Genomic DNA, 65642 nt, shown 5'->3' with positions numbered 1-65642 from the left:
TACAGATTGAAGGTATCTATGCTAAAGCTTTACTAGATAGTGGTTCTCAGATTACTCTACTGTACAGATCCTTTTATGACAAGTACTTGACGCATTTGCCATTGATTCCTATAGGAAACTTAGAGATATGGGGCCTTAGCTCTGATCAGTATCCATATGATGGCTATTTGTCACTCAAGCTTGAGTTCTCAGGATCGGTTGTGGGTGTAGCAGAGACCATGGAAGCACTTGTGTTGGTATGTCCAGATCCGGCCATGAAAGGTGACGTTTCTATTCTGGTCGGCACCAATACATCTGTAGTGAGGAGACTTATGACTGCTTGCAAAGAAAAGGAAGGTGAAGGTTTCCTTAGCACACTACAAGTTCATCCTGCTATCAAAGAGGCATATGAGAGGCTGATAGAAAGCTCAACTGATGATGAAGAGAAAAGAGGAACGGTCTGGTTCGCACAGACAAAACCTGTCACCCTGCCACCTGGTGGGCAGATGAGAGTTACTGGAATTCCAAAGTTTCCTGGGATACCTTCTACTCAAGCCATTCTGGTAGAGAGGCCTGAAGAACCCCGGTTCCCCGACGAACTTCTAGTGAGGCCTGAAATCCAGACGGTTGCAGTTGTGTCATCTAGAAGAATCACTCTTACTGTCAGGAATGTCTCGACAAAGGAGATCACCCTTAAACGAGGTACGCCTATTGCTCATCTGTTTCCTGTAGATGTTGCTCCGGGTGTCCCATTGAAAAGTAAGCAGGATTCATCTGAGAGACTGACGTCTTCTTCATTCAACTTTGGAGATTCTTCAGTGCCTGAAGGATGGAAGAAGAGGTTATGTGAAAAGATGATGGAACGGAAAGAAGTGTTCTCAACACATGAGTTTGATGTGGGTTGTTCAAAGAGTACTCACCACACCATCAGAGTTACTGAAGACAAACCGTTTAGGGAGAGATCTCGCCGCTTGGCCCCAGCTGACGTTGAAGATGTGAGGAAGCACCTTAATAACTTGAAAAGTTCTGGGATCATATCTGAGTCGAGAAGCCCCTATGCGTCTCCTATTGTGGTGGTGAGGAAAAAAAATGGCACCATACGTATGTGTGTTGATTATAGGACTCTCAACAAGCGCACTGTTCCAGATCAGTACACAGTCCCACGTGTGGAGGACGCTCTGACATGTTTGAGTGGAAGCAAATGGTTCAGTGTGTTAGATCTCAGAAGTGGATACTATCAGATTCCGATGGGCGATACAGATAAAGAGAAGACTGCATTTATCTGTCCAGTTGGATTTTACCAATTTGAGAGGATGCCACAGGGTGTGTCCGGAGCACCTGCAACATTTCAACGTGTCATGGAAAAGACAGTTGGAGACATGAACCTACTCGAAGTTCTTGTGTACCTCGATGACTTAATCGTGTTTGGAAGGACGCTAGAGGAACACGAGCAGAGGTTACTGAAGGTGTTAGACCGCTTGAAAAGTGAAGGTCTAAAACTGTCCCTTGACAAGTGTCAGTTTTGCCGCACATCTGTCAACTATGTTGGACATATCATATCCCAGAATGGAGTGGCTACAGACCCCTCAAAGATTGAAGCTGTCACCACGTGGCCAAAGCCTGAAACTGTGACTGCTCTGCGTTCTTTCCTAGGATTCTGTGGATATTACAGAAGATTTGTGAAAGACTATTCTAAAGTCAGTTACCCCCTGAATCAGCTCTTATGTGGATATCTTCCCTCTGCCAAGAAAGGAAGAAAGTCTAAGGAGGAGAAAGCCTACCTTAACCCCTCAGAACCATTTGGATCAAGGTGGGATGCGAAGTGTGAATTAGCATTCGAGACACTGAAGGAAAGCCTCACAAAAGCTCCTGTGTTGGGTTTTGCTGATCCTCAGTTACCATACGTTCTCCATGTAGATGCTAGCCGCGAAGGGTTAGGAGGAGTACTGTACCAAGATCAAGGTGAGGGTCCGCGTCCCGTGGCATTTGTGAGTCGAAGCCTAACCGCTTCTGAACGGAACTACCCAGCTCACAAGTTAGAGTTTCTTGCGTTGAAGTGGGCCGTGGTTGACAAACTACACGATTACCTGTATGGGGCCAAGTTTGAGGTTAGAACAGACAACAACCCATTGACATATGTCCTCACGTCCGCAAAATTGGATGCCACTGGTCATCGTTGGCTAGCTGCGTTGTCTACCTATGACTTTAGTCTCAAGTACAGGCCCGGCAGGCAGAACATAGATGCCGATGCTTTATCTCGCCGCTCTCATCAGCAATCTGCAGTGGAACAAGATTGGAGAGACATTCCTGCATCTGGTGTCCGAGCCATGTGCCAGATGTCTAATGTTGTTAGAGTAACTCCTGGATTATCTAGTAGAGTGATTGATCAGCTGGGAGCCTCTATGCATGCTTTGCCTCAAGCATACTGTAACCTGAGCATGTTGAAGTCTCAAATGCCCAGATTGAGCACTGTGGAACTTTCTGCATCGCAACAAGAAGACCCTTGTTTGGGAGAGATGTGGGTTGCTCTTAATAAACATGATGTTACCAGGGTGACAAAGACCAAACATCCATTAATCTCTTTGCTCCTGAGAGAGTGGGAGAAGCTAAAGATGGAAGATGGAGTTATGTACAGGATCACGCATCCGCCAAACGAAACTCGTCGTGCTCAGTTACTACTTCCAGAGAAGTTCAGAACTATTGTTCTCAAGTCGCTGCATGATGACTCAGGTCATTTAGGATTTGACAAGACTTATGGACTTGTCAGAGACCGGTTCTACTGGCCACGCATGAAGATGGAAGTAGAGGACTACTGTAAATCCTGTGCTCGCTGTGTACAGAGGAAAACACTTCCAAAGATTGTTGCTCCACTTGGTCATATGCAAAGTGAGGGACCTATGGACCTTGTGTGTATGGATTTCCTGTCCATTGAGCCTGACTCAAGTAACATAGAGAATGTCCTGGTCATTACGGATCATTACACGAGATACGCTCAAGCTTTTCCTACGAAGGATCAGAAAGCATCCACTGTCGCCAAAGTATTGTGGGAAAGGTTCTTCATCCATTATGGTCTTCCGAAGAGGATGCATAGCGATCAAGGTAGAGATTTTGAAAGTCGACTCATCCGTGAGCTACTGAATATGCTTGGAGTGGAGAAGTCAAGAACAACACCATATCACCCTCAAGGAGATCCACAACCCGAGAGATTCAACCGAACCTTGTTGAACATGCTTGGAACTCTTGATCCTACTCAAAAGAAAAAATGGAGTCAGTATATTGGTCATCTAGTGCACTCGTATAACTGTACTCGGAATGAAGCGACTGGCTACTCGCCCTATTTTCTGATGTTTGGACGTGAAGCTAGATTGCCCGTTGATATCTGTTTTGGAGTCTCGAGTGATAGCTCATCAGAGAGAACATACCTCAAGTATGTATCTGATATGAAGAAACAGTTACAAGCTGCTTACAAAGTTGCTGAGAGCACTGCTGGAAAGCAAAACCATGAAAACAAACAGCGATATGATAAGAAGATTCGCTACACGCAACTTATGCCTGGAGACAGAGTTCTTATACGGAATCTAGGACTGCATGGAAAACATAAGCTGGCAGATCGCTGGGTTTCTACGCCATATGTGGTGGAGAGTCAGATGTCAAACGTACCTGTGTTTCGTTTGAAGCCTGAAAGTGGAGATGGACCCAATAAGATTCTTCATCGGAATCACCTGCTACCACTGGGGCAGAAAGTGCGCCTAGAACCTGTGGTTAACATAGAACTAACTCCTAGTAGAAGGACCCTGCAAAGAAGGAGGACGAGAAAGGGAAATGAAAAGTTGCCTGGGAAATGTACTCCTCAGAATGATGAGAAAGTTGAAGAGGTTAAGAATCCAAAAGATGAGAAGGATTTTGACTCAGAAGATGAGGACATCGGAGTATGGTATGACGTGCCTAATACAAATTGTATGAGCCGAGAAGTGGAAGAGATGTCGGAACCGTTTAGCTTGGACCTAGACATAGTCTGGAATCAAATGACAGGGGAATCTGAAAGAACAGAACAAGTTGGAGAAGCAATAGAGTCCAGTCAAGAAGCTAAGGTCGCAACTGGAGTTGAAGCAGATGATATTGAGACATCTAATTCAATGGAGGAGATTCAAGAAGAGGAACAAGAAGTTCAAGGAGAAGTGGAAATTTCAGAGGAAATAGGACCAGGGATACGAAGATCTCAGAGAATAAAGAAAGCTCCTGTACTACTTACCTATGATAAACCTGGAGTTTCAAGTCTAGCCCCAGTTGTCAGATATTGTTCCACACTATACAAGTGGATTGGATAAGGGAAATACAAATGTATCTCCTTTTCAATTATCTAACAAGATTTGTCTCAGTTGTAGGTTGTAGACAGTTAAGAGTTGACACGGTTACTTATTACTTTTCAACTGTGTGTTTACAAGTCATGAGGACATGCCTAATTTTGGTGGGGGGAGAGTGTAATACCCTTGTTTGAACCAGGTATTGAGTTTATTTGTTATAATTAATTGGTTATATATTTAAAAGATAATTGAATTACTCCTAACCTGTAATGTTGTTAATGCATTATGCTTTTGAAGAAATATTTATTTAATGTATAAGTGAATAGTTTGTTTTACTTTGAATTGTAAGTTTTGACCAATAAGGTTGCTCGTTAAGTTGTGGCCAATGGGATTTGACCTGGTTAACGGGAGGCCTGGGAAAAAAAGAGAGAAAAAGGACGTTGTTGAAAAGGATGGACGTTTTTACCTTAGGACGGTTGGTAAATTAATGATAAAAGAAGACGACAGAACTAGAACAAAACCCATACCTACTAGGATATGAAGGGAAATACATGTTTTATTTTATAAAAGAGTTGTTATAATTTTGTTAAAACTCAGTAAAGACTGAAGCTACCGTCTCGTCGTGGAGGTATTTGTCAGCATTGAGGTTAGCCTAGCATCGTGTGACACTGGGAGATAATTGCTTGGGAAGCTTAACGAGTTCGTGTTCCCATGGGATATCGGTTACGGCTAAGGAGTACGGTCTGCATGGGTAGCTGTGCTTGCCTTGGACTTTGTGAGGAAACCTACATGGAATTGCCATACTTCGCTGAGGGAATATCTACCAAGCAGTGAGTAACCACCACGTGAGGTGCTTCAAGATATTTTTGGGTGTCATCATTTTTTGAGCTCCAACGCGCGCCAACGGTTTATTTAAGCGAACTTGAAATAATTTGGACTCATTGGGGTTTATTATTTTCTATTTCTTTTGTTGTGTCTGAAAATGTATTTGTGTTTGACAATGTTCTAATACACATATGGAACGTTATGTATATTGAGTTGGTGGAGTCATTGATTGTCTCAATTTAATTTAATGCATGGGATGGTCTATCCAGATTCAATAACAAAAACCTATAATCATTTATTCTGAAGTTAATACCCTATTGTCATAACCCTAGATAGTTTACAATAGGAATTCTTATTGGAGATGTCCTTCTCACCTAACATCCCATGCTGCTGAGATACTCTGCATAAGTTAATATTGTGAGAGTCATATTCGAGCCTGGTGAGAGGGTTACATATAAAAAAAAAAATCAGTTGTCTTGTCGTCTTTTCTCCTCTCATCATTCACAATCAAATACTTTAAAAGCAGAATTACTCATTTAATGTGGATGGAAACATTTTCATAGCCAAGAAATATCAACTATGGCTGAGGCACTGCCCTACATAGAGTGGGAAAAGTAAAGTTGTCACATGGTTGACTCAGGGACTAATGCCTTCAATAAAAAAAAATGTTTTACGTATTCGATTTTTATGAGAAACGTAATTGTCTGTAAATAATCTCCTACTGATTCCCAACAACTATTGTACAAAACGAAAGAAACTCATACTTTACCCTGCCATCTCTCGCACGCAGATGTTGTAGATGAGGAAGCTAAGAGGAGGAAGTAAGACCGTTGTTGTGCAGTTCTTTTCTCTGGAGCCCCTCCGGTCCATCCCAAATCACATTTTATTGGTCGCATACACATATTTAGCAGATGTTATTGCGGGTGTAGCGAAATGCTTGATTCATCTCCTGTCAGGAAGACCTGACTAAACTTCAGACTGGTTTAAATAATATAATCAGTTGTGTTATTGTTAAAACCACTTTACATGTGATCCCCCGTGAGTATCAGACAGATCTGTCGGTGAGCTGATTACTGTGCATGGGCTTTATATGAAAGGTGTTTTAATGTATCTTCCACTAGATGACAGTAGGTATCCAGCCTTCACAAAGCCATGGGGCAACACCATGGTAGACATGGGTAATATGGGTGTTAGTTTTGCTCTGTAGAGTGGAATCATGGTCCTGTTACTTCTCAGTCATGTGGTCAGGAAAAACTCTAAAACTCAAGAAATACCCACACATGCTCGCTCTGCATCTGGTTTCATATCATGTTCACTACAGGGAGGAGAAAGGAGAGACATACACATCCAATCCATCAACAATCAACATTGCATTTATTGAAAAACTTATTTTCAATATAGTTATTTTCAGACTGGATTGTTAACCTATACAACATGACACAGTGCTAGAGTAATTGACTCTGTACATCTCAGAAACAAACTAACGAGGGCAGAGACATTCACGGCATACTGTAAGGCAACAAGCTCGTTGTTTATATAGATCTTTCACAGAAAGAATACAGTCATTTAATCTGAATATACAGCAGTACTTTAACATACTTGGAACAAATCTTGTGACAGTACAGTAAGAGGAGAACAGAACACAGTGACACAGGAGTAAACACAACAGTAAGATCACATGCCTCCATTGACTCATCCATTCATCCTACCATCCATCCATCCATCCATCCATCCGTTATCCTCCTAATACCAACACACCTCTTTCGGTTGGTGGTAAATCCAACATCTCACATTAGTCGCTATGTCACAATACTCCTGAACCATGGTAATGGATGTTTCAACCATCCCACTGGTAGTCAATTCAACCAAAGTGAATGTAAAGGTATTGAAAGTAATCAATATGGCATATGACACAGGGACGGTGGGAACCTTCTCTCCTTCATAGTGATGTAATCAGGTTTTATAGTGGTCATCAATATGATCAATAGAAAAAGAGAGAAATACTGTATCACAGTGTTAGTTTTCATTCCGGTAATGCAGGACGTCTTGAATATCCATCCATACTACATACAGGATAACATTGGCAATTGCACAATGTACATATTCCACGGTCGCCATAGAAACACACTGCCACCTCCTGTGTTCACAACAGAGATCTGATGGACAGACGGACTATGTCGTTAGTGCTTTGTGCTTTAAACCCTTTGAGGAGGTTCAGAACCGTCAGGGTTGTTGTGTATTCTCATTTACAAGGGACACCAGTTCAATTTAACCTATGTGTCTAAGTTCTTCGTATCGAAGTAGTCGATTCTAGAATTCAGGAGAATGTTGATTGGTTTACTGTAGAATATATCCTCAATGGTTTCGCTTCAGTGGACACTATAGTCTGTCAGTGCAAAATGTTGTTAGCCTTAAGGTCAAACTACCGTAGTCCAGCAGCCAGCCACTTACTCACAATGTTTCTGAATTCGATCGCTAAAAAAGGTTGCCCCTATATACAAAACTGAGAATGAACATTCAAAACTCTATTCCGATTCAATCACATAAACACAATATCTCAAATGAAATAAAAACCAAAGCCCAAATCCAAGTGCGTTCACAAGCTGCTCGCTTAAAAATGTGAAATTAATTAAACACTTCATGCATTTGTAGATTTCTCTCATCTCGCAGTTACACACAGAGTTGAAGATGATGGACAACCAAAGCAAGGGACATAATATGTTTTCTACTGTCTGCACAACATGATCTGTTTGTGTTAGCCAAAACAATGACACACTGCACACAGAGAGAATCGGATAGGTCATCAAATCAAATCGTTTTTGTCACATGCGCCCAACATAACAGGTGTCGACCTTCCAGTTAAGGTTAAGGTTACGGTTAAGGTTACAGTTAAGGTTAAGGTCTACACCTGTTGTATTCAGCGCAGGTGGCAAATGCAATTTGATTTGATTACGTATGTGTCACGGTCCGTGGGAAACCGCGATGAGTGGAGAAGTGAAGACAAGGCGACTGCTAAAACGGACAACCTGAGTTTTCTTGCATTGCTTGCTGTCAGAGTAACGTCAGTTTCACACGAGTCTTTTCTCAGGTGTTTGGTTACACGACCGTTTAAGGACTATTGAGGACTATGGGCGAGAGGCATCAACGAGAGAGACAGCACTCCTCTGTGCCTTGTTAATAATAGTGAAGTGAAGAGCTGCACCGGTCACTGGTTTTAGTTCAGTTGATCACTAACATATCTACCATACGCAGAACATGACAACAACAACTACAAAAAAAACAGAAGAATAAAAACCGAATATAGAATGCTACTTACTAGAAGGGAAACGTGCTTTAAAACGCATTTATTAAATGTTTTACTTAACTCTATTTCTTGTACTGCACTGTTGGTTAAGGGCTTGGAAGTGAGCATTTACGGTAAGGTCTACACCTGTTGTATTTGGCGCATGTGACAAATAACATTTGTTTTGATTATATTGACAAATGTTTGGAGGCGAACGGGTGAACTGAATTATCGCCATGCGCTATAATATTCCCAGCGCTAGTTGAGCATAATCTTGCTTTGTTCAACATTTATTATATTCGCACTTTATGTGAACGTTAGATCTGAAAGTGTCAATCGAACATGCATTGCGATTTACTGTACCCACATCGGAGACTAAAAGTGCTAGAATCAATCAGGCAATGTTAATTGGGTGAAATAGCTGTCATTGAAAGGCTGTTCTTCACAGTGATTTCCCCCAGGTTGACTGAATCAGTGCTTCTTGTCGGAGTTGCAGCTACTACAAGTGTATGTATACAAGTAGTACCTTTTACACCTGATGAACAGTAGGTATTGTAGAGCAGAACACTGAGGAGTAGAACATAAATAGGAAAGTTGAGTACATAGAAATACCACTTAGTGCTAACATGCCTGTTGTTGTAGGAGAACACTTCCACATGGCAACCGTGTGTGTGTTAAGGTCTGCTTATGCATTGCTGTGTGTGTGTGTGTGTGTGTGTGTGTGTGTGTGTGTGTGTGTGTGTGTGTGTGTGAGACACTAGAGCAGAGACATGCTTCTTTCATTTGCACGCCGTCATCATCATAAATGTGTCTCTCCCTTTCCTTCCCAGATTGCACACAGGTCACTTATGGGGTGGTCTGGTGTGGAAGTGGGTCTCCACAGCTGATGACCAGAGGATGGTCAGGGGTGTGGACCAAGGGCTGATCAGGGCTGTGGACCTGGGGCTGGTCAGGGCTGTGGACCTGGGGCTGGTCAGGGCTGTGAACCTGGGGCTGGTCAGGGGTGTGGACCTGGGGCTGGTCAGGGGTGTGGACCTGGGGCTGGTCAGGGGTGTGGACCTGGGACTGGTCAGGGGTGTGGACCTGGGGCTGGTCAGGGCTGTGGACCTGGGACTGGTCAGGGGTGTGGACCTGGGGCTGATCAGGGCTGTGGACTTGGGGCTGGTCAGGGCTGTGGACCTGGGACTGGTCAGGGCTGTGGACCTGGGACTGGTCAGGGGTGTGGACCTGGGGCTGGTCAGGGGTGTGGACCTGGGGCTGGTCAGGGCTGTGGACCTGGGGCTGGTCAGGGGAGTGGATCTGGGGCAGCTGTTCTCTCCAGTAGGTGAACTGGCTGAAGGTGTCAGGGCAGGAGAAGTCCGAGACGTGACCTCTGATCAACAGGGGGAAGACGTGGTCCACCACCTCACACAGACGACCATACCTGGAAGGGACAGGAACAGAAATATACTTAACTTAATTTACTTTCATTGTTCATTAGACAGAGACAGAGACAGACAGAGCTACTGGGGGAGAGAGACACATTGACATATGAGGGAGAAGGATGGAGGGATAAAGAAAGAGACAGAGATGACTTACGATGAGATGTTGGTCCTGGCATGTTCCTGTATCAGCTCTCCCTTGGGGTTGACTGTGAAGATCCTGTTTAGGGGAACGCCCACCTCCTTATAGGAATACACATCCTAAACAACAACAACGACAACAACAACAACTGTAACAATGACTGACGCACTATCCCAAAAAAAACATACACAACCACAACAGAAGCAAACATCATATTCAGTTTGAAATGAGCCTTTTTGGCTGAATCCGTCACATTGGCTAAAAAGTGGATTACTGGCTGTAAGTCGCTCTGGATAAGAACGTCTGCTAAATGACCAAAATGTAAATGTAAAATGTATAGAATGTGTATAGTCCCAGTCAAATGAATCCAAAAAGCAGCCAAAGTTAACATGTGCAGTGATGGAGGGAGCAGGGCTCTCACCGTGGCTCTGTTGCCGAAGGCGGCGTAGAAAGGCTCAGTGTTGGGGTGGAACAGTTGCTTGATGTCGGTCAGACACTCAATCTTAAACCTCTCAGGCTTCTTCTCTATCACCTCCCTACAGGACAGGACAGGACAGGACAGGATAGGACAGGACGAGAGGAAGGATAGAACAACAGGAAGGACAAAACAGGAAAGACGGGATGACAAGACAGGAAGGCCAGTATGATCATTATATAATATAGGGATATCTCTTCTATATAAGCTACTGTGGTCCCGTGTGGCTCAGGTGGTTTAGCATGGTGCTCGCCACGTCCGGGTTGTGGGTTTTATCCCCACGGGGGACCAGTATGAAAATGTATGCTGTGGATAAGAGCGCCTGCTAAAAAGTACTGTACATTGTTCTCTACTGTGTTTATTTTGACGGTGATGATGTGTGCGCGCTCCTCACCTGTGCAGGGCTGAGAACAGGCTGCTGGGGCTGAGTAGGACAGGTCCTATAGGCAGCATGGTTCCTCGCTCGTTGACCCAGTGAAGATAACCCCTCGTCATATCAGCCATACCTATGGCCCTTGCAGAGCAGTACATGAACTTATAACCGTTCCTGAGAGAGAGAGAGCGAGAGAGAGAGAGAGAGAGAGAGAGAGAGATTACATTTTTTTACTCTCCTTAGTAAGTCCTAAGAGAGAGGGAGGAGACAGGAGTTCAACTAAATTGCTGCTTTCAGGATGGTGCAACGTACAAAAGCCAAACACCATGATTAAAGCTGACACGATTCATTCATCTGACATTGAGACATATTCTGAATGTGACCCCTGTTTCATTACTCTAACGGCCATCTATACTTATGTAACTCCTGTTGTGGGAGACTCACTGGCTGACTCGGTGGTAGAGGCGGGCAATGCCCTGGTGGGTCCAATCTTTACCCAGCGTTGGCAGGATGTGGCCCAGGGTGTCAGATCTGCAAGAGAGGACACGCACACACGTGTAATTAGACTACCATTAACAGATATAACGTGATCACAAACAACTGCCAATACACACACACACACACACACACACACACACACACACACACACACACACACGCACACACCTGGTGATGGTGCCGTCAATGTCTGAGATGACAATCTTGTCGTCCCAGCTCCAGAGGTAGATGGTGCCCTGGCAGCGACAGGTGCCCTGGTACTGAGTGGTCACACTGAACACCACCTCATTAGGACCCTCCTTCAACTGAAGACTGGCCTGAGGACAGAAAGACTACATTACCCATACACCCTCTACTAACTCTAATGGTGCGTTCAAGACAACTCGGCAAACTCTGAGATCCCGACTAGGAAGTCTTTCGACCTCCCACTTCAGTGCGTTCAAGCTGTCAACTCGGAAAAACATGGACACCTGAAGGAATCTTTTGTTTGCAGCGATGCTATATGCCTCTTGCTAAAGTGTTTAAAGAAGAGAGGAAATGCATTAGGTGAGAATACATATTTTTATGTAAACGATGAAGGCCACCGTGTTTTTTGTTGACGTGATGTCAGGAATCTTCAGGTCGGAGCTCTAGGATGATGCCCGAGTTTCCTACTTGTAATTCCAAGTTGGATGACCATTCAAATAGATTTTTTTAAGTCGGAGCTCAATTTTTTAAGAGTTCCACATTGTCTTGAATGCAGCATAATCTTGTTACTGAGTGGTTTAACTGCAGATTTTCTTGAGGGCAGAAAAACTACATTACCCATACTAACTCTAACCCTGCTACTGATTGGTTCAACTGAAGACTTGCCTGAGAATACACAGTTCAACATCCCCCCATCAAAAGATGTGAGAAGTATTGTGTTTCTCACCAGCAGTTCTGAGATCAGAAGCTAGCTTAACAGAGGTTAGGGGGAACAGTGTTGAGTCTCTCACCAGCTGCTCTGGGTTCAGTCTGAGGGTCTTCCTGTAGAAGACACTACCAGGCGTGAGAAGAGGCTCGGGCTGGCAGGATTCTGATTCCTGATTGGACGATCTGTGTTCCTCATCGCTGGAGGAAGACTCCTCCTTCATTCTGTGTTACATCAACAGATACAACAACAGTTCAGCTATAACGTCTGACAATATGAACAGAATATACAAAACATTATATCAAAAATATAGTCTATAAACCTCTAAGGGGCGGTTTCCCGGACTCAAATGAATTAAAATGCTTTTTAGTCCAGGATTAGGCTTAATCTGTGTCCATGAATCCACCCACTTTTGTGTACTTTATGCGAGGATATGTAAACTATATAAACATAGTTAATTCATATTGCACATATATCGTAAACTGTTCTGGTGTTAGAGAAGTGTCATTACCCATTGACTGTAGCCATGCTGAGAGAGGTCTCTCCCCCGTCTCCAACTCCTGTCTCAGACACTGAGTCCTGGGGACAGACAACCAGTCACGCACTCACACAACAACCAGGACACACTAGAACACATAATACCCCAGTCCACTAGTCAAATAGGCAAGTGGTGTCCAGCATTGTAACTTCTGCGGAGGTCCCCAAATGGTTATGGAAGTGTGTTCAGGAGGTATGTGTGTTACGGAGGTGTGTGTGTTGTGTTATAGAGGTGTGTGTTACGGAGGTGTGTGTGTGTTGTGTTATAGAGGTGTGTGTTACGGAGGTGTGTGTGTGTGTACCGATTTGGAGTCGCTGTTCCTGCTGCGCCATGAGAACCACCAGCGGCCTCCTTTCTTGGGCATCTTCTCCTTCATGATGTTCTCCACCGTGGCCTGAAGTAAACGCACACAGTTCCTGACCAAAAACCCAACTCAACAAAACCACTAAAAACGCAAAAAACACAGAGATACAACAACAACAAAAAAACGCAAAACAACGTGAAGCAAGTGTGTCCGTGTGACTGGATGATGGCGATCTAAGGAAGAGAGGCAGCAACAGAGGGAGGGAAACACAGAGACTGGGAGAGAGAGAAGAGAGAGAAGTAGAGGAATAACACACAAAGAGAGACAGACAGACAGACAGACATGCTATACCAGACAGACAGACAGACAGACAGACAGACAGACAGACAGACAGACAGACAGACAGACAGACATGCTATACCAGACACAGACAGACAGACAGACAGACAGACAGACAGACAGACAGACAGACAGCTGAAACTGAAGGGACCCACGGGGCTGGAGCCAAACAGACTGGGTAAACAGTAGGAGAAGAGACCAAAGGCAGAGTACACATAACTCAGGCAGGAGTGCTGAAGACACACAAGACAGGGCCAAATGGGAGGTGAGATGGAGGGAGAACAAATTAAAAAAGGGAAAAACAAGGGGGGAAGAAAGACTCAAGTGTTAGGAGGAGACGTGGTTCAGGAGAACGCTTTTTAGTGTACAGGAAGTCCAAAGCGAGACAGAGGACAGAAGAATTCGAACAAAAACAAAACACGTGAAGCCAGACGCAGACTTCTCTCTTTACATTGCAATATGATATGCGTTTTAAACATCTCAGGTAAAAACACTCAGGTAGCCAAATGTAGCACACTATTTGACATTAGCACACAGTCTCATCCCCAAGTCGAGTAGCCTAGATGCTATGCTAATAGCACGTTGCTAATGTTACGGAGGTCTTACCATTGGCAGGGGCTTCTGATACACCTGCATCGCCAGCATGAGAGGGGCTGCGGTGGTCCAGTTGTAGTACCTGAAGGAGAAAAGACACAAACATAAGATCACTGTTGTATCTTTAGTGTCTGCAGTTCATTTCTTATCGGCAGTACTGCATTTTTACAGTGCACAAAGAGTATACAGTACATACATACTTTTCCAATCAGATCAGGACAACATAGAACATGTGGATTTTAGCTAGTGGGTAGGTCAGATTCAATAATATATGGAGGATTACGTCAGGAAAGCAGGAATTCCGGATTAATCGGGAACGATCACATCTTTACCGCTATGAGGTTAAAGGTTAGTTAGAAGTATTTTACGTACTTGGTTCCTATCTTGACCACCAGGTTAGGATCATCGATGATGGAGGGGTTTTCAGTGAACTGCTGGTAAGAGATGGCTCTCTCCTGGAACTGTTCTGTAGGAGACACAGACAGGAGAGGGTTAATAGAACTGTTCTGTAGAGACACACAGACAGGAGAGGGTTAATAGAACTGTTCTGTAGAGACACACAGACAGGAGAGGGTTAATAGAACTGTTCTGTAGGAGACACAGACAGGAGAGGGTTAATAGAACTGTTCTGTAGAGACACAGACAGGAGAGGGTTAATAGAACTGTTCTGTAGGAGACACAGACAGGAGAGGGTTAATAGAACTGTTCTGTAGAGACACACAGACAGGAGAGGGTTAATAGAACTGTTCTGTAGGAGACACAGACAGGAGAGGGTTAATAGAACTGGTCTGTAGGAGACACAGACAGGAGAGGGTTAATAGAACTGTTCTGTAGAGACACAGACAGGAGAGGGTTAATAGAACTGTTCTGTAGAGACACAGACAGGAGAGGGTTAATAGAACTGTTCTGTAGAGACACACAGACAGGAGAGGGTTAATAGAACTGGTCTGTAGAGACACACAGACAGGAGAGGGTTAATAGAACTGTTCTGTAGAGACACACAGACAGGAGAGGGTTAATAGAACTGTTCTGTAGAGACACACAGACAGGAGAGGGTTAATAGAACTGTTCTGTAGAGACACACAGACAGGAGAGGGTTAATAGAACTGTTCTGTAGAGACACAGACAGGAGAGGGTTAATAGAACTGTTCTGTAGGAGACACAGACAGGAGAGGGTTAATAGAACTGGTCTGTAGGAGACACAGACAGGAGAGGGTTAATAGAACTGTTCTGTAGACACACAGACAGGAGAGGGTTAATAGAACTGTTCTGTAGAGACACAGACAGGAGAGGGTTAATAGAACTGGTCTGTAGAGACACAGACAGGAGAGGGTTAATAGAACTGGTCTGTAGGAGACACAGACAGGAGAGGGTTAATAGAACTGTTCTGTAGGAGACACAGACAGGAGAGGGTTAATAGAACTGGTCTGTAGAGACACAGACAGGAGAGGGTTAATAGAACTGTTCTGTAGAGACACAGACAGGAGAGGGTTAATAGAACTGTTCTGTAGGAGACACAGACAGGAGAGGGTTAATAGAACTGTTCTGTAGACACACAGACAGGAGAGGGTTAATAGAACTGTTCTGTAGGAGACACAGACAGGAGAGGGTTAATAGAACTGTTCTGTAGAGACACAGACAGGAGAGGGTTAATAGAACTGTTCTGTAGAGACACACAGACAGGAGAGGGTTAATAGAACTGTTCTGTAGAGACACAGACAGGAGAGGGTTAATAGAACTGGTCTGTAGAAATGTGTTCCCTCTCATCTGATCTCACACCAATTAGTGGATCTGAGAGGGCTGGATAGGTGAAAACAATGACAGCAAGTAGATGGAGCTACAATATCCAGTTAAACCAGTAAGTCAAGCTGACAGTATTGAGATGCAGCCCCTGTGTTTAATGGCCAGTACCTTTTGTGATCTCTCTGTTGTCAGTGAGACCTCCACACAGGGAGATGGCGATGTTGGGCATGTCTCCCAGCTGGTCAGAGTAGCTGTCCACACCGCTGTCCATCCCACTGCTGCCCACCGACTGAGGTGATTGGTTGGCGCTCCGCGCCCCTGTCTCCGAGCCCCCTCTCACTGAACCGTCACTAAGGAACAGGGTCATAGGTTCAGGAGTGGGGGACGAGTGTTTGTGTAGGACAGAAAGGTGTGTGTGTGTGTGTGTGTGTGTTACCTTTTAGGGAAGTACAGAGCAGCTACCTCTGGCTCTAGCTCAGTGATGTCATCCAGGTAGATTCCATCCGAGCCCAGGTGGTGGCTCCTCTTGTCTGCAGGTACAGCGTCACACGTTACCATGGATACAATGATTGACATGGCATTTTCATCCATTAACTTAACGTGTAGCTAATGGTGGAGGCAATCACATCTACAGACGTGAACGCATGTTGAGTGACAGCTGAAATTCAAATTCTGCCATCTAAACTCTATTCCGCTTGGAGGCAATCGTTCGAGAAGACGTACCTTTCCTCTTGGATGGGGAGTCTGTGCGTCTGACCGGGCTGCCCCTCTGGCCCCCCTCATCCAGTTCTGACAGCAACCTGGAGGCCATCAGCCCCTCCACCTCTCTACAGGCTGCCCCTACTAACTCCATGTCCCCTCCAGCCCCGGGTCCAGACGTGTTGTTCCCAGGCTGGGGCATGTATGGGTTGAGGGATGGGGGGCCATTGTCTGGGTGGCTCTGGGTCTGGACAGGGGGGCCACAGTCTCCGGGGATGGTCCTGAAGTGTGTGCTGTCACACACAGGGATGGAGACAGGGGACTTCATCCCAGAATCATGCATCTGGGATGGAGGGAGGTAGGAGGGCTAGAGGTGGAGAGAGGGAAAGAGAGAGAGAGAGAGTAAGGAAGAAGAAAGAAAGGAAGAAAGCACGCTACAGCAAGGACGCGGGAGGTCGGGTGTCGATAGTAGAGAAGGAGAGATAGGCAGAGAGAGGAGAGATAGAGGATGTGTGGTTAGCGTGAGCGCTAGGGTAAAAGCATGTCCTCAGCTGCTCTCATGGAAGATGATTAAAGTGGTTAAAGTTCCTCTGAAATCATCAGTGCTGATTCCTGGATCACTGTGTGGACTACAGCTAGACATACTGTCTCTCCCTCTTTGCGCCCCTTCATTCCTGTTCTGTCTCTCTGAATCGGTCTCTTCCCCCCCTCCCTCTTCGACTCTCTTTTTCTATTGCATTCCCTCCCTCCCTCCCTCCCTCCGTACCTTGGCAGCTTGAGGCAGCTCGCCCCAGGCCCACAGAATCTCAGGGTTGTCTTTGCTCTGATTGGTCAGCTCCGTGTCACTCTTCGGAGTGGAGGGGCGGGAGCCACCGGGGCTGCTGAGTGACAGACACACAGAGAGATGTGATTGGTTGAGCCAGCACTACAGAGTAAGGAGGACGGGTTGGAGTTACGCTCCAATGGAACATTTGGATAACGATCAAACTAAGGATCTTATCCTATTGATAAACAGTTTCCTCAATGTGTTTCAGGACGTTCCAAGTCGCACGTCCATCTTGGAACATGACGTGGATGTGGGGAACGCTGCTCCTATAAGTCAGCATCCGTACCGGGTTAATGCAAAGAAAAGGGAGGTAATGAAAAGTGAGGTAGCTTATTTATTACAGAATGACATGGCAAAACCCAGCAACAGCTCCTGGAGTTCCCCGTGTATTCTTGTTCCTAAGCCTGACGGTACGTCTCGCTTATTTACGGACTATCGTCGAGTAAATGCCGTTACAAAGTCTGATTCTTTTCCTCTCCCTCGCTTAGATGACTGCATTGATGGAATTGGCTCTGCTGCTGGCTCTGCTGTAAGTTAGATTTGCTATAAGGTTATTGGCAGGTGCTTCTGACATCTCGGCTTTTGTTACGCCAGATAACTTCGTACAACACACTGTGATGCCCTTGGGAATGTGTAATGCACCTGCTACTTTTCAGCGCCTAGTTAACATTGTGTCCGCGGATGAGCCACATTGTACTGCTTATCTTGACGATGTGGTGATTCATTCGTCTACTTGGTCTGATCATCTCGCCACCTTAAAGTGTGTTTCAGCGGTTGGAGAAGGCTTCTTTAACCCTCAATTTGGCCAAGTGTGAGTTTGGGAAGGCTACTGTGACTTACTTAGGGAAACAAGTGGGAAGAGGTCAAGTGCGCCCAGTAACTGGCTAAGTGGAAGCAATTGTTGTTTTTCCTGCTCCCACGACTCGCCGCCAGTTGCGCAGATTCCTGGGGATGGTAGGGTACTATCGTACATTCTGTAAGAATTTCTCGACGGGAATAGCTCCCCTTTCATCTCTGCTTAGTCCCAAGGTACCATTTGTGGTCCCAGGACTGTAACTATGCTTTTGATTCCGCCAAAGCGCTACTTTGTAGTGCCCTCAGTGCTGGCCGCCCCCAACTTTGACAAACCTTTTAAGTTGGAGGTAGACGCTAGTATAGTGGGGGTGGGTGCGGTTCTCTTGCAGGAAGATGAAGAGGGAGTGGATCGGCCAGTCAGTTTCTTCTCCCGTAAGTTCAACCCGTGTCAGTCAAGGTACTCCACAATTGAACAAGAGACGCTGGCTTTATTGCTAGCCTTACAGTTCTTTGAAGTATGCGTGGGCTCGAGTGCCTTGCCTATACTGGTCTTCGCGGACCATAGTCCTTTGGTGTTTTTGAAGCAAATGTACAATCAGAACGGCGGGCTCAAGGATACAATGTACAAGGATACAATGTACAAATAGCTTATGTGAAGGGTTCGGCGAATGTGGTTGCCGACGCTCTATCACGGGTTTAGTAACTGGGGATGCGTTGGTTTTTCTTATTGCAAACTGTACGTTTGCATTTTTTTTGTGGTGGCTGTGTTACGTTCCCCAGTTTCTGTGTTGTAGTTTGTGTATTTGTGAGTGTGTGTGTTTCAGGAAATGTTTTCCTGAAATTCTCCCCAAGCAGCTGATTGGTCGGCCCCCATTGCCCTCGTCAGGACGCAGCAGTCTTCAATTCCAGACTCCTTCTGAAGCAATATAAGCCAGTGTTCTGTTGCTCAGAAGAGCCCCCATGATCGCTGAGAGAGGAGGCTGATGGTTATATCATATGTTGGTTGTTGCGGAGCGTGAGACAGTACATACCAAAACTGCCTCTGTTAGTCATTGCTGGGAGCAGCCTTGTATGTTCTGTGTTAGTTTGTTGCTCAGTCAGATAGAGCTTATTTGATATCCTGTGTTTCTCTTCTTTTTTCTTTTTTATGTAAAATAGTTTGTATTGTGTTTCATTGGTTCCCAGGGGGGAAGGGGAAGGCACCTAGGGAGTGCTTAGGCAAGAGGCCCACGGGCATACATAACCCGTAGTATTCACTGTCTATGCACACTAGGAAAGACCTGGGCGGACCACCCCCTGTATTTTGGTTAGTGCACCAGGTGGTGCTAGTTAGGTAAGTAGTGGGTAGGCGGATAAGGTAGGAGAGGGGGCTTTGATATTTACTTTCTTTGCTTTGGTTCTGTCCAGCCCCTTTTTCCCCAAACTACCATGTAACGGAATAAATTCCTTGTAAACGGTAATTCGCTGCCTTTTGTCATCTTTACTCACACCTACAGTCCCATACCTCTTTCACACCACGGAGAGTTGAGTTGTAGCAGGGTGTTGCGTTCCCTCTTCCGAGAGGCGTGCGCAACAACGGACGTAAACAATACAGTACAAACCCACTGGGATTTTTTATTTTTTATTGAATCAATATTGTTTCCACGTCATTTCAACCAAACAATTATTTGTGATGTTGAATTAACGTGGAAAACTGGTTGGATGTTCAAAAAGTCATCACCGTAAGAGAATTTCGTATTGTTTTCACCTAACTTTGAACCTAAATCCAACGATAAGATTTTTGGTTGATTTTACTTTAAATTCACATTAGTTAACAACTCAACCAAATGTAAATCAAAACTAAACGTTGAACTGTGCCCAGAGGGAAGTCTCCGCTGGTTTCTGTCCCATGGTTTTAGACAATATGTAGTTGGTCCGAAATGAAACGAAGGATAACTTTGAAGACTTAATTAAGCTATACTGAAAAGTGAAGTGACTTACCTGACAGGAGAAGGGAAGACAGAAGTCTGCTGTGGACAGGAGATGGACAGACCACCACTAGGAGGGATAGACAGAGTACGTGTCTGCTCTATTATAGCACTGGAAGGGGAGAAAAAGCGGGGAGGGAAACAGACGTATAGAGAGAACAACTGTCAGCCATACGCAGTTATTTTAATCTACAAAGGCATACGACAAGATGAGTCGAACCAAACTGTGTGTTATTCTATTCTGGTCGTGTGTGTCTGTCTGTGTGTGTTGGGTCATATTTATGTACCTCTGTGAGCGTGCCCAGTCTGTGTCAGAGTGTGTGTATGTTGTGTTCGGGGTGTAGTTGTTGCTCAACACACTGGCCTTAGGGCCCTGCTCTCCATTGAGCTCCCGAGAAGAGGCCCTGAGACAGCGAGAGAGAGAGAGAGAGAGAGAGACAGAGAGAGAGAGAGAGAGAGAGACGTTAGCAGCAACAACACACACACACACACACACACACACACACAGAGATATGACACACAATGTTTTCTCAGGCCTCTTTTGCTGAAGATGTAAAACATTCATGTTGGTCTGATGTGTATTAGGATGTGAATCCAGTTGCAGCACTGGAAGTATTTGTACAATTATTAATTCCAACAGTTTTTATGAGAGATATTAATATCCTAACCCTAATTCTAACCCCTAACCCTAATTGTAACCCTAAACCTAACCCCTAAACTGAAAATAGCCTTTTTCCTTGTTGTGACCAGCGAAATGTCCCAACTGTCTGAATTGTCCTTTTCTACTATCCTTGTGATTTCTGATCCCCACAAGGATAGTAAAACCCAAAAAAACACACACAGACATCAGATGAATGAGAGAGAATCAGGAGGGACTGAGAGAGGCCCTGTTCACCACGGTCATTACTCCGCAGAGTCAGAGCGCATTGTGGGAAAAGAACGAGGCACTGGAGCGTCTCCAACACGTGGGACAGAGAGCTGGTACTCACAGAGCCTGAACACAAAAACGCACACACAGAACACAGATAATTGGGTTCACAAAAGACAGACACTGGCCACTTCAGGCTTGTTTATCCAGTCTCAGTCAGCACCCAACCAGCATATGGACAGACTAACAGACTTAGTGACTTACTACTATGCCCACTGTTGCTTTATTACTCAGGGAGAGGGGCTGTTTGTGAAGTGATTTAGTTGTGAAGTGATTTTGTGTGTTCTTGTGCGTATAGGTGTTTGTCTGTCTGTCTCAGACCTGCATGGAATGCCTGAGAACAGAGTCTACCCCTCCCTGCTGTGTCCCACGCACACAGAGAGGAGCTGGCAGTGGTTCATGTGTTTCACAGAAACCATTCTGATGCTGCAGTGGAGCAAAGCTATTCTGGAGTCTCTCTCCCTCACATGCACGCAAAAACACACACGCGCGTGCACGTTCCCATAAACCACATCTCAGAGGGATGATTCCTCTACCAAACACACACATGCAGGATCGCAGAAAGACCAAACTGAGAATGCCTCAACAAGACAGTGTAATCTTCTCTCTCCTCCCCACACAACCACTTGGCTGCAGTCAGTAGCTGCTGACAGACAGCTGTGTCGCATAAACAAGCCTCGCCCTGCAATACTGGCAGACCGCTCCAAAACAGCCCAAACGTGACCCTGTCTGTTTTCAAATGAGCATCCTGAGAACTTCACAGGAAGTCACACGCACGCACACACAAACACGCACAGCCATGCAGTGTTGATGTAAATACTGTCTTTGCTGTCATCACCTGCTACTGTTGTTGTCGTGCTCTCTCTCCTCATCAGTGCTCATGTCGATGGTGAACATGTCCTCATCCTCTGAGTACTCCCCACTCTCCTTCCGTCTCCCTCCTCCGCTTTCCCGTGCCTTCCTCCTCCTTTTCCTCCTCTTCTTCATCATCCCTCCTTCCCCTCCTCCTGTGGTCTGCTGGGAGCCCAGCGTCTGGACCTGGAGGGAGGTGGGGTCAGAGAGGCGAGACACACCCCTCCCCAGCTGAGCTTCCATTAGCTCCGCCCCCTGGGACACAATAGGTGATGTCGCCAGGTATGACGGAACCACTTCCTGTTGGGGACAGAAAACAGGAAGTGAGGTCATGATGAAACGTAAATGGATTGTTAAGTAACAATCAGGAGAAATTGGAATTAAATAAAAGTTTATATTTGATATTAAGAATAACATTCATCTTTTCACTCCCTCCTTCTAATCTTCAGGGTACACCAGGTGACTCGGCTCTCTGCACTGCGTAGGTAAAATCAATGGGGAAGCCAGGGGAGAAAAACATATTACAACCTATGCGTTATGATAATTTAGTTGTTTGCTGCACTATAGACCCCTTTTCAGTACACGACATACTGACGTCACGCACATATGCGCGCGGCTCTTGGCTGCAGTAAGAAAGTCATCGCTATCCGCGCCCATTTAACATAGGCTTTATGCTTTATTTACTTCTAAACATAAATCACTTTTTGGGATTCTCAGACACTTACAGTGAGGGAAAAAAGTATTTGATCCCCTGCTGATTTTGTACGTTTGCCCACTGACAAAGAAATGATCAGTCTATCATTTTAATGATAGGTTTATTTGAACAGTAAGAGACAGAATAACAACAAAAAAATCCAGAAAAACGCATGTCACAAATGTTATAAATTGATTGAACTTCCATCCTCTCAGACCAGGGGCACATTGTATGATTTTATGGTTGGATCAGAATCACCGTTATAATCATTGGCAGGTACACCAAGTCCAAATAACCATCTCTGTCCATGGTTTATTTTGGCTAGCTAGCCACCGGAGGGCAAAGACAACGCGATGGAACAATTCAAATGTTTTCAGTCGATGACGTTTTACTTTTGACATGATGTGATTGGTGTGAAGCCGAATTCAAACTGGCTTCCCTTTACACTTTTTTTGGTGCACCAGGACCATTCACAGTTGAGCTCGCTCAGTTTAGCTCAACTCTGACTGGCTATTCTTTGAAAACAAATGTATCAAGGGATGCCAAATGCTCGCTGGCTTCCCTTGCATTCAATGCTATGGGCGTCAACAATGTCATACTATTTTTGACCAGACAGCATCAGATAGATGTGCTACACATAATGAGACAGAGGGGTGCTGTTTCACTCAGTCTGAAGCTTTCTCCTGTGAGATACATTCACCACTTGCGAACTGAAGGACACAGAGAGGCTTAATGAAACACAGAGAGGCTTAATAAATTATTTTACATGTTTTTTTTTCTTTTTGTATTGGTTAGGTTTTGGGGGAAGCCTGAATTCCCTTGGCATCCATGAATACACACCACTGGCTCTCTGGCCAATTAGTGACATGAATCAGCCAATTAGTCAATCAGCTACAGATTAGCAGTAGTAGTAGGCCCTCTAGGCGTGTAGTTGAATAGTCCTGATCTGCAGTAAACTAGGTTGCAGCTGCAGCACTCTGTAGTACTGTGTATCATTAGAAGGTCTAGCCGTGAGAAGGATCTGTGGGTGTGGGTTTAGGAACACATACAGATGGTAAAGATTTCCTCTGCTAAGGAAATACACTAGGAACACGGTGTGTGTCTACAATCTTGCATGTGTGTTTACACTTGCAATTTAAGACCCTAAGGCTACTACAATTAGCACCAAACTAACACTGCCCACAATGCATACTATCACACACACAAGGCCACGTGTGGTCCGATGCACATGTCCACAGAGAAGCTAACAGCAGACTACATTCATGGCTGTACGGACACAGACGTATTAGCAGCTAGCGCTCTGGGCACAGCATGTCAGGTTACGTCCATTCACTTAATACCCTGACCCTGAAACCTACATCACACTCAGCTCATCCTACTGGAATACAATCCTGCCTCAACCCCACTAAATAGAATATATGAAATAAACACCATTATTTCAACTAAACCTGTATCACGTCTCAAGCCTGTCCAATGTCCTATATGGGGATTACTCCTTGGCTTATATAGCAACTTTCAACCTACTCGTTATTTACGTTGATTTGATTGAGTTGAGTACATCCACCTAATCTAAACTATAGCACAACCCAAACAGGAACATGTCATTCCAACAAACAAAAAAATGGTTATTATTATTATAATAAATTTAAAAAATATTTAAAAAATTCACACCAAATTCAAACATACACATATGATCAGCAACTTACAGACCAGTGGAGGCTGTTGAGGGCAGGACAACTCATAATAATGGCTGGAATGGAGCGAATGGAATATTTGATACCATTCCACTGATTTTTCTCCAGCCGTTACCACGTGCCTGTTCTCCCAATAAAGGTGCCACCAACCTCCTGTGTTACAGACACACTCAAACAACGATTACATACTCACACCCCCATCCCTAGTGCCTGCGTTATTGTTTACCGCATGCCCTTAAATTCTACCAATTTGTTTTTCTCGGTCGCCCATACTATTTCAATATTTAAAGATAAATCATTCAATTTTTCCATTTTGTTAATGAAGAAAGATTCATGATTTATTTCCACGTTTTTTGTATAGATTTTTTTCAAGATGAGTGATGAGAAGAGAATAGTCCAGCCCAATGGGTCTTATTTCACACCACATTTTCCATGTCTTGAAATATGCAGACACACAGATTAAAAGGAAGTTTACATTGTAATACTTCTGACAGCCAACTTTCTAGCTCTGCCCATAAATGTTGGACTTTATAGCGTTCCCAGAAAACATGGATTATTGAGTCATTGTTAGTTTTACACTTAAGACATGACTCTACCGTTGTGCTGTAAAATGTGTGAATTTTGTCTCTTGTATAACAAATTCTATATATTAGTTTATACTGGATTAAGACACTCTAGACCCAAACTGTTACAGACCTATATCCATCCTGCCCTGCCTTTCCAAAGTCTTTGAAAGCCAAGTTAATAAACAGATCACTGACCATTTCGAATCCCACCGTACCTTCTCCGCTGTGCAACCCGGTTTCAGAGCTGGTCACGGGTGCAACTCAGCCATGCTCAAGGTACTAAACGATATCATAACCGCCATCGATAAAAGACAGTACTGTGCAGCCGTCTTCATCGACCTGGCCAAGGCTTTCGACTCTGTCAATCACCGTATTCTTATTGGCAGACTCAATAGCCTTGGTTTCTCAAATGACTGCCTCGCCTGGTTCACCAACTACTTCGCAGTTAGAGTTCAGTGTGTAAAATCGGAGGGCCTGTTGTCCGGACCTCTGGCAGTCTCTATGGGGGTGCCACAGGGTTCAATTCTCGGGCTGACTCTTTTCTCTGTATATATCAACGATGTCGCTCTTGCTGCGGGTGATTCCCTCATCCACCTCTATGCAGACGACACCATTCTGTATACATCTGGCCCATCTTTGGACACTTTTCAACCGATCGCTGCCCGCACCCGCCCACCCAACCAGCATCACTACTCTGGACGGTTCTGACCTAGAATATGTGGACAACTACAAATACCTAGGTATCTGGCTAGACTGTAAACTCTCCTTCCAGACTCATATCAAACATCTCCAATCCAAAATCAAATCTAGAATCGGCTTTCTATTTTGCAACAAAGCCTCCTTCACTCACGCCGACAAACTTACCCTAGTAAAACTGACTAGGGTACAAAATAGCTTCCAATAATCTACTCAGCAAATTGGATGCAATCTATCACAGTGCCATCCGTTTTGTTACCAAAGCGCCTTATACCACCCACCACTGCGACCTGTATGGTCTAGTCGGCTGGCCCTCGCTACATATTCGTCGCCAGACCCACTGGCTCCAGGTCATCTATAAGTCTATGCTAGGTAAATCTCCGCCTTATCTCAGCTCACTGGTCACGATAACAACACCCACCCGTAGCACGCGCTCCAGCAGGTATATCTCACTGGTCATCCCCAAAGCTAACACCTCATTTGGCCGCCTTTCCTTCCAGTTCTCTGCTGCCAGTGACCAGTGACTGGAACGAATTGCAAAATCGCTGAAGCTGGAGACTTACATTTCCCTCACTAACTTTAAACATCAGCTATCTGAGAAGCTAACCGATGGCTGCAGCTGTACATAGTCCATCTGTAAATAGCCCACCCAATCTACCTACCTCATCCCCATATTGTTTTCATTTACTTTGCTGCTCTTTTGCACACCAGTATCACTACTTACACACCATCATCTGCTCATCATCATCTGCTCATCTATCACTCCATTGTTAATTTGCTAAATTGTAATTACTTCGCTACTATGGCCTATTTATTGCCTTACCTCCTCACGCCATTTGCACACACTGTATATATACTTTTTTTTTTCTATTGTGTTATTGACTGTACACTTGTTTATTCCTTGTGTAACTCTGTGTTGTTGTTTATGTCGCACTGCTTTGCTTTATCTTGGCCAGGTCGCAGTTGTAAATGAGAACTTGTTCTCAACTAGCTTACCTGGTTAAATAAAAGTGAAATAAAAAATTAAAATAATACATTTTCGTTAATTGTAATTTTGTTAGTTATGCACCAACTTTGCTTCCATATTGTGCAAACGTCAGTTCTTTTTAGGTCGTGGATCTAATAGTTTATCGTTTTTTCTAAGAGATTGTCAGTTGCATTTGCTTTCTGCAAGGTTTTGTAGATCTTCCCTATCATATGAACACTGTTTTCTGACTCAAATCAAATTATATATATCAAATTATATATATAAAAAACTGTATAACAGTATATAACAAATTAGTCGATTCGGCTATTTCAGTCACACCCGTTGCTGACAGGTGTATAAAATCGAACACACAACCATGCAATCTCCATTGACAAACATAGTAGTAGAATGGCCTTACTGAAGAGCTCAGTGACTTTCAACGTGGCACCGTCATAGGATGCCACCTTTCCAACAAGTCAGTTCGCCAAATTTCTGCCCTGCTAGAGCTGCCCCAGTCAAGTGCTGTTATTGTGAAGTGGAAACGTCTAGGAGCAACAACGGCTCAGCTGCGAAGTGGTAGGCCACACAGAACGGGACCGCCGAGTGCTGAATTATCTGTCCTCGGTTGCAACACTCACTGCTGAGTTCCAGACTGCCTCTTGAAGCCATGTCAGCACAAGAACAGTTAGTTGAGAGCCATGGCTGAGCAGCCGCACACAAATCTAAAATCACCATGCGCAATTCCAAGCCTCGCCTGGAGTGGTGTAAAGCTCACCGCCATTGGACTCTGGAGTGATGAATCACGCTTCACCATCTGGCAGTCCGACGGACGAATTTGGGTTTGGCTGATGCCAGGAGAACGCTGCCTGCCCGAATGCATAGTGCCAACTGTAAAGTTTGGTGGAGGAGGAATAATGGTCTGGGGCTGTTTTTCATGGTTCGAGTTAGGCCCCTTAGTTCGACAACTGCCTTTTTTTTGCAGTTTTATAATGCTATTCTACACATTTTTTCATAAGGATAAAAGAAAATGCTGCAGTTTTAAAGCTTATTTCCTTAAATTCTACACTTTTTGCCATCGGGCAGGGATTGTTTTGTTTTGCTTTTTTATAGCTCATCTCATGCTTTTGTTCACATTTTGCCATGAGGCCGAGAGACAATTGTGCAGTTTTAAAGCACATTTTTTGCAATTCTACATAATTTGTCACGAGGCTAAGAGAAAATTGTGCAGTTTTAAAGCTAATGTCCTGCAATTCTACACAATTTGCTATCATATGTGACCAACCACCTTGATTCAATCTTATGTTGCAAAATTTGAAATTGTGTTTTTTACATTGGATAAAAGTAGAGACTCAGAGCTACAAAATGGTATATCATACACTGCAGTTGAGGAACAATGAAAATGATTTCTGCTTTGAAAGTTGATAAACTTGTAACCCCACTTTTGAGAAAATGGTCCTTGAATATTTTGTTACACCTACTGGAGAGCTCTTCTTTGTCTACACCTACTCAGTATCGTTCACACCCTTTTAAGCCTTAGCCCCACCCATCTCTTTAAGGATTCACATGTGAGGCCATGTGCTAAATAGTGTGAGTAAGGTAGTGTAGTAAACAACCAAAGATTTCAAGGCTAAAAGTGGTGAAAGCAATAGCCTACAATAAGGAAAAATTCCAGGTTAAAGTACACTTTATCTAGTCCTTGGCATATATCCTAATCTGACTTTGGTGTAGGTCATGTTCTTCATATTCCCGTCTCTGGTTAACGCACTATATCAAATAAAATCAAAGTGTATTTGTCACATGCACAGGATACAGAAGGTGTCCCGTGTGGCTCAGTTGGTAGAGCATGGTGTTTGCAACACCAGGGTTGTGGGTTCGATTCCCACGGGGGACCAGTAGGGGGACCAGTACAGAGAAAAAAAATGTATGAAATGTATACATTCACTACTGTAAGTCGCTCTGGATAAGAGCGTCTGCTAAATGACTAAAATGTAATGTAAAAAATGTAAACGGTACAGTGAAATGGTTACTTGCATATTGTTGTTTTAATTTTTTTGTACATTTTTTTTGGGGGGGGGGATTGATCAGCAGATAGATTGTGGATAGATTGTGGCTTCCATTAATGTAATTGTGCGCATCATTTCATTCCCCTATATATTTTTTTGTAAATATAAACTCAAAAGAAGAAACGTCCCTTTTTCAGGACCCTGTCTTTCAAAGATAATTTGTAAAAATCCAAATAACTTCACAGATCTTCATTGTAAAGGGTTTAAACACTGTTTCCCATTAACAATAAATTAACATGCACCTGTGGAACGGTCGTTAAGACACTAACAGCTTACAGACGGTAGGCAATTAAGGTCACAGTTATGAAAACTTAAGACACTAAAGAGGCCTTTCTACTGACTCTGAAAAACACCAAAAGAAAGATGCCCAGGGTCCCTGCTCATCTGCGTGAACATGCCTAATAGCCTGACTACACTGCTCGCGTCATGTGCGCGAGTGTTGCAAAATAAATTTAGAAATCTATGTAATTCAATTATTGCATCTACACTGCTCGCGCGTGTCAAAGAGCTTCAGCGTTGCCAAGGGCTAAAATAGAAGTCCTTTCTATTTCTGACGCAGATCGCACTGCAAGTCTTGCCTCTCCCATCTCCTCATTGGTTTATAGAAGCAGGTACCCACGTGCCATCTCCTCATTGGTTATACCCACGTGGGTGATTGAAAGACGAACTGTGTTGCCGGTTGTCGTGGTAATACTATGAAAGTTTAGATGCCAATCACAATATAAGTTCAAAGATGAAAAAGCCTGGAAGGAGAGATGACTAGAAACGATTCGATTTACCGTTTTATGTGTGTTGAATCCCCCATATATATAGATAGTTGAATCCCCCATATATATAAAATTCTATTGGTTGCAAGAATTTTGTAATGCTGCAATTAGTTGGTTGTAATAGCTGCATGTGTGACATAACTCCACAAGTCCTATTTATGATATAATTTACAAAGAGTAAAAAATATTGTTTTTTTATCAATTAGTATTTTTGAGTTAAACATAATATTTGTTGTAATATGTGTTCTGTCTTTTCTGATGGATTAAACTGAAATTGCAACCCACATTTTTATAGCTTGTTTTAAAAAATTGCGATATTGTGGATATTATTTCATTTTTAAATAACCAAAAGTGAGAGGTTGTAATCTGAATAATGGGAAAAAGGCCATTATGATTTGGATTACAACTCTTTAACTGCCTTGACTTACCTTTTGCCTGCCCCTTGTACTATAATAAAGTCTGAGACCCGTATTATCTGCCTCTTGTGTCTGTATCTGGGTCTTAGCCTGAGCCTTGATACATTACTGAACATGGGGTGAGACATTCTTACTAATCTGCTAGAGAACCAGTTCAGATTTAAGTATAACTTTTGTATGACTGAAGCCTTTAGTGAGAGGTCTAATGCTTTAATATTGAATCATTTCTGCCCTCCGAATTCATATTCATTATATAAATAGGCCCGTTTAATTTTGTCTGGCTTGTCGTTTCAAATAAAATGGAATATTTTTTGCTCATATAATTTAAAAAACCAGGCCATAAGCAAATAGGTAAACTGGGATATGACTAAAGAGTTCATCAGGGTGATTTTACCACAAATAGACAGGTATTTACATACTAGCAACAAGTCAAAGTGTCCAGATAGAAATATTGTATAAATATTTTATAATTACTAGATGATGCTTACCCGACACACTTGTCTAAATTGATGGGTCATGTGAAGGAAATGCTATAACCACCCTCCAGCCACATCTAGCAAACTCGATGGATCACTAAAGTCTGGACATGTACACATGTTCATGAAATGCAATAGATGGCCGTAATCACCCCCAGACACAACTGGCTAACTTGATGGGTCATGTAATAAACTGGTGAAGTGGAGTCTTTTGTTTAGACATGTAGCTAGCTACCTAGCTAAACAGTTAACCACAATCCTAACCCATTCTACTAGCAATACAAAGCGGATCGTCGTAGATAGCCACCATGCATGAAATGCTGTAGTATGAATATGCAGGTAGCTAAAGCTAACCAACTAGGTTCAATGTTAGCTAGCTAGCTAACAGTAGGCTATAACTAGCATTTGCAAATGGCTTTCTGATATACAAATAATATTACTACAGAGATCATACACGTAACGTTAGCTTGCGAGCCAGCAAGCTAATATTCAATAGCTAGCTAAAAGTACGCTTTAACTTGCAATGAAAATGACTTTCTGACTAAATTAAAAATGCATCATATCTGAAAATGTAGCTTGACTCTTACCCATATACAATGCCTTAGGAAAGTATTCAGACCCCTTCCCTTTTTCCACATTTTGTAACATTACAGCCTTATTCTAGAATGGTTTAAATTAAATGTTTTCCTCATCAATCTACACACAACACCCCATAATGACAAAGCGAAAACAGGTTTTTAGATATTTTTGCAAATGTATAAAAAATAAAAACAGAAATACCTTATTTACATAAGTATTCAGACCCTTTGCTATGAGACTCGAAATTGAACTCGGGTGCATCCTGTTTCCGTTGATCATTCTTGAGATGTTTCTACAACCTGTGGTAAATTCAGTTGATTGGACATGATTTGGAAAAGCACACACCTGTCTATATAAGGTCCACAGTTGACAGTGCATGTCAGAGCAAAAACCAAGCCATGAGGTCGAAGGAATTCTCCGTAGATCTCCGAGACAGGATTGTGTCGAGGCACAGATCTGGGGAAGGGTACCAAAACATTTCTGCAGCATTGAAGGTCCCCAAGAACACAGTTTCCTCAATCATTCTTAAATGGAAAAAGCCAAACTGAGCAATCGGGGGAGAAGGGCCTTGGTCAGGGAGGTGACCAAGAACTTAATGGTCACTCTGACAAAGCTCCAGAGTTCCTCTGCGGAGATTGGAGAACCTTCCAGAAGGACAACCATCTCTGCAGCACTCCACCAATCAGGCCTTTATGGTAGAGTGGCCAGGTGGAAGCCACTCCTCAGTAAAAGGCACATGACAGGAGTTTGCCAGAAGGCACCCAAAGGACCCTCAGACCATGAGAAACAAGATTCTCTGGTCTAATGAAACCAAGATTGAACAATTCGGCCTGAATGCCAAGCGTCACGTCTGTAGCAAACCTGGCACCATCCCTACGGTGAAGCATGGTGGTTGCAGCATCATGCTGTGGGGATGTTTTTCAGCGGCAGGGACTGGGAGACTAGTCAGGATCGAGGGAAAGATGAATGGAGCAAAGTACAGAGAAATCCTTGATGAAAACCTGCTCCAGAGCGCTCAGGACCTCAGACTGGAGCAAAGGTTCACCTTCCAACAGGACAACGACCCTAAGCACACAGCCAAGACAACACAGGAGTGGCTTCGGGACAAGTCTCTGAATGTCCGTGAGTGGCCCAGGCAGAGCCGGACTTGAACCCGATCGAACATCTCTGGAGAGACCTGAAAATAGCTGGGCAGCAACACTCCCCACCCAACCTGACAGAGCTTGAGAGGATCTGCAGAGAAGAATGGGAGAAACTCCCCAAATACAGGTGTGCAAAGCTTGTAGCGTCACACCCAAGAAGACTCGAGACTGTAATCGCTGCCAAAGGTGATTCAACAAAGTACTGAGTAAAGTGTATGAATACTTTTGTAAATGTGGTATTTCATTTTTTAATTTTTTTTATTGTCATTGACTGGAGATTATTAAGAGACAAAAAAAACGATTTAATCCATTTTAGAATAAGGCTGTAACGTAACAAAATGTGGAAAAAGTTAAGATTTCTGAATATTTTCTGAATGCACTTTACATAGATGAACGATTCACGGCAGACTGGAACCCCTTTAACTCAGTTTTGTTTGTACAGCTTGTTTGGCCAGCGTTGTGTCAAGGTTCACACTGACCGTGTACAGAAAGTAGTCCATCACAACATTTTCACACTGATCTTTGTCGATAGCCCTTGTTAAATTCCGGGCAGCAATGTTTTTGAGAGCAGTAGCAACACTTTTGCAGTTCTCCATGGCTAATATTATATCTTTCAAAAAAGCTGCGGTAGCAAGGATTATCTATACTGTACATACTGAGCAGCTCATCTTATAGACAGAAGCATGCTACATGGCAGACCAATCCAAACTCATCTCTCAGCATGTCCAGCCCATCCATTATATCAGCCAATCATGGCTAGCTGGAAGGTTCCTCGCTTTTTCAGTGGCTAAACCAAATAGGCTCATAAGTCAACAACTTTATTCGTATTTACAGATGGCATACACATTTGTTATTAAGGCACATGAAAGTTCACATGTTCCAGAAGGTATTTCTGCCACACAAAAAATACGCATTTTGATTTAAAAAAAAAATTACGTTAAAATGCCTCTCCTGTGAAGTAGTGACACATGCCTAGCTTCCTGAAACGGGTCACATATGCTATCTGCGGTAAATTTGGGTTGTGGGCCCCCCGAAGGTCGAGGGCCCTGGGGCACACGCCCTGCAGGCCCTTTCGGTAATCCGGCCCTGGAGAGAGGGGGGTAGGAGGGGTAGTTTAGAGCTTGGCTAGTGCCAGTGCAAACGGGTTCTTTGACACTGTTATCGTTGATCCTGCCACCTTCAGATAATCTGAAAACCTGGGAGGGAGAGAGAGTAGGAGAGAGAGATAGAGCCGTACATTGATACCTCAGTGCTCTCCCCTACCACGTATACGGTAGAGACGGGGAATCAGGGAGAGGACAGACTCCTCAGCCGTGTGTGTGTGTGGACTGTGCATAAATAGGGTTGTTTTTTCAGTGGGGCGGCGGAGGGACAGCTATGTTTAGGAGGGAGATTATTCCCAGAGGGTTAGGAGAAACAAGATCTTTACAGTCCAACCAAGACACACACTGTAAAATGAAGAACCAACTGGATGCTGAAAAGGTATACAGCCACTGTCAGGAAAATAGAATCTCTACAGTGATTCTTTGTTATTAAGAAGGAACATGTTTCTGCCTGAAAGAGGGGCATAGACTAGGGCAGAGAGGAGGAGAGGAGGGAGTAGGAGAGAGGAGGGAGGAGAAGAGCGGAGGGAGAGTGAGGAGGGGGAGAAAAGAGAGGAGAAGAGTGGAGGGAGAAGTGAGGAGGGGGAGGAAGAGAGAGGAAGAGAAGAGAGAGTAAAGGTTGTAGCAGGGAAAAGTCTGGTGAGGTGAGGAGAGGGGTGGAAGGAGACAGAAGAAGAGGAGAGAGCAGAGAGGAGAGAGGAAAGGTTGTAGCAGGGAAAAGTGAGGCGAGGTGAGGGGTGGAAGGAGGTAGAAGGAGAGGACAGGAGAGAGCAGAGAGGAGAGAGGAAAAGACAGAAGTAAAGAGGAGAGGTTGTATCAGGAAAGAGGGGTGGAGGGAAATGGGACCATGGTATGGATCGGGAGTCTGACTCAGACAGTCACGACATCCCAATTAATCTAAACCCCAGATTATGACAGCTCTGTTTTAATCCCTTTACTGGAGAAAAGACTAAGTATCATCCCTTCATCCCTTCATCATTTCCCTCTCCTCCTCTCTCCTGCGTGATGTTATTACTAAGGGCTGGGAGTTGGGTGTAGCAGCTACTCTGAGAGCTCGGAGAGCCACATACTAGATGAATAAATGACTGACTATAAGAACACACATCTGTAGACTGTACTTCAAACAAAACGATTCAGTCTGGCATTTCCCTCTACTAATGGTAATTGGCTTTCAATTTGCTGATCGTAGTAAATGTCATCTATTAAAAGATTCTTTCTCTCCTCCTGTCGTCTGTATCTGCATAAGACGGTGCCACAAAGTGCACACTATTTAGTACGCATGGCTTAGTGTGTGTGTGTGTGTGTGTGTAAGTATGACTGGTGCATCACTTCATACTGTGTGAGATCACATCACTGAGATTCTGCCTGAAACCTATTTGGCATGAACCCGTGACCTTTTCATAGATTCTTCACGGTTCTTGGCCGGGCTGTGTGTTTGGCCTTGGCGGGGCAAGGGGTCCATTCTGTTCCTGTCATGTCTAGGATCCAGTTACAACATGTGTCCTCATGGTTTGTTTCCAAAAAGCACCGCTCACATTACAGTCTAACAGTCAGTCTAACAGGGTTGGATATGTTTCCTCATGCCACTGCAATATTTATGTATTTCTATTGGTTGGTTCAAGTCAGATGCCAATAAGGTGTTATGTGATTGGCTATGGTTGCAGCTAGGGGGAGATTGCGAACGTCAATTCTTCCCTGTTTGATATTGACATGAAAGCGATAGGTCACGTTCTGAAATAGTGCATTCTATTTCCATATTTACAATGTGTACGAGTCCACTATTTACATTTCCTGTAAATGGTGAACTCGTACACATTGTAAATACGTAAATAGAACGCACTATTTCAGAGTGACCCACCGCTTGCATATATATATATATTATTTGCATGCTAAAAAATGAATCACGACTCTCCAGCCTTCAGCATAGTGTTGTCCTGCACCTGTACTGTGTTTCGTTGTGTCTTTCATCAGAGTTAACACCAATCAACTGGGACCACTGGCTGTACAGTCCTTTCTTTAAAAACACAACGCCAGAGTCAGTCTCTCTCTCTCTCTCTCTCTCTCTCTCTCTCTCTCTCTCTCTCTCTCTTGTGCTGAGTGACATTCAGCACATGTTGTCCTGTGAACAATATGTGTGCTGTTTCTAGCCATGGTTCTGTGTGTGTGTGTGTGTGTGTCACACGGTACGTACCAGTGTGTTCTCCGTCTCCTTGACGAAGAAGGCTTCTCCGTTCTCCCCCAGCTTCATTTGTAGACTCACAGGCTCTCCATTGATCTCTATGTCCACCTGATACACAGAGGAAACCAGCCATCACTATAGCTCTCCATCCCACTCTATCTCTCTCTCTCTCTTTCCTCCGCTCTACCCTCAATCACTTTCTTTCCTCTGCTCTACATTTCATGTCTCTCTGTCTCTCCAACCATCTCTACCATCCAACTCTCCTTCTATCTTTACATTTGTTCTATTTTCTATATTTTCTATCTTTCTCTCATCCCCCTATTCTCGCTCTGGTAATTTCCGTATGACACTGAGCCAGGATGACCCCCCCCCCCTCTTGCCAGTACTGTTAACACCCATCACTCTCTATTACCCTATGTCCTCTGTCCCAGTGCCCCTTTACCCAGACCCCCCCCCCCCCCCCCCCCACATTCCGTTGTCCTCTCACCACTTTCTCACGGGAACGCAGCACACCCATCTTGCCAAAGCGGACGTGGAAGGGCGAGCACTGCAGGGTGCCGTCAGGCTGCCGTACCACGATGACGTCGATGCAGCCTGAAAGAGTGGCCGGGTTCAAGCCCCGGTACAGCTCCTTCACCTGCACAAACACCTGGCCTGCCAACTGGCCCACGTAGTTCATGGTCTGAGACTGAGAGAGAGGGTGAGAGGGTGGAGGGGGAGAGAGAAAGAGAGAAATACATCAAATCTCTCGTTTCCCAAACTGCCTGACGCCGATTCTTGATGATCCTGTCGAGTAATATCCTGATATACCAGAGTGACGTTAATGCCTCGGGAAATATGGATTGATCAGCTGGGTTAGGTTTCCCTGACTCTCTAACTGTGAGTCACATTCCACTCTGACCCACCATCCTCATCCCCCTCGCATCAGGTCATTAGAAGGCTTTTTTACTGATGCATTTGTCACAATGATGCTGAAAAGCAACCAGCCGTGCCTCAAAAGCCCTCTGCCGAGTCCCACGGCCCTGTGCAGAAGAAGCAGCAGAATAGAGCTGGAGTTGCATTGCAATGGAAAGAAAGCTATATTCAGCAGACAACTCTGACTAAACCGAGGCGATATGGCTGAAAGGCTGAAGGCGGTTGAGATCCTATCTCCTACCCTCCAAATAAACGCACTGACGTTCTCATTGAAACACGTGCCTACACTCTGCATATCACGCACAGACACGCACCGACACACACATGCACATGGGGCACAGTGCCCTCTGCTGCACTGGCATCTGAAAGGGGATTAATCAGCATGCCAGTGTCTCAGTCACAGGCAGGCAGCAACACTAATGTCCTCTAATTACCAAAAGGGCCCTGGAGAGGGAGAGGAAACCATTTCCCTGGAGGCCCAATGTGAACGAAGTTAGGATTCAGACCGAATTATTCATGTAGGATAGACAAAAGACGATTCGCTAACAGTGCAAAAGACAGAGACAACATGTTCTGTAGAAGTCTTAACCACACACCTACAATCATTTTGGTGCAAATCTCCCTTTGACATGTGTGCATGGTTTATGTGGAAGTCAGAGTTAAAGATGCACTCCAGGATCTTAAACACATCAAATGTGTAACATATAGTACGAATTGGAATCGTAACATATCGTACGAATTGCAATAAAAAAAAAAAATGTTTTGCAGGACGTAACATATCATACGAAATGGATGTAGTACACAATTTGATGACATGGTACACAAAAAACGGGGACCACTTTTGGCTCATGAGCACCACTTTCAAAACTACTGGTGTTTGTGAGTCCATCTTTAAGTGAGCAGGTTTCAAGATAGAATTTGACCCTAACAGTGCAAGAGGGAGAACGACATCTCTTCTCACTAAACAGTGAGTTTACTTTGTTGGCTGTATACTCTCCTCTTTATTATCCCCGACTCAGTTTCTGCTGAGTCAAGTCTAGCACGCACACACACACACACACACACACACACACATGCCTTCTGGACAGATAGCTTTAATATCCTGTCAGTTCTCCTGACCAATGATCATTATTTCGTAACACCTCTCAATTACCAGGCTCTCAGAGAGGGCTGTCGATCTAACAGACTGTACAGACATCATCAACCACAGCGAGACAGACCTACTATGTGTTTTCTTTATGCCTGGGCACCTGATACTCTGTGTTCAAGGACGAATAGAACAGGCAAAGATAAATAGACGTTGGAGAACAGATATCTTGGAGGTAAAGTGTCGCTGTTTGAATCTACGAATCCCGTTTTTCACATTGTTGTCATTTTCGGGAAAACGTTTTTGTATTAGCTTCTGAAACTAACAGGTCTAATCTTTGCACTCGATCAAACAGTATATCCTAGACTAAGATACCTTAAACAGTACTCAAACAATGGAAGCATAAAGTCTCTCTCCTCACGCCCCCCCCCCACACACACACTTCTCTCTCCCTCAGTGTGACAACTGACAAGACTCCCCCCAAAGTGATGTTTGTATTGTCACACACACCAGGTAGGTGCAGTGAAATGTGTTGTTTTACAGGGTCAGGGCTTTGCTCAAAGGCACAGCAACAGATTTTTCACCTTGTAGGCTCAGTGATTCAAACTAGCAACCTTTCGATTACTGGCCCAAAACTCTAAACGCTAGGCTACCTGCCACCCTAAACCCAGTATCAGTGGCATTTCAGGACAATTACATGACTACCCAACCCTCACTCCCCACGCGTTCTGCCATCCCCACTAATACAAACACAGACCATGTGTTAACAGGGGAACTCATTCAGCTCAAGAGTTTCCTCCACTTCCCCCTCAAGGACATGAACCTGCTTCCTGGTTTCCAACCAATCAAAAGACACACAGTATTGGCCCAGGGTATATCCCACAGTAAAATAAACTACACTCACAATACAATGTCAGCTCTGGGTAGAAGTACAGGCACATAGGATCAACTCATACCTTCTGCAAATCATGAGGGTGGGACCACAAACCTGACCTGAGATCAGGAGTAACTTAGTCCTACTCCACAATGTAACACACATTTCATATTAGTATAACCCAGAGACACTCAGATTAGAGGTGCAGAAAGACCGATTTGTACCTTGTCAGCTCAGGGATTCAACCCAGCAACCTTTCAGTTACGGCCCCAACACTCTAACCACTAGGCTACCTGTCTCCCCTATTTAACTAGCTACATTAACTGCACCTAGTTTATCATCTTCTCTCACTTTACAGACAGCACACACGCACAAATGCATGCACGCACAAACACAAGACGGACACACACAGGACGGAATCAAACACACAAACACCACAGATCAACAACAGTCCCATTGGCAGAGGATCTTATTTATATACAGTGGTGGAAAAAGTACTATTGACATTGACTTGAGTAAAAGTTAAAATATCTTAATAGAAAAGGACTCAAGTAAAAGTGAAAGTCACCCAGTAAAATACTACTTGCGTAAAAGTCTAAAAGTATTTGGTTTAAAATATACTTAAGTATCAAAAGTAAAAGTATAAATTATTTCAAATTCCTTATATTAAGCAAACCAGACAATGTTTGTTCTTGTTTTTTTTAATTTACATAATTTGACCATTTTCCTGTCCTGCTAAGCATTCAAAATGTAATGAGTACTTTTGAGTGTCAGGGAAAATGTATGGAGTAAAAAGTACAGTATTTTCTTTAGGAATGTAGTGAAGCAAAAGAAAAAGCTGTCAAAAATATAAATAGTAAAGTACAGATATAAAAAAAACTACGTATGTAGTACTTTAAAGTAGGCCTATTTTTAATTAAAGGAAAACTATTTTTGTTCATTAGTCCACTGTTGATACAGTCCCAAAATGTTTTCCTGTCAAGTTTTGGAGATATTGGATTTTAAAGAAGCAAATTGACACGTGCCACATCATCATGATAATGCAAAATGATTTTTCCTTTAAGTACTGTGGTTAGAGCGTTGGGCCAGTAACCGAAAGGCTGCTGGATCGAATCCCCGGGCTGACAAGATAAACATCTGTCGTTCTGCCCCTGAGCAAGGCAGTTAACCCACTGTTCCCCAGGCGCCGAAGACGTGGATGTTGATTATGGCAGCCCCCCGCACCTCTCTGATTCAGAGGGGTTGGGTTAAATGCGGAAGACACATTTCAGTTGAATGCATTCAGTTGTACAACTAACTATGTATCCCCCTTTCCCTTCCCCACGGAGTAGAAGTCATGTGACTTCCCATCCAAAGCTGTCTGGCAGTCAAGGTTTCCAAATAAAATGGCCATGAACTGGGTAGAGAACACATTCAGGTGGCCAATTTCTGTCCAACACCGGTCCTCATCAACTGAAAGTATTTAAAATATGTTTACAAATATATTCAATATATTCTAGGTTAATTGCGAGCTATACCGATGCATAACACAGCTACTGTATCAGACGACAAGCATGACCTAACACAAACAGCTGTTAATATAAAACACAGAATCTTTCACATTCCGACCAGTTTAGAATGCGTAAATAACAACTTTCTGAAAATGAGCCGTTGTTTATGACCATAGCCCATTTCAATCTCCATTGCATCAACGCAATTACGAACATAACTGTAGTCTGGAGGTTATATGAACCTGTGCTGGCAATTGATTCATATAAAAAAGGAAACAAGGCTAATAATAACACATGCAGAGATGATCTGGGTGCAGCTATCCGTCGATAAGAAATGACACAGAAATGAGAAGAATATCATATGGATAAATAGCCTAGGATTCACAATCATATTCATACGTACATTATTGACGACGAATTGTCAGCTCAGAGTATTTTAGCCATTCAAATGTCTTCCGCTGTATCGGTAAATCTGCGTTTCTTATTCCAATTCAACTATTACATTGTAATACCGAACGGAACCTTTCCGTCATCTGATCTTCCGCTTGGCGGTGTGCTAAAGGGCTGTGCAGATACTCCTCCTGTCACCGGAGAGAAAAACAACACTCCCTATACTCCGCTGGTGACGTAGCACGGCGTAACCCCCCCATGGGAACCAATGATAGAACCCCGCAGCCCACAAGTAACAGTACTGGCCCACTAGCTACAAAGTAGCACGTGTATTGGACAGTGTCGTTTTTAAAGCTCAGAACAGTAGGCTAACCCATATAGGCTATCATTTCTTCGTTTGAAGAGGTGAATTCACATATTTTCACAACGTTACAAGCGATGTGGGGGCGAGGGGGGTGTAGTCCAGTTGGCAGAGTAAAAGTCATTTTGTAATGTCCTCCACAGATGTACGAAGATATTCATATAAGTGTAAATATCACCAGGGTTCTGGAGAAGACAGCTGTTGGTGAGGTGACTCCTTCATCCAATAGCAAAGCTTCTTTGCTTACCTACTACGTCTTGTCAGCAATGAAATTATATAACCTGCTACAGAAGCCAGCCTGTATATATGGCTGCATGCCTGGCAGGGTTGGGTATGTTACTTTCTAAATGTAATCTGTTACAGTTACTAGTTACCTATCCAAAATTGTAAATCAATAACATCATTTCTGGATCAGCCAAACTAAGTAACGTAATCTGATTACTTTCCGCTACTTTTTGATTACTTTCCCCATCAAACGTATTTGGTGTGTCATCATAGTGGTTTCTGACTTGTGGTCAGACTCAGGTGGAACAAACTTAAACCTGCGCCTATTTTCAATGCTGAATTGAATGTCATTGAGAAAACAGAAAGGTGTCATAATGTATTTTTTTGCAAACATCCTTTCTGAATGTAAAAGTAATCCAAGAAGTAATCCTCTAGTTTTTCAAAAGTATCTGTTATCCGTTTACAATATTTTTGCTAGTAAAGTAACTGATTACAGATACAGTTTTTGTTGTAATCCTTTTAATAATTTACATTTACTTTTCTATAGAATCTAACAGGCCTATAGGTGAGAATTCCCAGAAATGCAATACATGGCAATAAAGTGTTTACAATAGGAACTAGGACTGGGTAGGGCAGGCCAATTTACAGGCATATTTACAGTAACTGTAATGACAGTATTTCAAGCCAGTGGCCGTGCCTCTTTTTCTTTCTTCTACTCATAAACTGACACACTGAAAAAGCACCAGTGCCTGTAATCAGGGCAGGGCCTGGTTTGTTGCAGGTGCCTATAGGCTCTACGGGCAGCAGAGCGAGAGTAATAACTGACTAAAAAGAATATGAGGGTGGAAGAGCCCTGAAGCTTGTTTCAATGAGCAATGTGATTTAGTAGATACAGCCATAACTTGTGCGAGTCCTCAGGGAAACTCTGGTGACTAAAGTTGCAAGTACCGGTACAGGGACATGCTTGAGTGTACCTCAAAAAACACACATACACTCTTGCACTCACACACACCCCACACAAACACATGAGAAGGAGTGAGTGAGTATGTATACTGTACATAGGAAAAATGGTTTGTTAAAATTGCAAAAGTTGCATTTGATTGACAGCACCTTTTTGTTCCCATAGCAATCATTTTCTCTCTCAGTATGCAAATCCAGCCAACAACAAAACTGAAGTAATTTGTCTTTCTAAAAACATTAGCATTGGTATGCAACCGTTTTGGCGTACTCTTGGCATGCCCCACATTGATTTCAGACACAGATTGATTTATGCACTAGGAGTATCAAGTCCTCATCCTGTCCAAACACAGCAAGCTACTTTGTTGTTGCTCAGAATTCCAAGAACACGCCAGAATTCCACTCATTATGACATGACTGCACGTCTTCCCTCCACCGCAGTGCTGACTAACCCTGGGCATTGTGAGTGCTGGGCTGCCGGAGGGGAAATAAGGCTCTGGGCCTGGTTACATAAAGCATTTTAAGTTAATTTCCCTCACATCTTTCCCTTGAAGTTTCCTTAACTTTAAGTCAGTTGCACAAAACATTTTAAGGTGAATTTCCCCCTGACATTAAGTGAAAATGTTAAGGGTGTCCATGAGGTCCCTTAAGTGCTTCATTTAGTATGGATATCAATGTAAATAACATTTGTGGAGGTGAACATTGCTTTCCTCTGACCTGGTTTCAAAACAAAAACATCCACCAGCTAGCTAGCTACTTAGCTAAACAATCGAAGGTGCGCAAACCATGGCTAGAAAGCTGCTGGCTAGCTAGCTCAGGCAGGTCACCAGTGATACAAGTCAGCTTTCGATGTACATCCATGTCTGAGGACGTCGGGAAATGACATGGAAACCGGCCACTAGGGGCAACTGTTGCCTTCAAAAAGGTTTTGGTTTTGCTAGAGCATTGTGGATGGGGAATGGGCATAAGCATCTGCCTCTGATTCCAAATGTTGCATATTCAAATTCAGCGATAGAACGTTGTTTTTAATATTTTAGTTTTAAGCCTATCCCAAACCATTACCCTTACCTTAACCATTGGAGTTAATGCCTAACCTTTTTTATTTACATTTTAGTCATTTAGCAGACGCTCTTATCCAGAGCGACTTACAGTAGTGAATGCATACTGGCCCCCCATGGGAATCGAACCCACAACCCTGGCGTTGCAAACACCATGCTCTACCAACTGAGCAACATTTTTTTATTTCACCTTTATTTAACCAGGTAGGCTAGTTGAGAACAAGTTCTCATTTATAACTGCGACCTGGCCAAGATAAAGCAAAGCAGTTCGACACATACAACAACACAGAGTTACACATGGAGTGAAACAAACATACAGTCAATAATACAGTAGAAAAAAAGTATATATACATTGTGTGCAAATGAGGTAAGATAAGGGAGGTAAGGCAATAAATAGGCCATGGTGGTGAAATAATTACAATATAGCAATTAAACACGGGAATGGTAGATGTGCAGAAGATGAATGTGCAAGTAGAGATACTGGGGTGCGAAGGAGCAAGATAAATAAATGAATACAGTATGGGGATGAGGTAGTTGGATGGGCTATTTACAGATAGGCTATGTACAGGTGCAGTGATCTGTGAGCTGCTCTGACACCTGGTGCTTAAAGCTAGTGAGGGAGATATGTGTCTCCAGCTTCAGTAATTTTTGCAGTTCGTTCCAGTCATTGGCAGCAGAGAACTGGAAGGAAAGGCGGCCAAAGGAGGAATTGGCTTTGGGGGTGACCAGTGAGATATACCTGCTGGAGCGCGTGCTACGGGTGGGTGCTGCTATGGTGACCAGTGAGCTGAGATAAGGCGGGGCTTTACCTAGCAAAGACTTGTAGATGACCTGGAGCCAGCGGGTTTGGCGACGAGCATGAAGCGAGAGCCAGCCAGCGAGAGCGTACAGGTCGCAGTCGTAGGTAGTATATAGGGGGCTTTGGTGACAAAACGGATGGCACTGTGATCGACTGCATCCAATTTGTTGAGTAGGGTGCGTAGAGGTGGATCAGAGAATCACCAGCAGCAAGAGCGACATCATTGATGTATACAGAGAAGAGAGTCGGCCCGAGAATTGAACCCTGTGGCACCCCCATAGAGACTGCCAGAGGTCCGGACAACAGGCCCTACGATTTGACACACTGAACTCTTTCAGAGAAGTAGTTGGTGAACCAGGCGAGGCAATCATTTGAGAAACCAAGGCTGTTGAGTCTGCCGATAAGAATGTGGTGATTGACAGAGTCGAAAGCCTTGGCCAGGTCGATGAATACGGCTGCACAGTAATGTCTCTTATCGTTGGCGGTTATGATATCGTTTAGGACCTTGAGCGTGGCTGAGGTGCACCCATGACCATCTCTGAAACCAGATTGCATAGCGGAGAAGGTACGGTGGGATTCGAAGTGGTCGGTAATCTGTTTGTTAACTTGGCTTTCGAAGACCTTAGAAAGGCAGGGTTGGATAGATATAGGTCTGTAGCAGTTTTGGTCTAGAGTGTCCCCCCCTTTGAAGAGGGGGATGACCGCGGCTGCTTTCCAATCTTTGGAAATCTCAGACGATACGAAAGAGAGGTTGAACAGGCTAGTAATAGAGGTTGCAACAATTTCGGCAGATCATTTTAGAAAGAGAGGGTCCAGATTGTCTAGCCCAGCTGATTTGAAGGGGTCCAGATTTTGCAGCTTTCAGAACGTCAGCTATCTGGATTTGGGTGAAGGAGAAATGGGGGAGGCTTGGTTGAGTTGCTGTGAGGGGTGCAGGGGTGCAGGGCTGTTGACCGGGATAGGTGTAGCCAGGTGGAAAGCATGGCCAGCCGTAGAAAAATGCTTATCGAAATTCTCAATTATAGTGGATTTATCGGTGGTGATAGTGTTTCCTAGCCTCAGTGCAGTGGGCAGCTGGGAGGAGGTGCTCTTATTCTCCATGGGCTTTATAGTGTCCCAGAACTTTTTGGAGTTTGTGCTACAGGATGCAAATTTCTGCTTGAAAAAGCTAGCCTTAGATTTCCTAACTGCCTGTGTATATTTTTTTCCTAACTTAAGAATTCCGAGTTAATTGCTCAACTTAACCCTAACCTAAAAAGTTCATAGTTAAAACTTCTTCAGGATCGGTGTGGCGTCCGCGGTCCGGTTGAGCTAACGTAGGCTAATGTGATTAGCATGAGGTTGCAAGAAACCCCCCAAAATCCCAGGACAGACATATTTGATATGGGCAGAAAGCTTAAATTCTTGTTAATCTAACTGCACCGTCCAATTTACAGCAGCTATTAGAGTGAAAGAATACCATGCTATTGTTTGAGGAGAGTGCACAATTATGAACTTTAAAATCTATGAATAAACCAATTAGGCATATTTGGGCAGTCTTGATACAACATTTTGAATAGATGTGCAATACTTCACTGGATCACTCTAAAAATTTGCACATACAGTTCTGCCATCTAGTGGCCAAAGTCTAAATTGCGCCTGGGCTGGAATAATACATTATGACCTTTCTCTTGCATTTCAAAGATGATGATACAGATCTAATGTGTTATATTCTCCTACATTAATTTCATTTCCACAAATTTCAAAGTGTTTTCTTTCAAATGGTATCAAGAATATGCATATCCTTGCTTCAGGGCCTGAGCTACAGGCAGTTAGATTTGGGTATGCCATTTTAGGCTAAATTCAATAAAAGGGTCCGATCCTTTTAATGCCTAAACTTAACCTTAAACACTGAAATTTGACGTCTGAGAAACATGGGTGAACGTCTAATTCTGACGTGAGACTGTGAGAGCTTGTAGAGCTAGCTACCTCCACTGTAAATTTGCTTGACATGCTAGAAAGTAATAGAAACAAAAAAATAACTAAAAGAAACACGTTTTATTATTTTCCGTATCAATTTGTTTCTCCTGTCTTGAATGTAGAAGTTATAATTTTCGACCTCCCAAAATAAATGCGCTCTCCTTGATTAGAAATTCAGTCAGTGAATCAGGTCGTCTCCATAGTAACCAGAGACTCTTTCTGCCACACGGTCCTTCAAACTACCGTAAAACCCTTAAATGACGCCCTTAGCTAAGGCAATTTGAGGGGCTCTATGCAACACCCTTAAACAATTCTCACAGAAGTAGTAGCAGTTGTTGCAGGAATTGTGGCCCAATGTAAAGGATAACCAAGGGGTGGGCTGTGTGTGTGTGTGTGTGTGTGTGTGCACGTGCTTGCATGTGTGTGTGTGCATGCAGCCCCTGACTCCCGATTACGAAACAGCCATTTATTACGAAACAGCCAATAGTCATTTATCTGGCAACAAAAGAGCCCCGCGGGACATGGGTTGGAACAGAATATACATGTGCAGTGTTTCTAGGAACTATTAGAATGGTCGGTCATTGTGTGATGGCCAAGAGGGAGGAGAATCTAATGTCCCCGTGGCCTCCCCAGAATGCGTATACGACTCCTGAGGGAGGTATAGGATAGATAGTGGTCAGGTCAGGGGTTAGGGTCAAATAGGGAGAGCAGCTCTGACTGAGAGACTCTTTGCTGTGCTTTTATCATTCGACTAATGGATCCAACTAATTGACCACTAGAAAGAGCTTTTGAGAGTTCAAACAGCTTTTCCACGCAAAATAGAGCAGTTCTTCACATGACAATGTGTTCAAATATGGCTTATACAATTGTGTTAAGAGCTATTTACAAATCAACCTAACCATTTGACTGTTGATGTTGTGATTGTTGACCCAGCACAGTATGTGTGTTTAAACTTTCCTCACCTGAAGCTGTTAATTTCCTTCCTCAGTCAGCCGCCATGTCAGAGAAAGAAGAGAGAGGGGGGAAGAGAGAGAGAGCGAGAGAGAGAGTGAGAGGGGGGAAGAAAGAGAGAGAGAGAGAGAGAGAGAGAGAGAGAGAGAGAGAGAGAGGGGGAAGAGAGAGAGGGGGGAGAGAGAGAGAGAGGGGAAGAGAGAGAGAGAGAGGGGAAGAGAGAGAGAGAGAGAGTGAGAGGGGGGGGGAGAGTGAGAGGGGGGAAGAGAGAGAGGGAGGGGGGGGGGGAGGGAAGAGGGAGAGAGCGTTGCAGCCTAATCTCTTCCAGGAACTCTGGGTCAAGAATGCATTCACACCGTTGTCAAGGAGATGGGGGAGTCGCCTGGGATGGGTTTTGTGGGCCAATCAGAGAGCTGCTGAGGCGCGCATAATGAGTGAACTCTCAACCTGCCCCTGTGTGGGGTATTGACGAGCCATGAGACATTCCTGAGTGGTGGGAGATTCCATTGTTTACTACTATACTGCCATTGTTGCTGAAAGGGCCGGCACAGGCTGTTCCGATCCTGGGAGTAGTCAATAAATATCCCACTGTCGCAATGTGACTGACACACGTACGCACGCACTCCGAACGCACACACACACACACACACACACACACCCCACTAATCCAGTGATACAATGCCATTGAGGGGATTCACCTTGAAGAGAATTTCTCATAAGGTAGCCTTTACCTACATGAGTCCCTATCTCCTTGACCTGTTCGTTATCTCTCCCACTAAATACAGTGTCAGCTGTGATGTGTGTGTTCTTCTGAAAGAACAGGCAGTGTCCTGAAACAGATAACGCAGGCTGGGGCTGATAAAGCCGAAGTTCAGTGACTTCCATATATAGTCCATACAGATCCATATGGTATTGATTTCTTTGCATGGCTGTAGGGTATTACATTGGGGTCAATAGTGGGTTTCCCTGTTGTTAACATGACATAACAGGATGTGCTGTCTGGGCAATGACCTTAAATAATATCCGAGCCCTGACCATCTACCCTGCAGCCGTATAGGGAGATTTAAACCCATATAGAAGAACAGGTGCCTTTGTGACAGAGGTGGTTGGGTGAACCAAGCTCACGTCACGAGTCACCTTGCCTGAAACCTGAGTACTCAGAAGCCTGATTCACACCATAGGGCCAAACTGAGCCAATCTGATCTGAACTGGACTGGTTATGCATCCATCATAGTTGCTGGAACCATACGGGACAGGACAATGTGAAAACATAATATAAACTGTGTGAATCAGGTCTTTATGCCTAGACTTTAGCTCAGCGGGCTACCGCAGTCTTGTGGCACACAGACGACCCAGGTTCAAACCCATTCAGTTACACTTTCAGTACCACCAGTACAATATAAGAATACTATTTAATATGCATTAGGATAGAATCACTGAAGGCCATTACATGATCGTGTTGACCTTTCAGGGAAATGCAGAAGGAAGCTAGATGTGATCTGCAGCCACAGTTACTGTACTACCACAATGACTACCCATAACCATTATACTGCTGTTCTTTTCCTGATTTATTTCATTTATTAAAAACCTTTAATAATTATGAAACCATTAGTAAAAAAAAAAATCCAGCTCCATTGCCTCTACTGTACTGTACACGGTCAGAGAAGTACAACTCCACGCCATAAACAATGTGTTCATCACAGCTAATGGAATGCAGCATTTTACTGTCTCTGTACAAGATGTAGGATCTTAATTTGATCACTCTTAGAAATGCAAACTTGTAGTGTATTCAAGATTTGAAAAGTATTCTAAAGTTTGTAATTTTCACTTTCAAATGTCAGACTTGATTTCCCCTAACAAAAAAATGCATCTACCCCTACAGAAAACAAATCCATAAATTTAAAATCCACATTATAATTCACATTTTCTGTTGCTGCAGAGTTATTTTCCTGTTGTAGCAAACGGCCTCAAAGATCCTACCTCTGTACAGCCTTTCAGATTAAACACAAGATTGTGAGTGCTACAGCTGTACAGTACACATGACCATGTTATTACACCTTACAGAGAGTTTCTGAAGAGTGTACCGTGTTTATGCCCACCAGTGTGTGTGTGTATGTGTGTGTGTGTGTGTGTGTGGGGAGGGAGGGTGGGGGCAGTCTGTCCAAGGAAGCCTTTTGAGTGCACAGCGCAATCTGAGACGTTCCCACAGCCCCCCCCCCTAAATCAAATCAAATTGTATTTGTCACATCCTTCGTAAACAACAGCTGTGGGCTAACAGTGAAATGCTTATTTATGGGCCCTTCCCTACAATGCGGAGAGAAAGAAAATAGAGAAATAATAGAAAAGTAATAACACATTATTATAAAAGTTATATTAAATACACAATGAGTAAAGATAGCTTGGCTATTTACACGGGGTACCAGCCGCGAGTCCATGTGCAGGGGTACGAGGTCATTGAGGTAGATATGTACATATAACTAGGAAGAAAGTGACAGATGGTCAACAGTAGCAGCAGCGTGTGCGATGAGTCAAAATAAAGTTAGTCCTAAAAAGGGTCAATGCAGATAGTTAAATAGTTAACCAAATACTGTAGCTACCCTGACAAATTCTTTAGCAGCCTTATGGCTTGGGGTTAGAAGCTGTTCAGGATCGGTCCTGTTGGTTCCAGATTTGGTGCAACAGCACTGCTTGCCGTACGATAGCAGAGAAAACAGTCTGTGACTTGGGTGGCTGGATCTCCCTCATTCCTCTCTCTCCCTCTCCCCCCTCCCCCACAATATCCCTCACTTTCTCCTCCCCTATCCCTCTCTCCCCCAATGGAAAATGTATACAGTCATCATTCAATCTCTAAAATATAACCAAAACACAAGCAAAACCTGCTGCAAATGCATCCAACGAGTTTGTAGCGTTACACATTTGATGTAGTCATTGCGTGCTAGGAATATCCATCCCTCTCTCCCTCAACAGCAACAGAACTAACCAGCACTGTTCCATCCATGTGTGGACATGACATTTAGCTTATTAAGATTGGATAACTATCCACCAACAGTACAGGAACAAGCTTCTACCACCCTCTCTTTCTTCTCTCCCCCTCTCTCTCTCTCTTTCATCTCGCCCTCTTTCCCTTTCATCTCGATCTCCCTCTCTCTCGGACAGGCAGACAGACAGGCCACCCTACCCAGAACCAGTTGGGACTGGCGTCGTTGCAGAATTCTTCCAGATGTTCCTCTGGGGTCATGGTTCCATGGCACGGCTCGATCTCCACTCAGGCGTAGGATCCTCAACTTGTGTGTCTGTGTTTAGAAACCTGGTGATCTAACTGACATGTGTGTGTGTGTGTGTTAGACACTTGGTGATCCGACGGACGTGTGTATTCAGGTGTTAGAGTCCGACGTGTGTGTGTGTTCAGACGTTAAAACCAAGTAGTGATCTTTGCGATTCTCTGTAAGACTGTTATACTGTGTGTCCTCACCGGACGAACTGTCTATATAGTGTTTCTGGAGATGTTTAATTTTACCGAGCGTGTTCTGAGAACCACGTTCCAAGACGAAACCTGAGAGGACAGACCAGATCCCATCCCAGTTCCTTTAGAAGGTGCTGCTGACACCCAGGACAACACACACACACACACACACACACACACACACACACACACACACACACACACACACACACACACACACTTTACCTGTATACATGTATACATGAGCATACACACACAGACATAGAATACACAAACATATGCATTAATTGCATATACACTGTCATGACATAAATGCATGCACACTTTGATGGTACAAACACAAACAAACACACACGTATGCAGGCACGCACACGCACACACACACACACACCATAAGTAAAACATCTCTATGGGCAGTAACTCCTGGAACAGGTTTGCTACCCAACTCTCAGCTCCCTAAGTGACGTCATCACAGCCATTTGGGACAGGGACCTGGTATCCACTAAGTGTCCCCTCCCCCGTCTATCCCCCCTACCCCAAGGGCTGCAAGACGAGTAGGTCAGCTCAACATGCTCTTACAACCCAGGGTACACGGCTCAGTTGAATGTCCCCGTCTGCCCCCTTGCACCTCTGGGTTGGACCCCTGAGCTGCGGCTCAGAGTATTCTTTCTTCGTCATATGCAGCTCGATTCTTTCTTACAGTGCTGAAACTAGGCTCGGTGTGCATCGGTGGATCATTTTCAGTCAGGAGACTGAGTGTCGAACACAAGTCCCGATTTAGTTGATTTAGCCCAGGCACTGACTCCTGGCTTTTACCATGGCAGGAATCCTAGCATTATTGTTAGCACAGAACTCCTCTGTCAATGAAACACAAAATGATGAACCTGGGCCTTAGGTGTGTTGGCAGGGATTCTACCAATAGACCAATTCTACCAATTTACCACCACTCTCACAGATAAACCCCAGTCAAAAGATCCTATAGGATTTTATTAGAATCCAAAAGGATGTTCTTTTGGATTCTAAGAGGATTTTTTTCATTGGAATCCTAAAGGATTTTTTTGGACTAGGGTAAAATATATTATTTAAGGAGATCTGAGTTTCTTTTATTACAGGACAGATGTAAATACAGATAGTGAGGAAAGAGACAGTTGGCCAAGGAGGCATATGTGGTCTAGAGTCAGGAGCTTAGACCACTACACCAGACATCAGCACACTGATAAGAGTTTCTTTAAGATATCTGTATAAAAATGATACAAGGCTGGTTCCAAAATCTGATAGGATTTTTCTATTGGATTCTAACTGGATCCAAGGATTTCAATAGATTTTTTCTCCTATAGGATTTCTATTAATTTTGTCAAGGGGAATTGTATAGATATTTACATGTCCTTTTAAAGGATTTATCCTCAAATCTTGGCTATGCACTATAGTTAACTTGGCTGCTTAAAATATTGAGCACCCACCCGCCAAATCTCTTCAACAATTACCTACGAAGGTGGACAGTAGACACAACAACTCATATTAAACTGTCACCCTTACAACTTGAGATGGTGACCCTATAGTGGGGAACCGCTGGCAATGTCCCCTCTACCCAGTAGCCATCTCGTGCTGCCCCATCCCCCCCAAAGTCCAAGGGACACAATGTGAGTAAACATTTGGATCTAGGTGCATTAAAGTTATTGTGGCAACTGCAACAACAATAGCTGTGAAACCTACTTAGACTGTCCTCAAGGTTGTTTACATTTGTGTCAAAGAAGTGTGCAGCATAGAGCTAGATAAAGAATTTGATGTAATCGTAATGTGACATTTTTTACAATACCTGGATCAGATGTGCCAAGAGATGACTGGTATTAACATCCTGGAGGTAGATACGGATGAAGCACCTTCTAGGATTTGAGGGAGGGTGGGTGGGACAGCAGGGGAGAGGGGTGCATCCCTAGGAGGGAAGGAGTTTTAATTGATGTAACTAGGCAAGTCAGTTTAGAACAAATTCTTAGAACGACAGATTTTTACCTTGTCAGCTCGGGGATTCGATCCAGCAACCTTTCGGTTATGGGTCCAATGCTACCTGCCACCCCAAAAGTTTTTTGGGGGGGGTCTCATTATCTTTAGGTTTTTTATTTTCCTCCCCCTATCCCAACACAATGGATAAAGGGAATGTTCTCTGTGTTGTATGCATAGCTGCCTATTATATATGAAATGAAAAAAATTCTCATGTCTTTGAGTTGCTGTACCTAAAAATGTATTTTCCTTCTACTTTTTATTTGCAAATAAGCAACCTATAGATGCTGTGCATTCAAAGGGGAAAACCCCACAACATCTTGTGTTATTGTAACATTGTGTATAGTACTGTATCATATTGTAATGTCTAATTCAAAGACAAGATGTTGCAGGACTAAGATAATCAAGTACCTCAAGTGAGTTCTTTGTTGAAGAAGGTGTACTGTACTGGTGGTCATACTGCAAATGAACTGGCAGCCTTGAATCCCTCCCATATTGTTGTGAATGAATCCGAAAGGAATATAGAACTGTTGTTTACGATCAATGAAAATGTTGTAATTAATGTTGTTGAATTTGTACTGGAACAAATGACAGCAAACCATAACTTCAATTAAGAAAAAAGTTATCATAGGATTCTGATTGGGGTGACAAATTTCAATTGGACTAGATGTACTGTTCACAGCTTGAGCCTAGTGGCAATAGCTTCCGCTGACTGTCAGTCATGTAAACGTATAGTGTGTGCGGCCCTCTGCTGGCCATAAGATAGGGTTCAGTCTCTTGTGTGCAGCAAACAGAATGTGAAGAGAGGGCACAAAGAGGGAGACACCACCCCCTAGATGTGACAAACTACAGTTGCTGTGAGAGATTTGTGAAGCGAGTCAACGTTTAGACTAGGGTTGTGTAGGCTTTTGCTCCCCGTTGTCGTGAATGAGCCTAGTCAATATGACCCGAGGACTCCTCCAGTCCCCAGACAGAACTCTGGTAACAGTGAAACAAGAAAGATCAAGAAGAAGCTGAAGAAGAACAGGAAGAGGCCTCAACCACAAGCAGCTAGAGAGCATCAAAACCCAGTCAAGTGCAGGGAGGAAGTGACAGGTGAAGGTAGACTGTACGCAGATGGTCGAACTCGAGCCCTGGGATGGAGCTGGTGGAGTTGCCTGATGGCGCGTGGGTGGTGAAGCAGATGGCACCACAGATTGTCGTGTGTCGATATCCCGGGTGAACGAGACAATTCGTAATGTAACTTTGCTTAGATGTCACGTGTAAGTGGGATGACGTGTTGTGTGGCTGTAGTCAAAGGAGGCTTGGGCAAAAAGTGTATTCAAACCAATGTAAAAGATAGGGAAAGACAGGAGCTGATTGATGTATTGGAACACTTTGGTGCAAGGTAAGAACTGAATTTAATTGATATTGTTAAAAGCGACCGCATTAAAATAGCTAAATAAAATAATGATAAAATCCATCAGATGTGAAGCTGTGGAAGCAAAATAGAAGTGTTACTGCTTTTCATTAACTAGTTAATTTATTGGTTGAATAAATAGTCAAGAGTTAGAGTAACATTATAACAACTAGGCTTGGGGGTTCACTTTAGGTAGCCTGCGGCCAGACCATATTGTGGGCTTGAGCAGGAAACCAAAGAGGGGCTTGAAGGGAACTGTGTAAAAAGCACACTAAAGGAGCACTGGGTGTCTATAGTTTGTCCTCGACCCAGACGAAGTGCAGTTGGTTTTAGCTGAAACCCTATACCCGGGACTTAGCTAGAGTGACTCACCCACGTGGGTGCTGAACAGTCAATTAGATAGGGGGGACCAGCCGCTAGCAGGAGTGTCAGATTATTCCGCATCTATAATAGTTTAACACTGTTGCGGAACGTTTCCACGCAGTAAGAGCAGCACCACGTAATCAAGTAGTACAGAGTGGACTATAAATAATTATTGGATCGCTCGTTGGTGTTGTACACAAAAATAGCCCCCGCTGATGCGTAATATACCGAGTCACAAACTACCCGTGAAGTGTAATCAGTAGGAAGGAGTGAGCTAACCTCTGTGGCAAGCAGGGATAGACCAAGAGGGGTGACCCGGGTTGATAAAGTGAAACGTAGGGCTCCACTGCTAACTCAGCTCAGGGTAGGAGGACAGGAAGGCCCCCCCCCAGGGCATGAGGTGGAGAGGCCTTGTTTAAAGCCCCGTTCAACTGTGTAACTACCCCCAAGAAGTAGATCACAGTAAAACAGATACATCATTCAGAATGTACACAAACCTGGACTGGTGTATAACCAATAGAAGGCAGCAGAGATTGAGACCGTTTTCAAAATACGTACATTTACACATCCAGTACATAAAATATGGATTCAAGTTACTCAACATAGTGATCATCAGAAGGCTACAAACACTGACCGCCAGAAATTACAACCACATACACGTACCGCTTTCGTAACGAACATCGTTATGAAGACACCAAAGAAAACATTACATAGATAAGTACTTTTTACATGACACAAAGCCGTCCAAATATATGAAAAATATTTCAGCACAAAAGCCCAGGCAAAAACAAACGTCTACAAAAATAATATTTGTACAAAATACACTCGTCAAAAAGATCATAAACTACAATATGAACAGCGGCAGACACTGCGGAATGATTGCTTTTTAACACATCACAACAGAGGTGGAGGGTTAATAAGAGTATTGTAGTAAATTGAAAGTTCACTACAGTGAACAGAGCCATACCAGCCCCAGACTCATGCAGTTGAAGTCAGAAGTTTACATACACCTTAGCCAAATATATTTAAACTCCGTTTTTCACAATTCCTGACATTTAATCCTAGTAAAAATTCCCTGACTTAGGTCAGGTAGGATCACCACTTTATTTTAAGAATGTGAAATGTCAGAATAATAGTAGAGAATGATTTATTTCAGCTTTTATTTCTTCACATTCCCAGTGGGTCAGAAGTTTACATACACTCAATTAGTATTTGGTAGCATTGCTTTTAAATTGTTTAACTTGGGTCAAATGTTTCAGGTAGCCTTCCACAAGCTTCCCACAATAAGTTGGGTGAATTTTGTCCCATTCCTCCTGACAGAGCTGGTGTAACTGAGTCAGGTTTGTCGGCCTCCTTGCTCCCACACGCTTTTTCAGTTCTGCCCACAAATTGTCTACAAGATTGAGGTCACGGCTTTGTGATGGCCACTCCACTACCTTGACTTTGTTGTCCTTAAGCTTTTTTGCCACAACTTTGGAAGTATGCTTGGGGTCATTGTCCATTTGGAAGACCCATTTGCGACCAAGCTTTAACTTCCTGACTGATGTCAATATATCCACGTAATTTTCCTTTTCATGATGCCATCTATTTTGTGAAGCGCACCAGTCCCTCCTGCAGCAAAGCACCCCCACAACATGATGCTGCCACCCCCGTGCTTCACTGTTGGGATGGTGTTCTTCGGATTGCAAGCCTCCCCCTTTTCCCTCCAAACATAACAATGGTCATTATGGCCAAACAGTTCTATTTTTGTTTCATCAGAGCAGAGAACATTTCTCCAAAAAAGTACGATCTTTGTCCCCATGTGCAGCTGCAAACCGTAGTCTGGCTTTTTTATGGCGGTTTTGGAGCAGTGGCTTCTTCCTTGCTGAGCGGCCTTCAGGTTATGTTGATCTAGGACTCGTTTTACTGTGGATATAGATACTTTTGTACCTGTTTCCTCCAGCATCTTCACAAGGTCCTTTGTTGTTGTTCTGGGATTGATTTGCACTTTTCGCACCAAAGTACGTTCATCTCTAGGAGACAGAGTGCATCTCCTTCCTGAGCGGTATGATGGCTGCGTGGTCCCATGGTGTTTATACCAGCGTACTATTGTTTGTACAGATGAACGTGGTACCTTCAGGCGTTTGGAAATTGCTCCCAAGGATGAACCAGACTTGTGGAGGTCTACAATCTTTTTTCTGAGGTCCTGGCTGATTTCTTTTTTTATTTTCCCATGATGTCAAGCAAAGAGGCACTGAGTTTGAAGGTAGACCTTGAAATACATCCACAGGTACACCTCCGATTGCCTCAAATTATGTCAAGTAGCCTATCAGAAGCTTCTAAAGCCATGATATCATTTTCTTGACTTATCCAAGCCCACAGTCATCTTAGTGTATGTAAACTTCTCACCCACTGGAATTGTGATACAGTGAATTATAAGTGAAATAATCTGTCTGTAAACAATTGTTGGAAAAATGACTTGTGTCATGCACAAAGTAGATGTCCTAACCAACTTGCCAAAACTATAGTTTGTTAACAAGAAATTTGTGGAGTGGTTGAAAAACGAGTTTTAATGACTCCAACCTAAGTGTATGTAAACATCCGACTTCACCTGTAGCTATATTCACTACCAACTACTTTCTATGGGTTATTGGCTTGATCCACCAGACGAATACAGCCAGTTTTTGGCTTTCTGTTTTGACCCCACTGCAGGGCTCACGGTGAGGGGTATGGCAGTTCATATGTGTTTCCCTGTGAGGAAGAAGAGGGGGCGGTCCTCTTTAGCGTTGGCTGTCTGGAACTCGTCACTCAGCCGGAACCTCCACTCGTCCTCGAGCTCTAGCCTCACCACCGTCTGTCTCAGAGAGCTGCGGTCAGCACATATCACACACAGAATCGCCCCTGGACGAGAGAAGAGAGAATACCTTTGAGGATGTGATGACTTTTGTGTGCGTGTGTATGTATATGTGTCACACCCTGATCTGTTTCACCTGTCTTTGTGCTTGTCTCCACCCTCCACCAGGTGTCTCCCATCTCCCCTCATAGATCCCCTGTCTATTTATACCCGTGTTCTTTGTTTGTCTGTTGCCAGTTAGTTTTGTTCGTCAAGCCTACCAGCTTTGTTCCCCTTGCTCCTGTCTTTCTAAAGTTCCTGTTTTCTAGTTTTCCCGGTTTTGACCATTCTCCCTGCCCTGACCCTGAGCCTGCCTGCCGTCCTGTACCTTGTCCCACCACACTGGATTATTGACCTCTGCCTGCCCTGACCCTGAGACTGCCTGCCCTGACCCTGAGACTGCCTGCCGTTCTGTACTTTTTGGACTCTGATATGGATTACTGACCTCTGCCTGCCCTTGATCTGTCGTTTTGTCTGCCTCCTGTTCTAGTAATAAACTTTTGTTACTTCGACACTGTCTGCATCTGGGTCTTTCCTAAAACGTGATAGTACGAACTGGCCCTGACCGATCCGGCAGACTCAGACCAGCTCCACAACGCTGTATCCCTACAAGGAGCCACCTTTGGACGACATGAGGAGTTACTGAAATGTCTTATGGAGGGACTCCATACCCTGGCAGAACGCCATGACCAGACGTTCAAGACTTTGCTGGAGCAATTCCGCTGATTGCCCACTGGGCAGCAGGTCACACCCGTAATCTCCCAGCCTACCCCAGTGTCCCGAGAACCCTGCTTACCTCCTCCGGAGCCTTACACCGGAGATTCCGGAACCTGCCGGGCTTTTCTCCCCCAGTGCTCCCTCATTTTCGAGCTGTAGCCTTCTTCGTTCCCCTCGGACCGCGCTACATCATAACGCTGATGTCTGGGAGGGCACCCGCCTGGGCTACGGCGGTGTGGGAGCAACAGTCCGCCGTCTGCCTCAGTCTAGAGGATTTTGTGGCGGAAGTTCGGAAGGTGTTTGATTCTTCGTTGTCCGGGAGAGAGGCTGCTCATAAGCTGCTCCAGCTACGTCAAGACTCCAGTAGTGTGGCAGACTTACGCGATGGCTTTTCGCACGTTGGCGGCTGAGAGTGCCTGGAACTCGGAAGCATTGTTCGACATGTTCCTTCACGGACTATTGGAGGTGGTCAAAGATGAGCTTGCAGCCCGGGAGCTACCCATGGACCTTGATTCCCTCATAGCCTTGACCATCCGGATCGATGGGCGGCTTCGAGAATGTAGGAGAGAGAGGGAATCTGTGCTCTGTCGCCCTCGATTCCCACCTCGCCTCCAAAGAATCCTGGAGACCCCCGAAGTCTACATGTCCGAGTGAACCCGACGTCACACGAGTTCTCTCGGGAATCACAGAGGGCTGCCAACTCGCCTCCTTCGGAGTCCAGGCACCTGGGCAGGGCTAGATTGACACTTACGCCGACTCCACACCCAGAGCTGTCTATATTGTGAAACTACGGGACATTTCATAGCTACCTGCCCATTAAAAAACCACGCTCATCAAGGGGCGAGTACTCTGGTGGGCCTTATGGAGAACTTTTCCTCTCTCCATGCCATCCTGCTATGGGGGAACCAGTATAAATCTCTTCGGGTACTCATCAACTCTGGGGCCAATGAGAGCTTTTTTGGACGCTACCCTGGTGTCCGTGCTGGGCATCCCCACTCAGCCCCTCTCCATTCCCATGGACATTAGCCTCTTATGGCTAGGGGGCAGTATTTTCACGGCCGGATAAAAAACGTACCCGATTTAATCTGATTATTACTCCTGCCCAGAAACTAGAATATGCATATAATTATTAGCTTTGGATAGAAAACACTCCAAAGTTTCTAAAACTGTTTGAATGGTGTCTGTGAGTATAACAGAACTCATTTGGCAGGCCGAAACCTGAGAAGATTCCAAACAGGAAGCGCCCTCTCTGACCATTTCTTGCCCTCCTTGATCATCTCTAACCAAAACAGGGGATCTCTGGCATGACGTGACACTTCCTACGGCTCCCATAGGCTCTCAGAACCCGGGAAAAAGCTGAATGACGTAATTCCAAGCCCTGGCTGAAAAGCTTTAGCGTATTTGCTAAGTGGTCTATCAGCGGACAATGGGACTCAGGCTCGTGCACGAGACGACCCCATGTTTTTATTCTATCGTCTTTGAACGGATACATTTTAAACAGCGGTTGACATGCTTCGAAGTACGGTAATGGAATATTTAGAATTTTTTTGTCACGAAATGCGTCGTGCTCGTAACCCTTCTTTACCATTCGGATAGTGTCTTGAACGCACGAACAAAACGCCGCTGTTTGGATATAACTATGGATTATTTGGGACCAAACCAACATTTGTTTTTGAAGTAGAAGTCCTGGGAGTGCATTCTGACGAAGAACACCAAAGGTAATAACATTTTTCTTAAAGTAAATCTGACTTTGGTGAGTGCTAAACTTGCTGGGTGTCTAAATAGCTAGCCGTGATGGCTGGGCTATCTACTGAGAATATTGCAAAATGTGCTTTCACCGAAAAGCTATTTTAAAATCGGACATATCGAGTGCATAGAGGAGTTCTGTATCTATAATTCTTAAAATAATTGTTATGTTTTTTGTGAACGTTTATCGTGAGTAATTTAGTAAATTCACCGGAAGTTTGCGGGGGGTATGCTAGTTCTGAACGTCACATGCTAATGTAAAAAAGCTGGTTTTTGATATAAATATGAACTTGATTGAACAAAACATGCATGCATTGTATAACATAATGTCCTAGGGTTGTCATCTGATGAAGATCATCAAAGGTTAGTGCTGCATTTAGCTGTGGTTTTGTTTTTTGTGACATTATATGCTAGCTTGAAAAATGGGTGTCTGATTATTTCTGGCTGGGTACTCTGCTGACATAATCTAATGTTTTGCTTTCGCTGTAAAGCCTTTTTGAAATCGGACAGTGTGGTTAGATAAAGGAGAGTCTCGTCTTTAAAATGGTGTAAAATAGTCATATGTTTGAAAAATTGAAGTTTTCGGATTTTAGAGGAGTTTGTATTTCGCGCCACGCCCATCATTGGATATTGGAGCAGGTGTTCCGCTAGCGGAACGTCTAGATGTAAGAGGTTTAAAGCGCTGGACGGGCGCTCTATAGGCCGGGTCACTCACAATACCACTCCCATGGTATTGTGAGAGGGGCTACAGTGAGGCAATCCAATTTATGCTGATTAAGTCTCCTCAGGTTCCCGTGGTATCGGGATTCTCTTGGCTCCAGTGACACAATCCCATCATAGATGCCATTATGGGCAGGAGCCAGTTCTGCCACACCCATTGTCTGAAGTCAGCGCAACATTCCCGGGATGTCTTCCTGTGGGCTCGGAAGTTGCCCCGGACCTTTCAGCCATTCCCGCGGAGTACCAGGACCCGGGCCACTTCGCTTCCACCACACTGACCCTATGACTGCGGGATTGACCTTCTCCCAGGCACCACTCCGCCCCGGGGACAACTGTACTCTCTGTCGGGTCCGGAGACCAAGGCCATGGAGACCTACATTGAGAACTCCCTAAATGCAGGGTTCATCCGTCCTTCTGCCTCCCCCGCCGGCGCAGGTTTCTTCTTTGTGGAGAAGAAGGGCAAATCCCTGCACCCGTGCATCGACTACCGGGGCCTCAATGAAATCACGGTGAAGAACCGCTACCCGCTACCACTCATCTCCTTGGCCTTCGAGCCGCTCCAGGGGGCCACCGTGTTCTCCAATCTGGACCTATGGAACGCTTACAATCTGGTGCGGATATGGGAAGGGGACAAGTGGAAGACCGCCAGCGGTCACTACGAGTATCTGGTCATGCCATTTAGCCTTACCAATGCCCCAGCTGTATTCCAGGCTCTGGTTAATGATGTTCTCCGCAACATGTTGAACCGGTTAGTCTTCGTCTACCTCAACGATGTCCTCATCTTCTCCTGCTCCGCCCAAGAACAAGTGCTCCACGTCCAACAGATTCTCCAACACCTCCTGGAGAACCAGCTTTTTGTGACGGCGTTGAAGTGCAAATTCCATCACTCCACCATCCCCTTCCTGGGTTACATCATCGCTGCTGGGAGTGTACAGATGGATCCCGGGAAGGTGAGAGCGGTGGTGGATTGGCCCCAGCCTACGTCCAGGGTGCAGCTACAACATTTCCTGGGTGTCTGCAACTTTTATCGCCGCTTTATCCGGGGTTACAACACCCTGGCTTCCCCCGTCTGCACTCACCTCTCCCAAGGTTCCGTTCACGTGGTCCCCAGCTGACCGGGCGTTCCGGGATCTCAAACACCATTTCACCACAGCTCCCATCTTGGTTCATCCTGACCTGTCTCGCCAGTATGTGGTGGAGGCCGATGCTTTGGATATCGGAGTGGGGGCTGTCCTGCCCTGGACCTCAAGTTACATCCCTGCGCCTTCTTCTCCTCAACGCCATGGAGAGGAACTACGATGCGGTGAATCGTGAGCTTCTCGCGTTGAAGATGGCGTTGGAGGAGTGGAGGCACTGGCTGGAGGGGGCGGAACATCCGTTCAATGTGTGGACCGACCACAAGAACCTGGAATATCTCTGCACCGCCAAGCGTCTCAATTCCAGATGGGGAAAAGGCCGGTTTATCGGCCCTTTCCCCATCTCCAAGGTCATTAGCCCCTTTGCTGTTCGTCTTCTGTTGCCCCGTACCCTCCATATATATACAGCACTTTTCATGTGTCTAAAATCAAACCCATGTCTCACAGCCCTTTGTCTCCTGTTTCCACCACTCTGGATTATTGACCTCTGCCTGCCCTGACCCCGAGACTGCCTGCCGTTCTGTACCTTATGGACTCTGATCTGGATTACTGACCTCTGCCTGCCCTTGACCTGTCGTTTTGCCTGCCCCCTGTCCTAGTAATAAACTTTTGTTACATCGACACGGTCTGCATCTGGGTCTTTTCAAAGACGTGATAATATGTGGTGTGTGTGCCTGCATGGGTCTTTGTGCGTGTACCTTTGAGAAAGTGAAACTTCTTAAGAAAGCCTGGTGTGACGAAGGAATCACAGAAGCAGAGCAGCAGGCCGCTGAACAGCAGCTCCGCAGTACTGATGTTGATGGAGTGAGGTCTGGAACTCACAAAACACACCGTCACCTAGAGAGAGAGGGAGGAGGGAGGGGAAACAAAAGACACACTGGTGAGTGATCCGACATCGAAACAATCACATATGTATTTGTGTGTGTGTGTGTGTGTACCTCAGGCCCCAGGTTGAGGTAGCAGTCTACAGACAGAATGGGGTGTGTGTAGTTGCGTGCGCTGAGGGGGAAAAGGCGTTGGCTGGTGTGTTGCAGGTATTTCTCCAGCAGTAGCTGTGCAGGCGTGGCCAGGAATGGATGCTTGCTGTCCGGGGCACAGATATACTGTGACGGCTGGATGGAGGTGGGGACGTCAGTTATCTAAAACCACACATTACATCAACATTGCAATGGTCAAAGCGTGAACATTAGACAAAATGAGCGACTGGATTCAATACATGTTGCTGAAGTTCCGCCTTACAGCGCGATATACATTTCAAGGTAATGTTCCCGAATTGGCGGAGAGACTGGATTCATGGTACACGCCACCGGCTCAATCAGAAATGACCTAAAAATGTAAATCGCGCTATAACGCGGAACTTCAACAGTACGGATTGAATCGAGCCCCAGAACTTACATTAGAGAGGGATATGAATTGATCGCATCGGAACACTACATTTGGTCTTAAGTCGAGTGACACTGTACCCCACGATGATGAAGGTGGTGGTGTGGGTGTGGTTTTGTGTATGTCTGCCTATTTTATTGTATGTGTGCGTATGGTTCTGTGTATGTGTATGTGAGTGTGTGTAAGCCTGTACCTTGGTCTTGATGATGAAGGTACGGTATCCTCCGATAGCGATCTGTTTCTTCATCACACTGAAGTTGTTGAAACGACAGATAAGCAGACCGGCACTGTGGGCTCGCAGGGTGAAGTCCACATCATCACACATGAACCTGAGGGGGAAGAAGAGGAGAGGGGGAGCAGAGGAAGAGAGGAAGCGGAGGAAGAGAGTGGAGAGGGAGAAAAAGAAGGTAAAAAGAAGAGTGAGAAAGAGGAAGAGTGATGTTCAGTGACGTTTTTTCCACCAGAGATGTGATGTGTTTCACATAGAAACCACTTCAACCTAGCAGCCACACTCTTACAATAACAATTACTTATGTAAAGTAAAGTGTCTGTCCCCTCTCATCCATTCTGGTTGTATTGTATTGTATTCCATTCTTTTATATTTGGCAGCAGGTAGCCTAGCGTTTAAGAGCGTTGGGCCAGTAACTAAAAGACTTCTGGTTTGAATCCCTGAGCTGACTAGGTGAAAAATCTGTCGTTGTACCCTTTAGCATGGCACTTAACCTTAGTTAATCTGGATAAGAGCATCTACTAATGTGATAATATTTTACTCTATTCTACTGTCTCACCTGTTCTCGTTGTATTGGACGTCCTGGGTCAGGTCCACATTGAGAAGCAGGAAGTCGTGGAGGTGTCCTCTGGAGAACGGTTCCTCGTGACGAGCTCCTCCCCCCTTCCCCTGACCCTGGGAGCGACTGACCCACTTCCTGATCCCACAGAGGCTGTACTGGGTGAGGTCAGGACACGCCTCCATGTGCTGCAGCACCTGCTTCAGAGACACGTTCCTCTCTACACGCCCTGAGGCACTGGAGGGGAGAGAGAGGACACAGACAGAGAGAGAGAAAAAGACAGAGAGAGATGATTACAGAGCTCCGCGAGGACAATACTTTCAAAACATCAATATAAAAAAAACTAAAAAACATTGTGTTGATGTGTGCGTAGCTGAGACTTGTCCCTTGTACGCGAGAGTGTGTGTGCTTGGGTGAGTGTGTGTGTATGCCTGTGTGAGTCCAGGTCCACGGCGTTCCACATGACGCAGGAGTCATCAGACACTATGATGAAGGGCCAGATGTCGGCCGGCAGCCCCCCTCCTTCCAGCCTGTGCCTGCGCTCCAGCCCCAGGTTGTGATAGGACAGCTCCTTGATCAGGAAGTGGGCAGCACCTTGGGGGAGGGGCCAGAGGTCAGAGAGAGAGAGAGACATCGGGAAACACTGTTGTTATATTTCTGTGTTAGTGCGTCTCATGTTGTTAGATTGTCTGTTGTGTGTATTCTCTCCTCCACTCACTCACTCACTCCACAATGGGTGAGAGATAGACAAAGGGAGAGAGGGGGAGAGAGTGAATGGGAAAGAGAGTGGAGGGTGTTAGCGCACCGATGCCGACTCCATTGAAGATGGTGGGCAGCACCAGGATGATGTGGTTGGGCCAGTACTTCTTATAGACAGCCATCTCGTACTCCTTGATGACCAGGATGTGGATGTGGGCCGCCCCGTCCATGGCGTGGAACAGGTTAAACAGGCCGTGCTCATGACGACCCGTCGTCGGGGTGAAGATGGGGCTCTTGATGCAATCTGGGTTCTGATGGGGGGAAAGGAGAAACATGCAGCGGCATATATAAAAGTCTGAGGGGGCTCTACAAAGATCTGATGATCTTAGGGCTTCTACACTTTGTAGGTCCGTATACAGAGGAGGTTTCCGATAGGGAAAGCATATAGAAAAGAAAGAAAGAGAGCAAGCAAGCGAGAAAGAGAGAAACAAAGAAAGGTTGGCAGATGAGGAAAACAGGAAGTTGGGTGGTGGAATTAGCCAGTGCATTCTGTAGGGGTTAACGCAAACGTTAGAGTATGGCTGTGGTCTGATTCTCTACTCTTCTCCTTGACTTGTGCACTTGCTCATCCCCCTAGCAGATTGAAAGGCACTGGATGGCTGTAAGGAGTTTGTACCACATTTCTGACATCCAGAAATAGGAGTGAACAAGTGCGCCCTTGAGGAAGAAGGGTAGAGAATGGGTATTATGGTTAGTAGTAGGGGGTAAGGGGGTTACCCAATCGGAGGTGAGGGGCAGTCTCATGCTCTCCAGCTGGCCTCCTGGTTGGCTGAAGCTGAAGTGGTGTTGTTTAGACTTGGGGATGATGAAGTAGAGCTGGATCTCATCCCCCAGCAGCCGGTGGGAGAAGGTGAAGCCATGCAGCAGCGATTCATACATCTACAGGTAAAGTATATGGTGGAACACAGTTATCTATCTGCAGGTCTAGAATACATTATTAGACATGCAGTAGACCAACTGGAGCAATGACTGGTGAAACGATGAACAAATAGCGCGTGTGTTCTCTGCTCACCTGGTATCCGGGGTTGAAGCCCGTGTACTGGTGACACTGTTCACAGTGGTGGTAGGTGTTGTAGGCTGCGTATTTGGACAGTTTGATCCTGGCCGTCCGCCTCCGCAGATACACGTCCTCCTTACGTCTGGGGTTTCCTGGGGGACAGAGCAGGGGCTGGGGGTTAGTTAACCTGGCAAACGCCAGTCTAGAACCATGGAACATCTCCGACAACCACAGTCACGTACATATAGCTACACACTTAGAATAAAATGAGCTCATCTAAAACCCAGAATGGTTCTACCTGGAACATAAAAGGGTTCCCCTATGGGGACAGTAGAATAAGCCTTTTTTTCTCTCTAAGAGTGTACAGAGTTCAGCCAAACTAGAAATAGTAGAAAAAGAGATCAGGAGGTCCAAGACAATGACATCATCTAGTAAATCTCACAATCACAATGATAACCGAGAGAGATGCCCCACTCCCCTATCCTACCGTCAGTGTTCGGGTAGTAGTCAGGGCAATAGACAGTGCTGATGTCTTCATATTTGGGGTTGTGGATGGTGTAGTCGAAGGGCATGCCCCTCAGTGTGTCTATTATCGGCCAGGGGGCACAGGCTGGGTGGTACTGGACACACTCCAGCTGGTCACCTATACCACACACACACACACACACACACACACACACACACACACACACACGCACGCGTGTTTACATTCATAATACATTCACAACAGCTCATGGGTCCTTAATAAACATCTATACATGCATGGCAACCTATATAATTCATTCAAGGAATACCTGGGATAGGATAAAGTAATCCTTCTAACCCCCCCCTTAAAAGATTTAGATGCACTATTGTAAAGTGGTTGTTCCACTGGATATCATAAGGTGAATGCACCAATTTGTAAGTCGCTCTGGATAAGAGCGTCTGCTAAATGACTTAAATGTAAATGTAATTCATAATGCATTACACATGTTGTGTATACAACACACAGACGTCTATACCAGCAAATAGCGACTTAAAATAACCTCTTCGTGGAAGCTATACTGTGCTGTAATTCATTCAAAGTGTATTACACACACACACGTGATGCATATTATTAAGACTAGTGCAGAGTGG

General features: G+C 44.6%; 2 protein-coding genes across 6 annotated transcripts in view; both read right to left on the bottom strand.

Annotated features, from left to right (window-relative positions):
- Positions 1-6459: 6459 nt before the first annotated feature.
- Positions 6460-49670, bottom strand: LOC115162510 (phosphatidate phosphatase LPIN1). Of its 4 annotated transcripts, none has more exons than XM_029713868.1 (21): positions 49364-49669; positions 35607-35807; positions 35132-35227; positions 21764-22077; positions 20285-20401; positions 20011-20109; positions 17176-17290; positions 16434-16776; positions 16147-16240; positions 15879-16060; positions 14340-14433; positions 13980-14049; positions 13032-13124; positions 12704-12771; positions 12278-12416; positions 11469-11617; positions 11247-11333; positions 10824-10976; positions 10376-10490; positions 9970-10073; positions 6460-9814 (listed from the first exon to the last, which is right to left on the bottom strand). In XM_029713868.1, exons 1-21 carry the CDS (start codon positions 49421-49423, stop codon positions 9238-9240), a joined length of 3270 nt encoding a protein of 1089 aa, XP_029569728.1. In that variant the 5' UTR covers positions 49424-49669; the 3' UTR covers positions 6460-9237. The 4 variants fall into 4 exon arrangements, with proteins under 4 accessions (XP_029569728.1, XP_029569729.1, XP_029569730.1 ...); XM_029713869.1 differs by having other exon boundaries at positions 17176-17287; XM_029713870.1 differs by lacking the exon at positions 49364-49669 and adding an exon at positions 39889-40103.
- A 6274-nt stretch (positions 49671-55944) lies between these two features.
- Positions 55945-65642, bottom strand: part of LOC115162509 (protein GREB1-like) — a 67886-nt gene continuing 58188 nt past the window's right edge. For both annotated transcript variants that reach the window (XM_029713865.1, XM_029713866.1), the window contains exons 24-33: positions 65014-65169; positions 64542-64678; positions 64247-64408; positions 63576-63780; positions 63202-63364; positions 62771-63007; positions 62176-62311; positions 61538-61738; positions 61298-61436; positions 55945-56288 (exon numbers count right to left, since the gene is read on the bottom strand). In XM_029713865.1, coding sequence (XP_029569725.1) covers positions 56125-56288; positions 61298-61436; positions 61538-61738; positions 62176-62311; positions 62771-63007; positions 63202-63364; positions 63576-63780; positions 64247-64408; positions 64542-64678; positions 65014-65169 — 1700 coding nt within the window. In that variant the 3' untranslated portion in view covers positions 55945-56124. The remainder of the gene's footprint in view (positions 56289-61297; positions 61437-61537; positions 61739-62175; positions 62312-62770; positions 63008-63201; positions 63365-63575; positions 63781-64246; positions 64409-64541; positions 64679-65013; positions 65170-65642) is intronic.

Source organism: Salmo trutta, chromosome 25, assembly GCF_901001165.1.
Source record: "Salmo trutta chromosome 25, fSalTru1.1, whole genome shotgun sequence".
NCBI lineage: Eukaryota > Metazoa > Chordata > Actinopteri > Salmoniformes > Salmonidae > Salmo > Salmo trutta.
The sequence above is the reverse complement of the archived record's forward strand: the minus strand, read 5'-3'. Positions and strand labels throughout refer to the sequence as shown.

Bases quoted from the DNA above. Each gene is read 5' to 3' on its own strand.
- LOC115162510 (XM_029713868.1), bottom strand. From the start codon at position 49,423: ATGACCCCAGAGGAACATCTGGAAGAATTCTGCAACGACGCCAGTCCC. The intron at 16,061-16,146 runs GTAACACACACA...CCTGTTCCTTAG, and splicing joins GCTCTGTACTTCCCTAAAAG to TGACGGTTCAGTGAGAGGGG. The intron at 14,050-14,339 runs GTACGTAAAATA...TTTCTCCTTCAG, and splicing joins GTGGTCAAGATAGGAACCAA to GTACTACAACTGGACCACCG.